The 51,691-nt window shown below is 34.3% G+C and overlaps 6 protein-coding genes, 1 non-coding gene and 1 pseudogene across 9 annotated transcripts in view; 4 read left to right on the top strand and 4 right to left on the bottom strand.

Annotated features, from left to right (window-relative positions):
• The first annotated feature begins 8,158 nt into the window (after nt 1–8,158).
• LOC125202680 (auxin response factor 18-like) lies at nt 8,159–11,252 on the top strand. 2 transcript variants are annotated; one of them, XM_048101130.2, is made up of 4 exons: nt 8,159–8,238; nt 9,103–10,205; nt 10,286–10,830; nt 10,926–11,252. In XM_048101130.2, the coding sequence occupies exons 2-4, from the start codon at nt 9,141–9,143 to the stop codon at nt 10,996–10,998; spliced, it is 1,683 nt and encodes a 560-aa protein (XP_047957087.1). In that variant the 5' UTR covers nt 8,159–8,238; nt 9,103–9,140; the 3' UTR covers nt 10,999–11,252. The 2 variants fall into 2 exon arrangements, with proteins under 2 accessions (XP_047957087.1, XP_047957086.1); XM_048101129.2 differs by lacking the exon at nt 8,159–8,238 and adding an exon at nt 8,245–8,585.
• A 1,359-nt stretch (nt 11,253–12,611) lies between these two features.
• On the bottom strand, nt 12,612–15,114 carry LOC125202122 (GCN5-related N-acetyltransferase 4, chloroplastic-like). Of its 2 annotated transcripts, none has more exons than XM_048100464.2 (3): nt 14,715–15,114; nt 13,702–14,020; nt 12,612–13,064 (listed from the first exon to the last, which is right to left on the bottom strand). In XM_048100464.2, exons 1-3 carry the CDS (start codon nt 14,863–14,865, stop codon nt 12,794–12,796), a joined length of 741 nt encoding a protein of 246 aa, XP_047956421.1. In that variant the 5' UTR covers nt 14,866–15,114; the 3' UTR covers nt 12,612–12,793. The 2 variants fall into 2 exon arrangements, with proteins under 2 accessions (XP_047956421.1, XP_047956420.1); XM_048100463.2 differs by having other exon boundaries at nt 13,627–14,020; nt 14,715–15,107.
• A 651-nt stretch (nt 15,115–15,765) lies between these two features.
• On the bottom strand, nt 15,766–21,761 carry LOC125201657 (Zn-dependent exopeptidases superfamily protein). Its single transcript, XM_048099862.2, has 14 exons — nt 21,638–21,761; nt 21,065–21,447; nt 20,484–20,722; nt 19,921–20,077; nt 19,575–19,652; nt 19,279–19,353; nt 19,069–19,188; nt 18,530–18,682; nt 17,910–18,435; nt 17,655–17,811; nt 17,394–17,503; nt 17,143–17,255; nt 16,447–16,804; nt 15,766–16,363 (listed from the first exon to the last, which is right to left on the bottom strand). Exons 2-14 carry the CDS (start codon nt 21,404–21,406, stop codon nt 16,056–16,058), a joined length of 2,736 nt encoding a protein of 911 aa, XP_047955819.1. The 5' UTR covers nt 21,407–21,447; nt 21,638–21,761; the 3' UTR covers nt 15,766–16,055.
• Nucleotides 21,762–23,124: 1,363 nt separating this feature from the next.
• On the bottom strand, nt 23,125–32,265 carry LOC125213156 (homeobox-leucine zipper protein HOX9-like). The gene is made up of 18 exons (XM_048113537.2): nt 30,645–32,265; nt 29,801–29,960; nt 29,262–29,350; nt 29,086–29,176; nt 28,908–29,006; nt 28,533–28,646; nt 28,354–28,437; nt 28,010–28,162; nt 27,840–27,914; nt 27,125–27,231; nt 26,439–26,601; nt 25,889–26,071; nt 25,661–25,741; nt 25,007–25,129; nt 24,418–24,725; nt 24,081–24,186; nt 23,702–23,851; nt 23,125–23,462 (listed from the first exon to the last, which is right to left on the bottom strand). Exons 1-18 carry the CDS (start codon nt 30,881–30,883, stop codon nt 23,307–23,309), a joined length of 2,481 nt encoding a protein of 826 aa, XP_047969494.1. The 5' UTR covers nt 30,884–32,265; the 3' UTR covers nt 23,125–23,306.
• Nucleotides 32,266–35,706: 3,441 nt separating this feature from the next.
• Nucleotides 35,707–35,807, top strand: LOC125202936 (U6 spliceosomal RNA). Its single transcript, XR_007173264.1, has one exon. It is a non-coding gene; the product is annotated as a U6 spliceosomal RNA (small nuclear RNA).
• Nucleotides 35,808–38,143: 2,336 nt separating this feature from the next.
• On the top strand, nt 38,144–41,986 carry LOC125202183 (cell division control protein 48 homolog C-like). Its single transcript, XM_048100544.2, has 10 exons — nt 38,144–39,008; nt 39,348–39,922; nt 40,070–40,222; nt 40,376–40,492; nt 40,566–40,670; nt 40,949–41,014; nt 41,084–41,148; nt 41,215–41,419; nt 41,528–41,662; nt 41,749–41,986. Exons 1-10 carry the CDS (start codon nt 38,171–38,173, stop codon nt 41,794–41,796), a joined length of 2,307 nt encoding a protein of 768 aa, XP_047956501.1. The 5' UTR covers nt 38,144–38,170; the 3' UTR covers nt 41,797–41,986.
• A 1,423-nt stretch (nt 41,987–43,409) lies between these two features.
• On the bottom strand, nt 43,410–47,750 carry LOC148931875 (receptor-like protein 42; annotated as a pseudogene).
• Nucleotides 47,751–51,479: 3,729 nt separating this feature from the next.
• The window catches only part of LOC148931874 (norbelladine synthase-like), a 714-nt gene continuing 502 nt past the window's right edge, over nt 51,480–51,691 (top strand). Inside the window, exon 1 of the mRNA XM_089064300.1 lies at nt 51,480–51,691. This exon is cut by the window's right edge and continues 22 nt beyond it. Coding sequence (XP_088920426.1) covers nt 51,530–51,691 — 162 coding nt within the window. The 5' untranslated portion in view covers nt 51,480–51,529.

Below are 51,691 nucleotides of genomic sequence, written 5' to 3'. Positions count from 1 at the left end.
TCTCCAGCAATGATTTCATTTGTTACGTTACGGACCAATTTTTCAAAAGTAAATGTTTTGGATCAAATTCGTATTTTGGTAATATGTTTAGGACCAATGACCTTTACTCTTTATTTTATACATTTATTTTAATTTTATTACTTTAGATTTAATTGTTGATGTCGTTAGTTTTATAAAATACTTAAAAATCAAAGATCTATTTATTTATTTTTTCTACAACTTCAAATAAATAAATAAAATAATAAATTGAGCTTTGATTACAATTTATACAAATAATAATGTCAATAACAACTTTTTCGGTATTAGAATTAAATGAATGATGTTTACTTGGGCTCTTAAGTAGTCAACTAGAAACTATTTAAATAGCATTCAAACCCTTATGGTAGAAAATTGAGTTTTCAAATATTGGGCTGAAGATTAATAAATGAGAATTTATTCAAGTTTGGCATGATAAACGTAACGCTCACTTAAAAGTAAATAAAGCCATTAATTTGCATGAAAATGGATAGTTAGGTAAAAAAATTGTACTCCTATTGACCTTTCCCACCCATTTCTATTTGCATATAGTTCACCTAAGCATATTTCAATACTACTACCATTTTACATGGTTCAATTTAGTTTTGTTTTGTTTTTATTATTGTCAGATCACACTGTCAGAGGTTGCATCGTTTTACATCTCGTCATTTTAAAATTGTTTGAAGATGAGAGGTCTCCCACAGGCATTTGATTGAACAACCGGTGCCCGAACCCACATACATATCGATCATAAAAAATCCTACCCGCAAGATTTAGTTATTTTGTTGCCCTAAAAGTAATTCTAATCAAATTTACTCCTTTAATGTTGTTGCATTTTGTCATGATTGAAAAAAAATAAGTTTTTGTGTTGATTGACTTAGAATAAATGAAAGGCCTACTTTCATTTGGACAAGTTGTTATATGGACCGATTTGAGCCCACTGGGTCATATGATAAAATTGAGTCATTCCTCTCTAACTCAAACCAAAAAAAAAGCTGACACTTAAGCTCATATTGGTTTTAACTTTTAAGAATATTACTCCCCCCGTCCTGCTTTAGCAGTCCCATTGACTTTTCTGTCATCTTTTTGTAAAAATGATAAAAAATAATTAAAGTCGAGAAATGGTAAAGTAAAAGAGACAATAATGTAGATAAGAGTCTTCACTATATATTATTGTCCCTCTTACTTTACAATTTCTCGACTTTAATTATTTTTTATCTACAAAAAGAGGGCAGAAAAGTCAATAGGACTGCTAAAGCGGGACGGAGGGAGTAATAAATACTACAAATGTAAAAGGTTAATGGTGATGAGTCGCACTTACATATTAATATTATAATTAAATATGAAATGAATGAGTTAATAAATATTAATTGGATAATATTATAATTAAATATTAACTGAATGAAATAATGGAATATTGATTGGATTGGATGGTATTGCTTGTGTGTGTATATTGTTGCAATTCTACATATAGGAAAATATCTTTTATTATTATTATTATTATTATTATTATTATTTTATTTTATTTTATTTTAATTCCTTTACTGATTTGTAAATATCTCAAAAGATGAGAAAACTGATCATTAATAATTTAAAGTAATTTCATACCCAAAGTCAATGGTCGAATCTATTGACTTTTGGTTAAGGATAAATAAGCCTCTTTGACTCAACCATATCCTTGGATTTTCATTATTAAATATTCTTTTTTACTTATAAATACATTAATGTATTACTGTGGTGGTATTAATTGTATTAAAGTGCATCTAAACAGTACTTTCTTTATTCGTGAATAAAAGACACATTTTGTCATTTTGGGATGTCCACAAATAAAAGAAACATTTACTTTAATTTTTCATTTTTTGTAAAAGTTGATACCACCTTCCATTAAATATTATACTCATATTCTACTACAATATTAATATATAAAATAAAACTTATATATCACTAACTTTTTCAACCCGTTTCCTTTTTAAGGTAAAATAATTTCTTAAAACTCATGTCGAGTCAAAACATATCTCTTATTCCTGCACGGGGGAGTATACTCCTATGAAATTTTGATTTCCTAACGCTATCAATTTATCTTAGTTAAAATAGATTAATAACTAATTATAATCACAGCCAACATTGTTCTTGCACTAAAAATCTTGTTTATAGTTTTAGCACATTAAACCAAAAAAATTACTCCAACATAATCATGTTCACAACGCAATTCACAGTGACCTTAAACCCAATCAGAAACTTGCTATATGAAATGGCAACATCCAATTGGCTAACTTAATTAATCATGTTGTTTTAATTAAGACAAAAATCAATAATTTAGTGGCTGCTACCTGAAATAGTAGCACTAATTTGATTTGTTTCCTCCCAACTTAAAGATAATCAACTGCCGGTTGCTTTTGTCTTATCTTGTACTCTATGCTAATGGCCTTTATAATAAGACAAAATAAATGTGTTGATGGAAAAAGGTGATAATCTTGATACTATTCATTTACTCTCCAATGGGGTAAAATGAAGTGACATTAATCGAGTTGTTAATAACCATATTGCTGGTTTTTATTGCTATGCCATCACTTTGAGTAGATCTCAAAAATCTTTGTTAGCCATAGTTATATTGGTCATAATTGTATTATGCAAATTATTACTCTGAATCGGCTTTCAAACATCCTCATTGGTCACATTTGCATTTTGTAGGCATTACTCCAAATAATTTCGATGGTCGTGAAAGCACTAATGTTACAGATCATATTATACATAAACTTATCCTAAAAGATTTGTAAAAATATATGTATGGTAAATATGTTAGCACAATACTATTACATGTGACAAGCTCAAGTGTATATAGCAGAAGCCATAATTTATATAATTAAAATTAGAATCAACTATCATCATAATATGGACGATATTATCCCTCCAAACATATATAGAGATCTAAGTAATTAACATGTTGCAAGGAACTATAGAGTAATTAGATTTATTTATAAGCCATGTTTGTAAATATTTTACTAATTTCCTATCCAATATCTCACTTAGCAGGGATGTCAATCGGGCTAACCCGTTTGGGTTCGGCCAATCCACTCGGGTTGTCGGGCTATTTGGGTCCGGGCTATTCGGGTTATGAAATTTTCGGGTCATTAATTTTCAACCCTAACCCTAACCCGGCGGGTTTCGGGCTAACCCATCGGACTATTCGGGCCTAAGAACTTTCAAAAATAATCTCTTATAATCAAATTTTCCTCAATAAAATAGTTTTAAATTTTAATTATTTTTTCTTCTTAGTGATAGAATCATATAAAAGCTTCAAAATTTTCATAGTTTTCCTCAATAGTTGGGAGACAAGTCTTTCATCTCAATCAACTATAATCTAAACAAAGATAAATTAATGTTAAATCGATTAATTTCAATTAAAGCTTGTGTTCGTGTCATTATTTTGACATTGGTCATAATTAATTTTATTTTAAAATTAAAAAACATATCTTACTTAAATAATTATTAAAATGATAAATATAATGAGATTTTGATGGGTTAATTCTTAATTTTGGCGTTGGTGGTAGTACAACAATAATGGCAGGTGATGGGATGATGTAATAAAGAGTTGAGGTTGAACTAGAAAGTTGATAGTGTGGGATTGAGTAGAAACGTGTAGAATGCAGATTGAAAAAGACTAATGATTGTATCACATGAAATTTAAAAATACAAAAAATCCCTAAAACTTAATATTTTTTAATTAAAAGTTGCAATCCGTCGGGCCAACCCGTTTAACCCGTCAACCCATTCGGGCCAACCCGTTTAGCCCGTTTTGTATTCGGGTTATAAAATTATAGCCCTAACCCACTCATTTTACCGGACTATTCGAGCCGACCCACGGGTTTCGGGTTGAATTGACATCTCTATCTCACTTTGAGATATAATATCAAATTATCACGGTAATTAAATTAGTTTAATCTCCCACATAATCACATCCATCATTGGTTTTAACACTACAAATCTTGTCAATGGGCTTAATTAATTAAGTAAAACAACAACAAGAAACAAACTAATTAACCATGTACAACGTAATTAACAACGAATTATAACTTATTCTCAATCCAAAAGCAAAAAATTATATGGAACCCTAACCTCCGACCGGCTAACCGCTTATTTAAATGGTTTAGGGAAATTGTTTAATTATTGATATATTAATTTACTTTAGGGTTATTGAAATTGTATTTTAGTTTTTTTTTAAGGAAATTATGGCCAATATTTGGGTATTTTCGATAGATAAATCGACCTAGTAGATAGTGGTTGATTTTTAAATTAATTAATTACAAGGTCACTTGCTATACCAAGTACCAACTATATAATTTCCTTTATGTTACTCGAATACCATACCAATTATATAATTTCTTGTATGTTCTCGAATATTAAACCAATTTAACCACTTAATGAAAATAAAAAGTTAAAATGAAAAGGAGAAAAAAACTAAATATTCTAAAATGATGGTTCTTTTGGCTTATCTTGTACCCCTATGCTAATGGCCCATTAACTTGTTCTTTATGAGTTGTTTGTTACTTACATATTCCAAAAAAAGTTATGTAATTTGGTAAAATTAAAATATAATATCTCTAACTTGTGGATGGTTTTAGAGATATGCAACTTGATTCAGATTGATTATCAGAGAGCATTATCTAGGAGCTAGATCATTTATTTTATTTATTCAATAATTGATTCTTATAATGATTACCTAAAAATAAAATTAATACTCCCTTCGTTCCAACTAAGTTGAGTCACTTCTTTTTTTACACTCATTTTGAAAAAGTCGTACTAATAAATAGTTAAACTGGATATATAGTGAAGAAAAGTGAAAATAATGTAGTTAACACTCTTATCTACATTATTTCTACTTTTACTTTACTATATATTTAGTTTAACTATTTATTAAGATTTTTTTCAAAATAAGTGAAGGAAAAAAGTGACTAAACTTAATTGGAACATAGGGAGGGCTGTATATTTTTATAGACCACTCATTGAATTTTCAAATAAAATTGGATCCGTGCACAATTTTTTTTTCATCCTACATACCCATTGTACTATTTAAATTAAGATAGGTGATTTGAATTTTTGACCTATAAATTGATAATGATTGAATCCGAAATATCTCTTTTTACATATAATTTTTTTATTACTTTGATGTCTACGAACCATTAGAATGACGTTTAAAAGTTAATTGGATCATTTTCAGGATTGAATGGAAAAATAAATTGATTTAACATAGGTGTATTGACTAATTACTTACAACAATTAGGTCAATCGTTCTAATAAATAATTGGTTATTCCATTAATTGCTATTAACTGTACAAATTTAATGATACAAACACGTGTCAATCATTGATTCACACATCAATGCTTAGAGACAACCATCGAAGTTGTTATTATTGTTATTTGAACTTTCGTAGTCATTAATTAATTTCACAGAAAAAAGTTCTTATTGAGATTAAAACATTATTGTACTAGAAGCCTAAGTTATTGAATTTTTCATTGAGTTGTCTTATCATCATGTTTAAAAGGCAGCAATATTTAATAAATTGTTATTACTTTTTTTTTGGAAATTAGGAAATATGCTTCACACATAATATATTAAAATATAGGCTAAAGTAAATTACTAATAAAAAGGGATATAACATTTAATTCGATTTGGTGTTTTAAATATAAATTCTATATGCACATCTCTCAAAATTGAGTTTTGTTTCGAGACCAATAATTATTTGTAATTGATAATCTAGTGGTGTTTCTCACCCATTTAAGTAATTGATAAGAAAATATTCGAAATACCTTCATTTTCCTTAAAAAAAAAAAAACTATAGTGGGGGTTCTATTAGCTATATTAATAAAGCAATACATTAAACATAGAAATATTATACACATGAAACATACGGGGAGTGATCAATTGCTAACTCATCATTTAATTGCTAACTACAACTAATATAAGGCCACGTGATTTTAAAAGACGTGTGGTTTACAATTTGCCACGTGTAATTTTCGTTTTTATTAATTAAATCGAAAAAGAATTAAAAAAACGCCAAATTAGGGTTTTGGATGAAAATGTCAATATAGTGTTTCAAAAATATCAACACAATGCTTTGAGAATGTCAACATAAATTTAGGATTGACATTGTATATGCTTTATATTGACATATTATCTTAGCTGTATTGACATTAGCCTGTGTACGAAAAATAAGAAAATTCTAGATTTTTTTTTTCAAATTTTGACGTCGGAACATATGCATGTAGTATATCGTTGGAATCCTTATAAAATTATCTTTAATTTGATATATGTTATATGAATTTAAAGTTTTGGGATTTCTTTTAAAAGTTAGTTATAACTAACTTGACATTAATACCCCTATTGATTTTTATTGGAATTAATCATATAGCCTTATTGACGTTTTTTGTTGATCGTATTGACATTTTGTGGTTAATGATCTAGGCCTTTAATTTAAATATCTAATGGCTATTATTGAGTTGTAGTTAGCAATTAAGCATTGAGTTAGCAATATAACACTCCCCTGAAACATACACCGTAAATTCAGTAATAAATTTACATTTCATTAAATAACACGCAAATAAAAATAATTGTACCTCGCTAACATAAAGAGCTATAAATACAGTACATATCCCGAATTCACAATATATAATTAACTTCTAAAATATTTATTTAAATACCTCTTACTAAAACTTTCACAAAAATCCTCACATTAGTTTGTAATTAACAAATTAATGACAATATTTTCAACAAAACATATCAAATCATTTGGAATGCGAGGGGAGCATTAGGATTTCAGAGCAAAATTTGCCAATTTTAACCTAATTAGAAATCTAAATTCAGATATTACAAATTCGACCTCACCTTGAAATAGTTACCGAAAACTAGAAGTTTGAAATTCCAAATGTTTTATAACTAAATGTGAGGAGAACCAAAATATAAAAAAATCGAAAAATATCAGAAAATTCTTTTAAATATATTAGAAATATTTTAAAATATTATTTGATTAAAATCTAATTTTAAAAAAATAATTTGTGTATATATAATAAAAAATATAGTACTTCCTTCGTCACAAGTTAATTGAGTTGTCTTTGATTTGAGCGGTCTTAAGTTAGTAAAGTCATTTATTTGAACACTAAAGAATGACACTTTTTTTTCTCTAATACTTATTCTTCGTGTTGAAAATACGCCCAAACTAAGATGTGACGGATGAAAATAATTTCTTTAATACTCTATTTTTTGCGTTGAAATTACGCCCCAAGTAAGATGCGATGGATGGAAATAATATCTCTAATACTTTATTCTACACGTCGAAAATACACCCAATCAAGATGCTGACGGATGGAAATGATTTCTCCAATACTTTATTCTTCGCATCGAAAATACGCCCCAATTAAGATGCTGACGGATGGTAATAATTTCTCGTAGTACTTTATTCTTTGCGTCGAAAATACGCCCCAATTAAGGTGCGACAAATGGAAATAATTTCTCAAATACTTTATTCTTCGCGTCGAAAATACGCCCCAATTAAGATGCCGACGGATGGAAATAATTTCTCATACTTTATTCTACGCGTAGAAAATACGCCCCAATTAAAATGCGACGAATGAAAATAAATTTCTCCAATACTTTATTCCCCGCGTCTAAAATACCCCCAACTAAGATGCGACATATAGAAATAATTTCTCCAATACTTTATTCCTTGCATCGAAAATATGTCCCAACTAAGATGCGACAGACATAAATAATTTCTCTAATACTTTATTCTTCGCGTCGAAATTACGCCCAATTAAGATGGTGATGAATGGAAATAATTTCTCGCAGTACTTTATTCTTCGCATCGAAAATACGCCCCAATTAAGATGCTGACGATGGAAATCATATCTCTAATAAATACGGAGTATGCTTGAATTAAGATGCGACGAGTTAAAACAATATCTCCAATACTTTATCTTTGCGAATATAAGCCCCAATTAAGATGCTGACGGATGAAAATCATATCTCTAATAAATACGGAGTACGCTCTAATTAAGATGCAACGAGTGAAGATAATATCTCTAATATTTTATCTTCGCATCGAAAATACGCCTCAATTAAGTCGGGATAAAATGAGTACATTATAAATAGGCTCTAATTCTTACCTCAATTTGTGAAAATCAATTCCCTCTGCCACCTCTGGTCGGCAAACGAAGCTTCAATCTCAGGTGTCTCTCTCTCCTCCACTCTGTACTCACTGTGTGTTGTGTGTGTCTTTGTCTCTTGTCTGTGTCTGTCCCCATCTCTCTTAAATCTTCTCCTCTCTCTCACTCAACACAAATTCAGTTTACAGTTTTATGCTGTGTAAAAGCGCTACACACCCAACCACCACTCATTCTTCACCTTTTGCTTTTCCTTCAAGTTTTAACTCCTCAATTCAATTCAATTCCCCCTTGATTTGACCTCCTTTTGCTTTTCCCCCAGACTAGATAAGGTGAAAGCAGAAAACACACTCACACACAAGTCAAGTTTCTCTCCAATTTCATTCAACAACACAAATCTTAAATCTTTGTGGGTAAGTTCACTTTCATTTTACTTTTTTTTTTCAATTTCAATTTCCTCTGTTTCTGTGATTGATTTTTGATCTGGGGTTTGATCCAATTGAAAAAAATGATTTCTTTTTTGAAATTTTGGCTAATTGTGCATTAATCTTTGCTGTATTATTGTTTATGAATTGATTGTGTTAGTGCCATTTCTTGGGTATCTGGATTAATTTTGCCTTTAATCTTTGCTTTATTATTGTTTATGCAAAAAAATTATGGAGGGTTTCTATTGATTGTGTTTGTATTGTCATTTTTTGGATTTTTTATTTTCCAGAAATAGGATTTTTGTTTGAATTATTGGCTGCTTATGTCTTTAATCTTTGCTGTATTATTGTTTATGCAGATATTTATGGAGGTTTTCTATTGATTGTGTTGAGTTTTATGTGTGGGATGTCATTTTTTGGGATTTTTTTTGCAGAAATAGTGTGTTTATTTGAAAATTATTGGCTAATCATGTCTTTAATCTTTGCTATATTATTGTTTGTGCAGAGATTTTGCTAGAATTTTTATGATTTTAGCTGAGAATTATGATTGATATTATGCATTCATTGGAGAAGCCCATGAATCAGTTGGAAAACAATTTGGATCCTCAATTATGGCATGCTTGTGCTGGTGGAATGGCTCAAATTCCACCATTGAATTCCAATGTGTATTACTTCCCTCAGGGCCATGTTGAGCATGCTGCTAAGAATGTCGATTTTCGTAGTTTTCCCCGGATTTCGTCCCTTGTGCCGTGTAGGGTAGCGTCGATTAGGTATCTGGCCGATGCGGGGACGGATGAGGTTTATGCGAAAATGGGGCTGGTCCCTTTGAGAGGAGGGGAATGTGAGGTTGATGACGGGGTCGGATTGCTGGGGTTTGATAGGAACGGGGAGGATAAGGAGAAGCCAAATTCGTTTGCTAAGACGTTGACGCAGTCAGATGCGAACAACGGTGGGGGGTTCTCTGTTCCGAGGTACTGCGCGGAGACTATATTTCCGAGGCTGGACTACACGGCTGAGCCGCCGGTGCAGACGATCTTGGCGAAGGATGTGCACGGTGCGGTGTGGAAGTTTAGGCATATCTATCGGGGGACGCCTAGGAGGCATTTGTTGACCACTGGTTGGAGTAATTTCGTGAACCAGAAGAAGCTTTTGGCGGGGGATTCGATTGTGTTTTTGAGGTCGGAGAATGGGGAGCTTTGTGTGGGTATACGTAGGGCCAAGGTGGGGATCGGGGGCGGGCCCGAGGTCTCATCTGGGTGGAACGTGGGGGCTGCCAGCGGCGGCAGGTCGGGTTTGTATGGTTTTTCGAGTGAGGCGAAGGAGAAATGTAACGTAAAGGCCGAATCTGTGATTGAAGCTGTGAGTCTCGCTGCCAGTGCCCGGCCATTCGAGGTCGCCTACTATCCGCGTGCAAGCACGCCGGAGTTTGTGGTCAAGGCGTCGGCAGTGAGGGCTGCGATGAGGGTGCAGTGGTGTCCCGGTATCAGATTCAAGATGGCGTTCGAAACGGAAGATTCATCTCGGATAAGCTGGTTCATGGGAACTATTTCGTCTGTGCAACTCGATGATCCGATCCACTGGCCTAATTCTCCTTGGCGAATCCTTCAGGTAGCTAATCTGCTCCGCCCTTTGTCACTTCGATTCGTATAAACTTTGAGTTGATTTTGATTTTGACTTTTTCTACTTAGGTGGCATGGGACGAGCCCGACTTGCTACAGAATGTTAAGCGCGTTAACCCTTGGTTGGTTGAGTTGGTATCGAGTATTCCGTCAATCCATCTCTCCCCGTTCTCGTTCTCGCCAACGAACAAGAGGCCTCGACAACATTCGGAATATCTATCGATGCTGCTCAACAATCCACTCAGTCCAAGCAGTCCCTTGTGTTGTTTACCCGACAACATCTCTACCGGCATACAGGGAGCCAGGCATGCTCAATTCGTGTTATCTTCGTCGGATCTCCACCTCAATAAGCTGCAATTGGGACTTCGTCCGTTCGACTTCAAGCCGCTCGATTATGGCAGCGAGCTTCCTAAGTTTGTCCCCTCCAACGCCTCGCCTCATCATCCAGAAACAGAGAGCTCTGTCCAACATCTAAAGAAACCTAACGAAGGAAAAAACGTGGCTAATACACCTACTTTCGTTCTATTCGGTCAGCCAATTTTGACGGAGCAACAAATCTCTCAGAGTTGCTCCGTGAATGCGATGCCTGAGGGAACCGCTTCTCCGGTGGAAAGGCAAGAACACGACACCTATTTTTCGTGCTTGCACGATTTATCATATTAATAACTCACCATTGCTCTCATTACTAACTTCTTTCAACTTCTTGCAGCGATTGCGCGACGAAAGCAAGGAGGCTTACGATTCTAACGGATGCGAGCAACGACAATGACGGTAACGAGTGAAGATATCGATCCGTTTTTAACGTTAGATCATAAAATTTGGTTAACTACAGTTGTAGCTTTACTTTCTATATGAACTATGAAAGCTTTGAAAATTTAGCATTTTTGGGAAGGGTTTATGTTATTTTTTCTATCTCGAACCCCTGAATTATTGATTGTAGAAGAAATGTCTTACTAATTCAGTTGTGTTTTATGGTGTTGTGAAGTGTTTATGATGCCATGATTTATGCAAGAATTATTTTTAGATGTTTGATGAATTTCAGAGAATTTGTGTGAAATGAGGGATTTATTTTGATGTCAATAATTAATTATGCTACCATAGTTCACCATTTTCGGTTAAATCTACCATCAAATAACTCTTGAAATGTTACCAATTTTTTTTATGAACATTTTTGCAATCTACCATTCTTTATAAACACTCTTGATTAGTTTAATGTTCTCCAATCCTACGTTACTTGAGTCGTATCAGAATGACCCACATAATTTGAGTCTTTATTATGACAAAAAATAAAATATTTTTTTATCCTTTTATTTTATTTTATTTTCTCTTCCACTTAGATTTCGTTTTCTCTTTTATATTTTATTTTTTAATTCTATTTTATAATAATTTAATCTATTACAACTTTTTAAAATCATATGTCTAAAAATAATTACTCAAGACAAATGAAGTATTTTTTAGTGAATATTCTTATTAATATACTATATGGGAAACATGATAATGAATATACTCATCAGAGTGTCAGATTGGTTTTAATCATAGCATTAACAGCTGTTTGTGCAATCAATGATTTGTTGGTACAACATAATAAGATATACTATAAAAAATTTACTTATACCATTTATAAATTGGTCCAGCCAAATAGGAACATGTGAATAATGAACAACGGTGCAAACTACTTAGAAAATTTCAACTAGTTGGTGCATGTGACTGTTGAAATTAAAAGGAAAAAATAAATAAGAATATATAGTGGTTGGGATTTGTTATGTTTTCTTCTAGCAACTCAGCTTGAATTTTTCCCAAGTTGACATACTAGAATTGGCCTATACATTCTTCAATTTCCACAAAATCATTTTTGGATTTGTTTTTTTTTTCTCTGCTAACTCAGCTCCTATTTTCCCCAAAGACTTGACCTATATGTTGTTCAATTTCCACCATCCAATCATTAATACATTTGTTTGATAGAATATTTTCGACGTAGAAAGTCTCCTCAAGTTGACATACTAGAATTGAAATATACTGTATATTCTTCAATTTCTACTATCCAAGCATGAATACATTCATTTAAGAGAATATTTTTTGTGAAGAAAGTCTCAAATCCCAATTTTCTGCATTAAAACTTTTGTTGCCGTTCTTAAATTTATAGGGAAATACAAAATTAGGGCCTAATTTGGTAGTAACATTTTTTTCCAAAAAATTGGTGGATTTTTTTTTTTTTTTTTTTTTTTAACAAAAAATTGGTATGTAGCTCAAAACCAAAAGGGCCCATCCCAACTATTTTAATAAAAAGTCCCAATAAATGAATTTTAATTTAATTGAAACTACTTTTAAAAAATTTAAAATATTTCTGTAAGGCCCAAGAGTTCGATTAAATCAAATTTTTTGATATTGGACTATGTTTGATTTAGTCGAATTTATATTTTAATCACTACATTCCACCACCAAAATTGTATACAATATATACATCTTATCCCCAGTCCATGTAATTCATTTTTTGGCAATTTTTTAACAATAAAAATCAAGTATATTTAAAAAAAAACCTTCTTACCTAAATATTACTCAGGAGAGTTTAGTTTGGAGTTAGAGGAGCTTCATCATGAAGTTGAACTTCACGTCGCCCGAAAGCCTCGGGTGGGGCCAGTTGGCCCCGTCCGGGATCTTTATGATCTTGAAGCCCTGGCTAGTGTAGAGCCTCGTGGCCTCCGGGTTGCTGAGATCACAATGCAAAGCAATGGCACGACATCCCCACGTCTTGGCCTTTGCCTCAGCTTTGGCTATTAGCCGCTTTGCAATCCCCTTTCTGCGAAACTTCTCCCTCACAGCAACGTTCGATATGTATGCAACTCCTCTCCTGTCCACAATAAGTTTTCTATCAATTTTCCACATTTTTTGGAGAAGAATTGCGAAAATTCATGAGATCGCTACAATGGAAAGTTGCGAGGATCGGACATATGGATAGTGTCGTGCAAAGGAATGTGTTGGGGCGACTTAAATGTTATTACACGAGGCGTGTAGATCAGTTTGAATGTAAGAGGAATACGAAATTAGGATCAACAAAAGTCACGAGATGGCCTATTCATACCCGTACAATGTACGCGTACTTAAAGATTTACGTCTCTAGTTTCTCAACGAAGTAGTTGACACTAATCGAGAACCACAATTCTTCGTGATATAGCAACATTTGTAACTTCTAATAGTGAATTCTTGCTTGTTCCGGTTTGTCTTCCTAGTTAAGTGAGTATCTTCTCGACAACGAGAACCATGAGCTAAACTGTTTCCAATAGTAAATTATGAATAGTTCAATGATCTCCAAACTTCTATAGACCCGAGCAGATAACCACTCAGTCGTAAGGCAAGAGAAATAAACCGAGCTATATGTTCAACGAAGATAGACAAGTATTGAAAACACTTACCTCCTCAGTCGAAGAGGTCCCTTTCTTGGTAAAAAATCGGCTACAGTATCTACAGTAAGTATACCAGCAACGTACCCTTTGTTCAGACTAATCTTCCCCTCAAGACCTCCGATTTTGAAATCATCGCTCCCTATATAGAACTCGTCCTCACCAGAACCAATCACGGCCACCAGGCAGGTTCTCTCGCAGCCCTTAGGCACCGAGAACCCAAACAGCATGCCAACGAGCCTGTCGAATCGCAGCACAAAGTCCAGAGGGAACGAGTACTCGGGAAAGAAGCAACTGCAGTGCGTCTCCGCCACTTCCCAACAGTCCTCTATCCTGGCCTCCCGGACAACAATCTCAGGAGACATTGTCGGGAACAACTCAGCCACTTGACTTGCCCTGCAAAGCCCTGCAAAGTGAATCTCCCCATAAACGAGCTTAGAGAGACGAGCATTTGAAATGGAGCAACGTTACATCTTAAAACGAACTCCTCAACCACACATCTCTTCTCTTGATTCTCTCCAATCATAGAATCTCCAAAACCACACATCACAAAGCATGTTTTGCTATGAAACTAATTCCGATACGTGAGGGCATAAACGAGCTCGTCTCCTCTATACAACGAACGGACATTTCCACCTTGTTTCCTAACAAACTCGATAAGCAGTACTATCAAAGAAACTCACTACTCTGTCTACTTTCAAGAGTTCTAAACCTTAGAAAAGCACGAAAATCGAATAAAGCCTTGAAATTATGCTGATTTTCGACATATTCACGATCTCTAACCAATGTGTAACAACCTTTTTTTTTTGCATTTCTAAGCTTTCTAAATTGAATTCAGTGGTAGTATAATTTTGCTCATATAGTCAGACAATATCAATCCACTAAATTAATAATCAAAACACTAAAAATCCCAAAATCTGTAACACAATATCAGCCAGGCATCAAATAGCCACACAATAAATGACAACATGCAATTTCATCATATGCAATCAAGAAAATATCAGTCAAAAACAACAAAACAGAAGGAATTTAATCAAAATTTTGTTGATAGATTTCTCCACTAAGAAGAGGGAGATAAAAAGATTGGATTTTGATCATACCCAACAAGTGTGGAGGTGAAGGAGAGTGGGGAATTTCACAATTCAAAATCTTGGAAGAAGTGGAAAAAGACTGAGGCTTGAAATTCTTGATTTTGAGACAGAGATTGGGACTGAAGCTGCTGCAATTCACCACTGTTGTTACTGTCTGCATTTCTCACCAATTCTTGCAATCTCTCTCTCTCTCTCTCTCAGGGAAACCCCACAACAAAAGCAATCTCTCCTAAATTATCTAAAAATCCCAGATTTTGGGATTCTTCTTCCTCTTCACTGCTTTTCTGAAATGGCTTCTTGATAAAGAATTCAAGAGATAGAGAGAGAGAGGGCTTAGCTGAAGCGGTTGGTTTTGGTAGATAACTGACAATTGTAAATTTGTAAATCTTACTGATATGTATTTTCTGTGCCTGTCCAATTTTACTGCTCTTTTAAAAATATCTGAACAGAGTACTACTATTCATAGATTTAAGAAGGATATCTTTTTGATTGAGAAAAAGACATTTCTTGATTAATCTAATATTGCTGTTTTGGCTCTACTCTGTGTTGATTGAAAATTTGGCTTGATATTTGATGTCTATTTAGATTTCTAATCATCACTAATTGATTCAAAATCTTGGTCCAACTTGAAGTTCTATTGCTCAAGAAATACTCCCTCCGTCCCCAAATAATATACACTTTACGGAATTGGTAAAGTAAAAGAGATGTAAAGATAAAAAGTAATTAAAGTATTATTAGTGGGGAATAAGTCCCCCTCCATTAGAAAGAAAAGTATTTTCAAAATTGGAATGTGCATATTCTTGTAAAACAGACTAAAAATGAAATAGTACATATTCTTGTGGGATGGAAGGAATATGTGAAATCCAAGAGTCCTATAGAAATCAGAGCAGGAGCGGTGGCAAGGACAAGGTTTGGAGATATAGAATTTATCGAAACAAGCTTTGAAATGTACCTACTCGTAATGTGTCGGAAATATAATAGACGATCACGACTTAATTGGTAAGAGACTTTCATTTCATCCAATAGATAGGTTAGGATTTTTGTTATCACAGCTTTGGAGTAAATAGAAATATATGAAAAACTATTATTGATCATTTGAAAAAATTATAAAAAACACACTTAAAAAACTAAAACTCATCTAAATAGTTTATTTTTCTTCTTTTTTTTCCCTTCACTATCTAATGTAAAAAACAAGTAAGAATCATCATTCCCAACCATTAGTGTCGACTCGATAACAATCTATCTGTGATTCACGCAGCATGACCATTCGTGTCGGCACAATAACGATCACGATCGATTCAAACGAGGTGCGTGTGAGGATTATAGCGGCTGCTGATTTCTCTCCGTTGCCTAAAACGACACCGGTAGACTGCTCAGGAACGCCAACGTGTGGGGAGACGTCGACTTCCCAAAGAGGGAGCACCACCGTGGGAGCTTCCGGAGAATGGTCTCCATTGGCGGTGTCAATCTGTCCACGTCCGTTCTGAGCCTCAGGAGCTGCTCGTCTCCGGCACTGGTCGTCCATGTGCTGTTCCCCGACCAGAACAACAAGAGGTGAAACTTGGTCGGCGCCTTCCTCCCGCCCGAGAACTGTATGGTGTGCCATCCATCCACACTGCTCTTCTCACCAAGCGGAATCAGCTCATCGGAGTCCGCATCTGTATACGAGACGAGACAATGTGTTAAAAACGGAATGAGTGGCGCGATGTGTCTGTTGAGTTGCAGATGAGAGAGCATATACCTTTCAGCTGGAAGTCCTCGATTTCTCCGGTGTTGATCGCCAGAGACCAGCGAGTAGAAATTGTGGTATCGATGACAACTTGAGTCTCTCGGTTCTCTCCTCTCGTATCCTTTGCAACATGAATCGACGGAATGTCGGATTTCAGCCAGCCGGTTCGGGCGCCTTTGTCCATCCAGCAACTGTAGTTGACGGAAAATGTAACGAAATCTGAATATCTATCCCTTCCACAAGCAAATCCTTCTCCGATATGATCGGCCTCCTTGATCAAATTTCCGGGAGTCGTCGAGAACATTGAAATGTACGAGACCGGTTCGAGATCTCCACCTTTTACTCGTGTTGCATCCACGACATGTACGACCTGGACACCATGAAAACGTTAGGATATTACGGTTACTTCTTTTTTTTGTCACTTTACCACGTGATCGGTCTGTCAAAACCCTGACCAAACAGATGGGTAGGATTTTTTGCAATTTCGACCGAATCTAAGGTTCGGTTTTGGGTCGATTCGGCCTAGGAATAACCAAATCTTTAAGTAGTCGCTTCAGTTTCGGCTGAATGGTTCAATCTTGGATCAATTCACCCGAAACCAAACTGACTACTTAAGATTCGGTTTTTCCAGTGTCGTCTCGGTTTTACTCTAGATGGACTCGTTATCAAAATAAATTAACATTCTTTGATGGTTACATAAACACTTACGTTGACACCTCTAGCTATATTATCCGTAAAAGGTGGGACGACGCCTCCCCACACGGCAACTAGAGATAGCACGAGCAGACTACTCGTAGCAACGACAAGCGGTACTTTTGCACCTAGAGAAGAAGCGCATAGGATCTTTAGTATAAACCTTTCAGAATTTCACCATCCTTGTTGTGATAGAAATATATATTTTTCGGATGGAAAACCGTTCACAAAAGTTGAGACGAGCGAAATAGCAGTGCATCGGGTACCTGATATGTGAATATACGACAGTAGATACACCAACGCCAAACACACTACTGCAGAAATGAATACAGCAAGAATGACATTTCCCAGCCAGTCGGGGCTAGCACCGGGATTCCTGCAACGATAAGGGTACGAATGGTCATTTTATCTTTTAACACTTGCAGGAACTCATTAATACGTGTCTCAATACATCTATACGATGAAGGAAACGAGACACAAGAAGAGAATAAAAAGAATGATAACGAGAGAGATCCCGGAGCTATTACCTTACAAAACGAATGGAGGTTCCCATTATAGTAGCTGACAACCTAATAACCATGCCGGAAGACAGTAGAAGGGGCACGGACAATCCGATTAAAATTGTCGCGGTTTTGAGCGGCTTTGGCAGCCTCGTTGGAGACAATGTTGCTTCGAGAAAACCATCTAGACATACCAGAAGAAGAAGATTGATTAGGAACGGTATAATCACAATTAGGATATAATTATTGCCGGGATGTGCCTCGGCTGTCAAGGAAACTTACAAGCAAATGCAGGTGACGCTAGCCAAGCAAGAGCTAGATAAGAAGAACCGATCTTGTAGTAATTTCCGAGCATCAAGAGCACGAACCATTGCACCAAACCAGATTTATAGATCCATCTCTCTGCATCTAACTTCGCCAAAGTGGTCCGCAAATTAGCAGGTAAATTTCTCCTTCTTTCGGAGAAAGTACGTGCCAAATAAGATTCGAGGATAATATAACCGGCGTGTTGACCGGTGAATGCTCCGAGGAGAGCAGGCGCGCCGAAGAGACAAAGTGCCAGCCATGGGTAGGAGACATACGGCACGGGTGAGGATGATATGATGGTGAGAACGAAGGCAACGGCTACGGAAAAACTAATGGAAAATATCCACATTAGCACGAGACTCAAACACCCTAGGGCCAACGATATGATAGCAGAAGAACCACCCATCAACAACGACGTAGTCCATAACAAAAGGGACTGCATGATTATCGAATTGTAAAGCATGCTGGCAAAGCGCTGGCGAAACGTGACCATGTATGTTCCCTATTAGGAATCACGAGTCAGACAATAATTTAGATTGGCGTATATATAAAAGTGTTAGTGAAGAAATATGTGTAACAAGAGGTGATAAAGATACCAGAATGTCAAAATATATTGCTTTCTCCTCGTTGGATTCCATGGCCTTGTTTTCTGGAAGGCTAGGGGAGGCGGCTGCACGAAGCAAGAATGCGAGCATATTTTCTCCAAGATGTTGAAGAGAACCAGGTTGCAATAGTTCTAACTTGTCGTTCTGCATTAGAAAGTGGCGTTACTCAAGCTCGCATTGTAATAAATAGAGGGGAAATTGCAAAATAAATCATGAACTTTATCTCGAGTTTTGCAATTTTGCAATTTTGCAATTTATAATATATGCAATTGGGGCTTTCCCTAATTTTTCTGGCCACGGGAAAGATGAAGTGAACGTCTACATGGACCAAAAAGATGACGTGGGGCACCGATATTGACTAAAATCCCATAGAGAAAGATTAAACATCATTGTTTAGTGTGCAACTAAGAATTATTTTGATAAGATTCGATTAATGTACATTTCAATTTTGCTCTCAATTGCACACTAAACGACATCCTTTAGTAGGAAGCCTAATTTAGTTGTAGTTGCAGCATAGTTTTGCATATTACCTTGGTATGGTATACAGCGGTATAATCTACGTATGCAAAGTCAAGACCTGAAAGCCCCGCGACCTCTTTGTAGACTTGAAAATCAGTCGCTGATTTAATAGCCCCCGAAGAAAAAATATCCTGCAGCATTCAGATATATGGTAAGGAGGGAGCACTAATTTTGGTTATGCAGACGAGATAATTCCAAATTATTTCAGTTTTCCAACAAACCTGAGCAACGATTTGAGCTGACGGGTACTTTGCTACGGCAGCGAAGTTTTCGATTGCCCAAGGATTAGGACCAGCCTGTTAAAAAAACAACCAACACATCAAAAAGGAATATGATCCACTAAGGAGCGAGTTTATGAAAGCAATATAGCTTATTTTTATCGACTGAAATGAGCAATGTTATAATTTACATAGATTACGAGTGAGTCTATAGGAATGTGTCGATAGATATATAGTTACAACGAGCCATTGGAAGAACAAAGATAAGAATAAGTGTTTTTCTCGAGTATAGATTATACCTGGAAAATACTAGATTTGCCGCCTATGCCCATTGCTTCCAAATCGATAGCTACTCTTATTGTATCACTCCAAGGATGCTGCATAAAATATACGCTTCGTTGATATAACTATTGCTCCAGAGAATTGAAACTTCAGGTTCCACAAAAAAATTTATACTACACCTCATCTACTTTTTACATAAGAAACTCGGAATTTTCATAAATTCTCATATTCCTTTATATCATTAAATTTCTTTGGAAAAATTTTGGCAAATGAAATTGGACTACCTCTATTTATTAAGGTAGTGGGTGAATTATCAATAAATTGTATTAGCTGAATGCGAATAAAGCTTGGTTGCTAACGAACCTGAGTGACAAAGCTGTGAGCGCCATTCAAACCTTCCTCTTCTCCGGTATTAAATAAAAATATAACAGAATTCTTGAATCCATGAGCCCACTGAGAAACTCCTCGAGCAAGCTCGAGCATAACAGCCACGCATGAACTGCAATCGCCAGCCCCTTCCCTGAAAATCAAATGGCAAAACAAGAAGTGAATATTTGAAATTCTGCTGCTATCTTTCTGACTCCGTCGTTAAAAAAAACGAATAATAATACTACATATTTGAATCAAATTTCTAAAAGTCGCCATTTAATACTAAAATCGTTCATGAAAGGCAAACCCCCAATCAACATTTAATCATAATTAGGATTCAATTAGGATGGATCGATGGGTGCAACGTCTATCCAGATAATATATCACAAATTCCCTCGAGCTATTTCCCGTTTTGAATAGACTTTTAGTGAGTTTTAGAAGAAGAGATGTTTATTAGGAGTATAAAAGAAGATAACATATACGAGAAACACTAGAAAACCAGATCTCGGGAGAAACTACAAGACATGATATAGACTGAAAGCATATTGCAAATGTACCCTGCAAAAACAGTGTCGATGTGGGAGGACACCAGAATTGCTCTTTCTTCTGCTTCAGATACATATTTTGGTGTGATTCTCAATACAACGTGATCCAAATCTGAATAAACAAGGCTTTTCCCTTTAAAAAGTCCACCAACCATAATGTTAGCACCAGATTTTACATGGAATCGATCAACCTCCACATTAACCTCCCAATGAGCCGTTTTCTTTATAATTTCTGCTGCTTCTGTCACATACTGCAGCAGAAAACGAGAAATTGAAGCTGTGCATCAAAATCTCAAATACAAAACAGGTTGAAGCAAGTTTTCTTGTATACATCACTGTTACGAAATTAGCACAACACAATCACTAAAGCAATAAAAACACACGGAAATAAGTAGTCCAATTAGCACAGCATGACTACAAACAAGAAACATGTAAGATCTCAAATCAAGTTCTAAACAAGTTGGATGATCACTACATTCGGGCTCCATAACTCAACAAATACGGCATATGCAATAACAAAAGTTCGAAACAACAAAATCTTAAAGTTCAAGCAGAGGTACTCAACAGACATGAATGAGATGCCAAGAAACTACCTTCACAGCACTCTCAAGAGCATCAGAACCAACGGGGTGCGGGCCCAACTGAGCCAGAGCTTCGACATGTTTCATGGCTTCATGCTCCGAGAACCCCCTCTTCCCGACATGCTCGAGCGCCAGGGGCGCAGGAAGGCTCTCAAACTGGTAGTGATACACACCCCAAGACCCATACATAACCAACACAAACAATGTAAACACTACATAACTTGACCTCTTAGCAATCAGAGCCACATTCTTATCCCTTGACGAACTTTCCCCTTCTCCGCCACTATTGTCTTGATTTGCGGCAGAACTAATTGAATTAGGCTTCAAAGAAGCACCTTTACCCCTCTGTCTCATCCCCCTCAACTCAGTTCACAGTCAATTCAGTTGAGATAATCCTGAAATCACGAATTGTGAATAAAGATTGCAGCTTTATATCAAAATCATGGAAAGAAGTATTGAAAATAGAAAACCCAGAGCTGAATTCTTGTGTTAACAAAATCATGGCAACATTGGCAAGAATTTAGAATTTTGAAACATGGGATTGTGCTTTGTATCGATCATTCAAACATGAGAAAACAGTAATACCTGAATTGGGATTGTGACAGTGGATTTTTTTTTGGTCGAAATCAAGAGAGATGGCGAGAGAGATAGAGAGCTCCGGTTAGTAGAGCTCGTTGTTGGCTCGGAGTTGTGGAATATAAGTTGCGAAGTCAAAACTCTCACTACGACGTCGTATGCTCTTCGAGTTCATCGTATAGTTCATAGAACTAATTTTAATTTATTTTTATCTACATTTATTTATTCCTCGAAATATCAACAAATAAATATAGGGAAGAGCTAAAAGCCTAATATCATTAATAATAATAATAATAATAATAATAATAATAATAATAATAATAAAAGATTATAGTTTTGGAAAGAATTTTAATAAATAATAATAGTAATAATAATATTATTTTTAAATATATAGTTACGGATAGATTTTTTACAATTTTTTATGGATTTTTACAAATTATGTACTATACTTGTTATATTTATAGTTTATGGATAGAATTTTTTACAAATTACAATAACCTAATAATAATAGTAATAATTGTCCAAAATAGAAAAGTCAAAAAAATCTAATGATAAGGGAGTGTTAAATTTTTGTACCGGTTATTTTGATGTGTTTATATCTCCTCTCAATTATTGATAATTAAATATGTATATCTCCTCTCAATTATTGATAATTAATGATTTATCTATACTAAAAGTTGGGATGCTACTTTTTAAGGTTATAAATATTATTTCGGCTAAAATAAATTAAGTAATCATATCTATTTGCGGCGCCGCAAAAGTTCCTTCAAATATTCAAGTTTATGCCATAATAACAAGTTAATTACACATGTTACATGTATAAAATCTTGGCTCAATTTTACATAAATTAAATTGACCAAAAAGGTATAAAAATTCAAGGAGTCATATATTTTTAAATAAATTTGTGAAAGGCTGTCTCTTAGAGTAAGGTGTGTATCAAGATCCGAATCTAAACACATTTTTGAATAGTATTTCTGATTTCATTGGTGTTTGAAATCACAAATAAGCTCAGTCAATATGAATTTTGATCCAAATTTTGATCCTCCTATAGTCTGTCTTACACGAAAATATTCTAACTCCCACTTCAAGAAACTCAATAACTAATAGATCACGACTTTGAATCTTATGAGTTACTTTCTCTAAGTTCCCACTTTAAAGAGAGTACAAAAACTAAATACAGTAAATTTTTGAAAAATTTGTGAGACCTCGTCTTTCAGTAAAATAAGTCAAGATTCGAATCCAATACATATTTGAAGGATATTTGTGGTTCCATTAGTATTTGCAATCACAAATAAGCTCATCCAAATCTTGACACTCCTCAAAATGAGATAGTTTGCACGAAAAGCTTCACACTCACATTTTAACAAAGAATAAAACATTCCAAAAAAAAAATCATCAAGAAAATAATGCGTCAAGAAACCCAATTACTAATAGGTCACGAGTTTGAATCCTACCGATAGGTCTAGATCCATCTCGCACTCCCACTTCAAGAAAGATTGAACAAAAACCAAAATCATATGGAAATCAAATTCAATAGTCATTGATGCATTCATGATTCATGCATGAAATGATTTATGATGTTTTAGGTTCAAATGTAGTTCAATTCAGAAAATAGAAATATAAGTCTCCACCAATTCCGATGGAAATTATTAGTAAAACTTCGGCAACAACACAGCCCTCAAGAGATATCAGGGAAGCACCAATCCATGAAAGCTAATGCGAGGCCACTAACCGAACCATCTGCAGCCAGCACTTGCCACGCCACAGCTTTCCCGTACAAAACGATCCGGTTCATCATCGACAGAGTGTTTCCAGGCGGGAGTATCACATAACCCTGAAATTCATCGAGTGTCACAAGTCAAAAACTATACATTTCAAACTCAAACTGTAAGAGCGATTTCTATGACCAAACTTGCCCAGAAATAACACAACATTTACTGCCCCGTTTTAAAATCATGTGAATAAATTAGGGTGAATGTTTGTCTTATTTCCGGTAATTAACCATTTTGTTTAATGAGCAAAGGTTTTGTAATCAAAACATAGGGTCGGTGGCAGTTTTTTTCTGGATTGTACCTGCTGTTGTATGGTTGGGAGGACGGAATACAGGAATAAATTGTTCGCGCTACCAAGAACTCTATCCAGTGAGAGCGCCTGCAGATTGTCCGGTGTGGTCTCTATCATGGTGAACCCAGCTGGATTGGCGTAGATGCAGACTGGGAGCGACTGCCAGAACAAAGGAGCAGTTTGTCAATGTATAGCAATATGAGATGCATATTGAACTTGCCAGTTCTCCAATTCGAAAAGTAAGAGAATTTGATAGGTGAGATCGTAAAAAATCATGATCGTATGAAGAACTATAATACAAACAATCTGAACTGAACTTCGAGATATACAAACTATGCCATCTCTGTACGATTCTTTCCATGGTAAAAAAATTCCAGTGTAAACGTACCCCCAGTGAGAAGCAGAGGATGGCATACGGGTGATTATGCATCTGTTCCAGCAGTGAATCAGTAGAATGGGGGTTGAGACCAAGAATATCCACACCTAAACTCAATCTGTTTGAAGCAAATAGGAAGCAAACCGTTATTCCAGCATATTATTAAATGCCGAAAACTATGAAAATGCAGCATAACCATGAGGGAGAGACAGAAAATCAATTTGTCTGCTGATGATTATGCCCAGGATATCAAATAGGTTATAATACTCCTTTAATTGTATAGAGTTGGGGTTGGGTTTTATAAATCACAATTTCGGATTTCTCCGACAGAAACATTTAAAAAACTTGCCTGTAACTTTGGAACATCAAGTTGGCGAGGTTGACAGTGAAATCCAGTTCTGGAGTGACATTGTACTCCATGGCCGGATTTGCTGCGATAGAGTTTGTTTCAGGAGCAGGAGTTGCTCCTAGCAGCATCGCTGCTTCCAGAGAGATTTCCTTCACAGAGGAGACTACATGTCGAAGATAGCCTCGCGCCATGGCCTCAACATCTCCCACAAGATGAGATTGAAATGGAAACTGGAAGGCTATGATGACCATTGTGAGCGGGTTGTTAATGCCCTCATTCGATGCCACATTGGAGTGTGAACTTGTGCCCTACAGAGGGGTCGTTAGGAAAATAGAATTATTAAATGTATAAATCACAGTAAAACCAATGTAATTGACACAATATAAGAGATCTAGAATTTTGAAATGCACCCATCTTTTGCATTCCTCTACCAAGAACGCAATAAACTTATAGACATTTAGAAAGATAGTAATATGTCTTGTACATGAACAAGACTGTACGAAGAAATTAAGCAAGATAGCAAACCAAAGAAATATGGAAAAGCAAGAAAAAGAGGGAACAGAAGTTTCAGAACTGTATTTGAGCCTACCATGGAGTATACTCGAAATCCAGAAGCTAATAGAACAGATTCATTAGGTATATTCCTGTCGATTGGGGCGAAAATCAATTCTGAGCAAGTCCCAAAACCATTATTTTCCATTCCGTTGCTAATCTGCACAAATACAAATAGCCAGAAAAAGTTATACTCACTTACCATTTACCATCTGCACAAATAGCTTGTATTTTACTAAGCTACAGATCAAATATGGATTTTAGAATTTGATCATAATTTTCTGATATAGATAATGGGCTACTACAGTCGTCACATATAATCTCTAGTTCGAGGTTGTGATTCACCTCCTGCCTTGAAGGGAAATCATTTTGTTTGATGACATCAAGCATGTCAGCCTAAATTCAGAACCTATATAAGTATGTTCACAACTTTTTCTCTGTACTTTAAAGAAAGAGGAATTGGAAAAAGAAAATGTCAAAAAAATTATCAGAACTCTCTGTGACAACTTGTGGAAATTATTTTCACATTTAACAGGACCTATAACTAATGATAATCCTAAAGTGATGCATATATGCACTTAAACATAGAATAGAAAAGACAAAATTCACCACCAATGAACAAAGAGATTTGGATTTGCTTTGGGGAACACAATGTTAAGAATTGTTAATAACAAGAAGATTATGAATTAACCTGTAAATGATACAAATCCCTTGAAGAAGTATTGTGCTGCTGACGATCCAAAATGTTATCAAATCGTACGATTTCCAGTACCTGGCATAGGAGTACAAGGAAAATAGACAGATTGAAACATTATAGACTACTCAGTAAATACCAGTATCATTCCGATCCACCATTTCCAAAAAATATCAGTTATTAGAATATACTAAGTAGTAAAAGCATCATAAAATTCAAGCAAACCTCATCCTCGTGGTTGGTCTGGCCAAGCAAAACTGTAGTTTCAGATAAACTATGAGTACCCAGTCCTGGAAGGGCAAAGCCAGCAGCTTTGGAAAATGCTACAGGGTGGCTAGTGAAGTTGAAATTCATCCAACTTGATCGGCGCTCTTTCAGAAGCCTCAGCATGCTTGCAGGCAAAACATTCTGAAACAATATATACTTATAGTTGTTCACACAAAATGATCGATAAAGATTCATGAATACGATTTTATCAGCTAGAATATCTCATACATCATATATAATTTTTTAAGTACAAAAGAATTATTCAACAACTATTTACATGTTTGTACATAATAATCTTGATTTTACCAGATTAAAATTTCATGTCATCATCATTAATCAAAAGAACAAAGTTTCACAGGAGACTTATCAAATAGTCATTAGAAACTAGCAAGTTAAAATGGTCAGATCATAACCCAAATGGGCTGTGTGTTCTAGTCATATATTCACAAAGGATATTAGTATGTAGAATGTTAAATTACACATTTATGGGAAAATTATTGTAACTCACCTGAAGTAGCAGAGACAATTTCACGCAAAGTATGCTATCAAAATTCCCAGAGTCTCCAAAAGTCTGCTTTCGCTTAATGGACAGAATGAGATCATCCGAGACATCAGGATTCATTATTGCCCACCCATCTTCGGAAAAGCAATTGACAGCCTCATTGAAACCCCTAAATAAAACAAGAACATATATTAAGCAATATCATACTCCACAAATTATGATATCCACCTCCTACACGCTTCTTCAAAAATATGAAAAAATTTCCCCAAGTACTGACATTCTAATAGAATACTCACTCTGTGATGAGAGGCTGTACCCGCCAAAAATAAAAAGATAAAAGTAGCTATGCTTACATCCTGTTTTTTATAACTTATGTTGTGTGTTAATCAGTAACTGCACGGCTATATGATATAGCAATATAGCATAACATTAGATGAGGGTTATGACATTAAATCTGCTTCAGGTGAAGAGTCTGAACCCAAAATGAGATTGATCAAATGACTTTATTTGTCAAAATATAATTACTTTGTGATACTGACTTAAATCTCTAGCATCTTTACAGAAGCTCCAAGCCTCATACATTATCCTTGTTTAACATAAAACACTGGATGGTACAGGATCCCTTTTCTTGTGTTGTGTGTAACATATAAATAAGAATAATAATTTAACATGCGTAGATTCAAGAGTCCTACCTACTAAGTCTGTGGCTAAAAGACCTCCGGAAAGTGGGCTCCTCATAGGGATCAAGTATCTGTGTGCCATTATTCTCATTGACCACATTTTGAATATGGGTGAGTACCTTCATGAGATAAGGAAGACAGGAATTAAACTCAAATAACTGGCAATTATTTTAGCAATGATGTTGACATACTAAATCTCAATTGCAACATAATAAAGAACTGCATGAACTTAAAACTTATAGGTTATGGGTAAAAACCCGCAAGTATTTCCATTAAATACACTTGTAAGAATACAATATATGGATGTGCTTTGAGTTTGTGCTAAGTAAGAATATATGGTACACAATTAGCCACAAGACATTTATATGTTTAGGCCTAACAGACTAAACTGTTCAAAATCTTTTGCAAATTCTGTATTTTAGCCAAGTTTCTAAAAATTGTTGTTCCAGTTATAACTTTCTAAACAAAGTAAAAACTGTGGCAATCTTTAAATTCATCAAGCAATCTCTCTTTTTTTGTTAGATGACTAATAAGAATATTTTATAAAATCTTTAAATCTAATACTAATAGCAAACTTTCTATTTTCTGAGCAAAAGGAGAAGATGAAATTAAATAATTGGCCACAATTTCACTTAAATCGTGGCTACATTGATTTTTCATTATTTTATATACAACAGTGATTCAATATAATATAACCGAACACTTTTGTATTAAACAATTAACTTACAGAAATAATCGTCTTCTTTGCCACAATTTCAGATGACTCATAAAGAGGTCGAACTACCTCTGGAACAGATGAAGCCTGCAAGGAATTTCTACCATCAATATATATCCTTCACCGAAGATAGTAACCAACGTGTAATTTCGCAGCAAGTTACATGAAGAAATGAATAATACCTCCAAATCCAAGTGCTCAACAAGATATATGGTTGATCCCCCTTCACTAGGGCGAATCATACAGCCACTAGCCAGCAACTTCCCTCTCACAAATTCTAGTGCAGCTGGTGAGCTTGGGGAAGCATCAGAAGTAGATACCGATTTCTCACATATCTTATAAGAAAATATAAGAAGAATTAAGAACATGACAAGAGAAAGTATATATCCAGCATGACAGAGACAGTTAATGTATCCATTACATGTGATATGCATATTTTGGTGTCAACTGTTGATATAAATGATAATTTGTGATTCACTTTGTTGATGCACACATAATACTATTGCTTACAAAGAATCAATCTTACCACAAAGCAGCCATCTTCCAACACAGAAGTGTATCTTATTGTCCAGAAGTCTCGAGCACAGGCCACCATAGTTGGAGCATAATACTAAACACAAAGGACAATGTTTTGGTAAAAATACTAGTTTAAGATAAGATTTTGCTATTTAATCCTCCAAGCTAGTGAATATCTACTTTGCTTACCTGTGTATGAATCAGTTCAATGGTTCCCCCATTGTTTACAGTACGCCGAGCAAAGACATTCATACTACGGCAATGTCGAGACCAGGAGGTCCGGTCTTTGTAGATTTCAATTATCTGCATATAGAGCAAATAAATCAAAGAAAATTACAAACTAAAATTGAAGTACTCTTAATGGGATCAATGTCGGGTCATGCCAATTTAGTAATATAGAAAAACATCTCTGGGTTTAAAAGCACAGCTTTTGAGCATCCCTCTTGTTCAGTTTCATGATGTCTTTTGCAGTAACTTAATTGAGAGGAAATAATGAGGAATAAATACAAAGAAGCTAATCTAAAATAAATCTACCAAGTGCTACTTGCTATAACAGGGCTTAACCTTGAAAGGCTCAAGTGGTACTGTAACATATGCACGTGCTGCCACTCCAATGCAAGAGGATGAGATGTAGACAATGCCGGCTGAAACAGGACCTTGTAGCTGAAACACAAACTTTAATGGATCAAAATCACATGGATATGATTTAAATATAACTCAATAAGAGACTGAGAGCCATTACCTTTTGCCATGGAACAGGGACCCAATTAATAGCAGTTCCAATAGCTTTAGAGAGGAACTCTGCCCTAGTTTCCTCAGCCAGTGAGACAAGGCTATAAGATCATAAAATTAAAAGTGCAATCAGTATTAAAATGATGACAATTTAGATCTAAAAATTCTAGTGGCGCTCGATAGTACCCTCTCTCATCAACAATGACAGGCACCTCCTGGGGATTACTAGCTTCAGGCCGAAGGCGCATATGGTAGGTGGCAACGATAGAAGTTAACTGCAAAGTTATTTTTAGATAAGCAGCTGATAGTTTTCCAAATACCTTACATACAAAATAAAATTCTCAAATCAAGTAAGACAATCACATATGCATCCTATTATGCTCACAAACTGGCTTCCACTTCATAGAACTGTATAATGCAAGATAGTAACAGGTAATACTTCATAGCTAACATGATTTAATTTGCAAGTCAAATGGAGATGTATCAGAATAGAATCATTAAGATCATTTCCTAATTTAGAAGGATTTGGTACTAATACTTTAATAAGTACCAGATCATGTATAAACTTTAAAGGACAACTTTCAATACAAAAACTGATTACATAAGTATATGCAGAATACTGTATCAGGAATATTACTAATTTGTTATGAGTGGTCATGTACTTAAATTTTGGGCCAACAAAAGCTGACTTTAAAGATGTTTTGAGTAGGTAAAAAATAACATACATTGAAGACTTGGTGCCGCAATTCCCCATTCTCACTTATTATTATGACCATCTTCTGATTCAAACCATCATTCTCTTCCTTTAACATCTTATTCGCTTCATGCAGCCGCCTGTTTTCTGCTGCAACATCACCGCTTTCTTTCTTCTGCTTTTCACGACATCTGAAAAGAGAAAACAAGAAAGAAGAGGTATTATAACCTGTGTCAAGTTTGTTCTCAACAGAAACTGGACAGAATAAATTTAGTCCTTTAAAAGAAACCAAATCAGAAACCAAATCAGAAAAACATTCTTGAACTTATTTCAAAATAAATTTCAACAATTGAACTAAAGATAAGTTTCGGATTTCGTAACATTGCTTTTCTAGAGTTGACGGTAAGTTATAAATGAAGGTGGCTATGTAACCTGTACTGGCCTTGCATCCTAGAAATGTTTATGGCTTCGGCAAGTTTGATGAAGTTATCTTTTACAGTCGAACTGGGAGGTTTTTTGGTTTAATAATATTTCGAGGTGATTTTCTTATATATACTCAGAATAATATACAAATGGCCAGATAGATTAAAATGAACCACTGAATATATTGATGACTAAAAAAGGTAGTCAGCAATGATATAAATGTATATTATAAAAAATTTAACGCGGATTGGCCAGCATTTAAGCATCTCATATGAATCAGCATAACCAACTGACTACTGCTCTAAAATCATCAAACGTATCAAAAGTATAGATGAATCACAACCACATAAGAATCATGAAGGAGATGGCTAAAGGGGGAAAATCAGTAATTTGTTTACCCAAGGAAAGATGAAAGATGAAAAATGAGACGGTAAAAGAAATAAAAAGTTCACCTGCGGTTTTGGAACCAGACTTTAAGTTGCTTGTGGTCTATGCTCCTCAGAGCAGGCTGGTCACGCATCATCTGTTGCCGCTGGAAATGTGTTGGATTTGAGCACACGGCATAAGCTTTCTCAAGAATTGCAATCTGATCTTCTGAGTATCGAGCATACTTTCCTCCCTCTTCATGCCTTTTCCTCACACCCTTGCCTTTTTGGATACTCTCATCAACTATCACTTCTGTTCTAGCCATTTTCGCTACCAAAACACTATAACTCTAAAACTAGAATGCAGCACATAAATATATCTCCGAAACCAGGATTTTGAATGAAAAACTATGATTTGTCAGATCCAGCTATAATCCTGTTAAAAGTACGTAACGACAAGTAATAAAAAGTATGACGCCCGGTTTCAAAAGATGCGATACACCGTTGTAGTAGTAGGTGCTTTATAGCCAAAAGGCCCAAATTCCGTGTTCACTAGTGAAATATTTGAACTCTTCCAAACAACCTATACTACTTTTAATAGTCACATTAAAAATGCATTGCATTATGAAAAAGGGTCCTTGAACCCCCTAATCTCCATAAGGCATCTGTAAGACTAATCACTGATTTTTTAGTCCGTAAAAAACTTATGTAAAACCATTAAATTTGCTGTGCTGCATGTGGAAATTTTCCCAATCTTCAACAATATTACAAAAATTCAAATTTGTTACAAATCTCTTTTCATATAGCACCCCTTACAAATAAAACTACATAAATATTCACCATTACCGTTTACATAATAAAATTTTATATATATTCACCATTCCCATTCACATTATTAGCATACTGAATTCTACATTGGCAATCAACAGATGAACCATTTCACATTGATTCCACCCTCAAACTAATTACTACAAGACGGTAGTTTACTATTCACAAACTTACATACATACACATTAAGCACGCATATAAGCACAATTAGCGTGAATTTGCAATTATTAGATACGGACATAGAAATTTCTCTAGCCACAATCCAAATTAGGAAGATAAATAAACACACGGAATATCCCTATCGAGAAGCTATAATTACACGGCATGATTTTCACGCATTTCCAGTGTGTGCATCGACATCCGCATAATGGAGGGTAATCCTGTACGAGCAACTCTAGCTAACCAACACAAGTAATAAATTTATAGAAATCACCATACTATAATAACAACATATGCTCATAATTCAACTCCTTCAGTCAAATAAATGCACAATCCCACATATTCTGCAATAATATACTTAAATGCATCAGTGATTTCTGAATTTGCATACACAAGGATATAATTCATTACAAACAGAAAACCATAAAGTAGTGAGCTCATAATGTATACACAAAATCATATATTTATCAAATTAAATAATGTACACTTATCTATACGAAAATACAGATACTTTGATTTACAGCTGCGGAGGACTATTCGATTCACCGCCATTAGAAAATCATGCTTCATATGAATTACTCTACAGATTAAAACGAAACAAAGCCCTAATTCAATTTTGAGCATCGTGAAATGAAATTTGGGCAGATTTTCAATTTGGCCCCTTTTTATTTGAGGGGTGTGGTGGGAAACTGGGAACGGGAAAATGAGGTTTTCTGAAATTTTCCGAATTATCTTCGTAATTCCAACAAATTTTGGGTAATATATGAATTCTATTATAATACTAGTATTTTATTAGTTAGTGAAAGACAAAATATTTGAAATAAATCAAAATAAAATTTATATACTCATGTAGTACTACAAAAAGTAAATAAAAAAAACATTTGCATTTTCATTATCAACTTAAGTTATCATTAATCTTCTCGATTTTAAATTAAAAGTTTTTGCATCTATTTCATAGTAGTGAGTATTTATACTACTTCCATATTTTAAAAATAGAAACTATTTCCATTTTGGATCGTCTCTTAAAAATATAAACTTTAGAATCTTTTTATTTTTGGACGCGGACCCCACAATTCACTAACACTACTTTCACTACTTTTTCTCTTCCCCTCTCTAGCTTTACTCCTTTTTTTTAATTCACTTTCTTATTTTACCAATTTTTCTCTTTTACTTTGCCAATTGTGTATTAAAACCCGTGTCGTTTCAAGTGTTTCTATTTTTCTAATACGGAAGTAGTAATTGTGAATTAATTTTTTTTGTTATAGTTTAGAATTTCAAATATTATTAGTTGCAAATTAATATTATTCACAATTAAATTTATTTAATTTGTGAAATGGTAGTTTTCTATTATTCACAAACCACCCAATAATTTTGATTTTGGGTGATTGAAAAATAGGTCTAGTTTGGAATGAAAGAGAATATTACATAGTGTCATTGGAGAATCATATACTATAAATAGATTTAAAATTAATTTCTTTCACGTTTTACAATGACGACAAACGATGACCAGTGGCAAATCTAGAACAGAAAGTTTGGATGAATAAACATTAATTGCAACATTCCAATACTATTTTTGAAAATAAAAGTGAAAATTAGTATGGCATATAGGAGGAGCGCATAGGATGCCTCTCGAAAATAAATAGCACTCTCTACGTTTGCGAATAGGAATCTCGGTTACTATAAATGTTATAGGACCCCACACTCCACCAACTTATTTCATTCGTATTTCATTTAAAACTATTATAAATATATAAAAAAAAAAAAACTAATCTATATAATGAATCCATATTCCATTAAGTTTTTTCCACACACTTCTTAAAACTCATACCAGAAAAAATGCAATTCCTAATGGCGAACAGATAGTCCCCGAGTAATTTATTAGCGCATAGGATACCTTTCTAAAATAAATAATACGGTAAATTACAATTTAAGTAATAATAGCGGATGTTAACATAGACAACTGTTTCCACGAGTATCTATATCTTTAAAACTTTATAACTTATTTCACAAAAATTAGTACTATAATATAAAACTTTTCATTTTATGATACCAAATTCAACCAATAATCTCACTTCCTATTTCACATATTAACCTTTACAATTTTTACTATAGAAAATATTTTTTCAAACAAATTTAGTTGCTACAAATTTAATCAAGCGATGAAGACCCAAGTAAGAGGAGGGAGGGGCTAAAGCCCTCATTCGTATTGTTATTTTATCATTTTCCAATTATTTTTTAAAAAAATTAATCAAGTTTAGCGTAAATTATAATGGAAAAGCCCTTACAAATTAAATAATTTAAATTATATAAAATTATATCTTAAAATAAAATTAAGAAATTTCAGCCCCTATCGTTAAAAATTTCTGTGTTCGTCACCTGATGAACTAAAGTTTATCTTTTGCCACGTGACTCTTTTCTAATACTAGCACTATAAGAATCGATTAAAAATTCACAAAACAAATATTTCCATGTACCTAATTAATCAGCACGCACATATATAACAAATTAACAACCATAAAATTGAGCCATGAATGAACTCAACGCAGAAATATGCCTAAAACTACATTCCATATCAATTATCATCATATATATAGAAGAGTTGATTACTAATAACCAAATTTATAGAGTAATCAATGCACATAGCAACATTTGACATGATGGGGGAAAGGAGGGAGGGGGCTCATTGGCTCAAGGTTTATGATCATTGAAAAATAAGTAAAATAATAAAAATATATGTGTATTAAAATACCTATGATTGATAAATATTTGCTATATGAGTACTATTTCTTTTTGCATAAACAATTTTTTCTTTCTTCTAACTAAAATTGATGCAATTTTTTTACATCTAATATAATGTAAATTGATTGATTGAGAAATTAAAATACATTCTATTTTGTTGCAAATTGATACATGGAAAATGAATATTTGTACCAAGGAATCCTAGACCAACGACTGTTCCCAAAAATCAACATAAGTCAATTTTAGCATGTTTTTGTCCTCATTTATGCACTGCTTGAAAAAGCTTCCCATGTGATCACTCATCCTAGAATTGTCTAGGCTAACGCTTAACCTTGAAATTTATTGTACAGTGGTAATCAACATACGAGAAGGGGTAATATTGTTATTTTATGTAATCGTGTCTCAACTATGCAGAATTTATATTGTCCTCGACGATGCATGATGGCGGCACCGCAACATGCCCATGAGGGACTATATATGAGGTGGGTTGCGGTCGGCCTGATCTAGCCGCACGACCAATTTAAGCCTTACCAACTAGGTAAATTCAGTTCTTGGATATAAATATCCTAATTAATTCCATGTAATAGGGATAAAATTTTTTGATATGGAAGTGTCCAATCTTAAAATTTTCTTTTTAAATATTAAGGATATATTTTCTTAATTTAGATTAATCGAAATCTTGTTCCTTGTTTAAAGGATTTGGATATATTTAATTCTATTTAGAAAATCAAATTAGATTTATATACAAATTTATTTCTATATAGAAAATGCCTAAAGATCTGAATAGTGTATATCCAAATTTATTTGGATTACCTAGGTTTAAGGAAATGATAAGACATGGTTTAAATATTAAAACTAGAGTTGTCAAGTGGGTTAGGCTGGTGAGGCCCACACGTATTAAGGCCTAGGCCGGCCCAGGCCTATGTCTGAGGCGGACTGGGCTGGGCTTTTATTAATGTTGCTAGGCCTAGCCCAACCTAGGCCCACTTGGCAAGTGGGTCGGGCCGAGTTGGACTAGGCTTTATTTACATTTTTTATTTATGTATTTTGAAAGAGATACTAAAAATATTTGATATCAACAAATAAAATATTTAACTTGTATTTATATCTCATTTACACTTAACTAATGTGTTTAAGTTCATTTATTAACTTTGTGTTAACATCGTTTTCATGTTTTTTATTCTATCTAAAACTAAGTGCGAACTAAAGGAATAATTGTTAGTAGATGATGACATATAAGTTGATGTTGTATATTTAAAACTAGAAGTATATAAACTAACTAACAAACTTAAAGAATTCAATAATTATTTATCAAATTTGAGGTTAAAAAATATAAGAAAAATTTTCTGATGTAGTCAAAATTGAATGTTGCATTCATGATTTGGTTGAGAATTTATGTAGATATTTGACTATTATTGTTTGAGTCCATTCGGAGACATCCAATAAATTGAAACGATATAGAGAAAATTAGCATGTCTCATGCACAAGATGACATGGATAAATATAGAAATATACTATTATTAGTGGTTAATTACCTAATTACATTTTAAATAACCTAATTATAAAAGGTGGGCCTCTGATGGGCTAGGCTTGGGCCGATCCTAGCCTGGGCCGGACTTCACATGGTCCTAGGTCTAGGTTTACAAAATGACCCAATTGGAGCCCATTTCAACCAATTAACCTAACTCAGGTCCGTTTCATTCTATAGATGGGCTGGCCCATACTGAGCCTAGCCCAGTTGACAACTAATTAAAAGTAATTGGTAGAAATAAATAAAAACGTCTCATGTTGATTCTAATTCTTAAAAAAAATATGTAAAACTTGTGTTTATCAATCGTGTATTTTTAGATCACAAGCTCTTTTGTAGTCGTAGAGGTCTCGATTGTCCTTCTAACTCACGACAATCATGACCTCTACACCACGTGGTATCATAGCCAGTGGCGGAGCCACGGTGGAGCCGGGGGGCCCTTGGACCCCCAGCCATTTGAATTGTTACTATAAATATGAATAATATCCGTAGCTAGCACAGTTGGCCTGGAAACAAGCCTCTCATTCACGAGATAACGAGATAATAAGTTCAAATCCTGCTGGTGTATCAGTTTTCCTAAAATCCTGCTGGAGTAGGTTTTTTCAGATTTTCTAATATTAGTAGATAATTATTAACTCTACAACTGTATAAATGTATAATACAATTAGTAAACCTGATTTTACGGTTATGTTTAGTTCATTTATAGCTTTATTTTTAAATTTCTTAAATTATTAATTTTGATTTATTTTTATCATATTCATTTAGAGTATTATTGATTTTCTCACATTACTATTTTTATTGATTTTCTCTCCAGTAACTTTGCATAAATGATTTAAATTTATATTCATAAAGAATGATATTTATGATTTAAGAATAAAAATAATTCTATAGACATGTAAATATATAATTATGTATAATATTAGTAAAATTACTATCAATACTATGCCCTAAAAATTTATTCATATTTTTCTAGCTTATGTTTGAGTTGTTTCCGAACAGTGAACACACTCAATATATTTCAATACTCTCTCCGTTCACCAAAAAAGTCTCATTTTGTTATTTAAAAATGTCCACAAGACATAGTTTCATTTATAAAAATGAAAAATTTTCATCTCATACTTTTCCCACATTTTTATACATTCTCTCTCTTACTTTATCACTTTCACATTAAAACTCGTGCCGTTTATAAATAAGACTATTTTTTTGAACGGACAGAGTAGTTGTTTGGGTCCCATCATTAAAAGTCTGGCTCCGCCACTGATCATAGCGATCTTTCTACACCAATATTGGAGCCCCAAAATCGCTACGACTCAGCAACCTTCACACGCTCCAACGATATACAAATATTTGAAGTATCGGGGGTAGAGAATTTGATAAACATTGTCTATGAACTAGCTATAGTAGTGACAATCAACAGTTCGTATTTCTTTCACGTATGTTGATGAAGGTCTTTGATGAGAAAAATGGAGGCAGTCTGTTTTAAAGAGAAGATAGCTCATAGCACTTTTATTTTAATATTTTCAAATCCAACAAAAATGTATTAGCAAACCTTAACCTTAACTTTCATTAATAGTTGCATTATCACACTTCAGACATACTCCAATTTATATACCAACATTCTTTTTTTTTTCTTTCACTAAAACTTAAATTCTATAAATATATTACTACCTCGGTCCCTGAAAATTTGTCCCATTTTTCCATTTCCGTTCGTCCTCCCATTTTTCCATTTCCGTTCGTCCCCCAAAATTTGTCTTATTTCACTTTTATCCTTTTTGGTAGTGGACCCCATATTCCACTAACTCATTTCTACTCACATTTTATTATAAAACTAATATATAAAAGTAAGATCCACAATCATTAATTTTTTCAACTCACTTTCTATTACATTTCTTAAAATCCGTGCCAGGTCAAAGTGGAGCAAATGGTGGACGGAGGAGGTAGTAATATTTTAAATGTTGAATATTCTTAAAACAAATATAAATACTTTAGTGTAAATGATCACAATAAAAACAAAATATGCACATAAATTTTTTTCCCCAAATTTATTAATTAATATATTTATGTACATATTTTTATTTCAAAAGTTATTTGATTATATTTTTATAACTAATTTTTATTATATCATTTGATAAAATTATTCCACAAACATAAAAGAGTGCAGAAAAATAAAATGAGCCTTGCATCGCACGTAATTCTGAAACCCTAATTCTAATTAATTTCTCAAAATGAGTCTTGCATCGCAAGGTTTTGCAACTAGTTTTCTATAAAATCTTGTTTTGCAACTAGTTTTCCATAAAATCTTAGAATCTCAAATCCTAATTCTAATTCATCAAACCTTTTTTCCTTCCGGCAATCACCGATGGGCAAGCGACGCGTCGGCGGTGGAAGCTCCGGAAAACTGCATTCGAACAACGACCGAATTCTCCGCCGGCACATCGAATCCGCCGGTAAAAGCTTCTCGACCGTCGACGAGCTGGTGGACCGCCTCCGCTCCTCCTACCCGCAATACTCCCGCCACAAGCTCCGGCCGTTCACGAAGCAGGTGGAAAGAATGATTGCGGTTCACGGAAGAAGGCACGACGACGACGATACTCCAATCGTGATCAAACGAAGGAAGATAGGCGATAAAGAGGAGACCGGCGACTCGTTCGACGGCTTCTCATCGTCCACGCTGGCGTCGTGTGACTCTTCCGGAGGCGGCGGTTCTTCTGATGAAGAGGCGTCGGCGTCGTCGGAGGATGCCGTGTGTAAGGAGGAGGTCGAGCCGGTGTTTGATTTGATGAAGTCGATGCTGAGGGAGGGTTTGCATCGGAAATCGGAGAAACTTGGGGTGTTGAAGGAGGTGAATTTGATGAATGAGGAATCTAAATTAGGTCATGATGTGAATGATAGGAAGGATGTGAATGAAAATGCGAGCAATCATAGTGGTGGTGGAAAGGATGAGAATGTGGTTATTGAGCCAATGTTTAAGGATATAGGTGGGATTAGTGAAGTGGTTGAGGAATTGAACATGGATGTCATCTTCTCGATGTGTCAGCCGCAGATAGATCGCCACCTCGGGGTGAAGCCCGTGAGGGGTATTTTATTGCACGGGCCACCGGGGTGTGGGAAGACGATGTTGGCTCAAGCCATTGCCAATGAGGCGGGAGTGCCATTGTACAATATTGGTGCCGCTGAATTGGTGTCTGGAGTTACTGGTATGAAATCAAGTTTACATATGTTAAACTTTCGATTTTGTTTGTCATTGTTGCAATGTTATATTTAGGTTATTGTATTTGTATGGATTTTTGCACATTTTAGTCCCTCATCGGTTATAGAATTCCATGGACTAATTCACTTACAGCTTCATTATGATTGTGAGGATTCATAGCCTCGTGTCAAACTTCTTTATAGTCTAGAATTCGATGGATGTATGTGCTATGTTGAAATTTACTGCTCCACTGTGAGAATTGATATCATCGTTTCTTACAATGATAGAATTTCAATGCAAATTTGTTCACTTTTCTTAAGTTTCTGTTTAATGTGAATCTTTGTAGGTGAATCGGAAGGGAACATAAGAGAGTTGTTCCGAAAAGCATACAGGACAGCACCATCTATAGTCTTCATTGATGAATTTGATGCAATTGCTTCAAAAAGGGATGACTCGCAGAGGGAAATGGAGAAACGCATTGTGGCACAGTTGTTGACAAGCATGGATGAGTCACACGCGCCCGTACCTGCGAGTTCTGCAAGCTCTGATAGCAGACCAGGCTATGTACTTGTGATTGGAGCAACGAATAGACCAGACGCTGTGGATCCTGCATTGAGGAGGCCGGGGCGATTTGATTGGGAAATTGAGTTAGGTTTTCCTGATGAAGCTGCCCGGATTGAAATACTCTCCACACTAACAAGGACTCGTAGAGTTGAAAGTGCTATAGATATTCAGAAAATAGCTAGATTGGTTCCAGGTTTTTCTGGAGCAGATTTGACAGCGCTAGCTGACAAGGCTGGTAGACTTGCAAAGAAGAGAATCGTACACGAGAGAAGGGAGGAGCATAGCAAAGATTGGATGAAGCGGCCGTGCTCAGCCGAAGAAATGGAGAATATCTATATAACCATGCCTGATTTTGAGGTAACTTGTTCTCATTTAAATCACACACTGATGAAATAACAAATGCTTTGAAGAGTTGGTTTTGCATAATCATTTTCCATGTGTAAATCTTGATTTTGCATAATCATTTTCCACTTATCATTTCTTCTAAGTTCTCATTGATGGTAGGAAGGGGCTAAAATGGTCCAACCTTCTTCGAGAAGACAAGGATTTTCTGCCATACCCCATGTGAAATGGGATGACGTTGGCGGCCTGCATTTGCTCAGAAAAGAGTTTGAACGGCATATAGTTAGACCTATAAAGTTTCCTGAAGTTTATGCGGTAAATTTGTTTTATTTCATAGTCCTACTTTATTCAGCTGTGTAACTTGAGTTACGCGAGTGAAATCTGATTACTTTGTTTCCTAATTGTCTTTCAAAATAGTAAATCATACAGTACCAGATTGTTGTGTTGTAAAACTTTTCCTACTTGTAGGATTATGGGGTGAACTTAGCAACTGGCTTTTTGCTTTACGGCCCTCCTGGCTGTGGAAAGACCTTGATCGCCAAGGCTGTGGCTCATGAGGCGGGAGCCAATTTTATACACATCAAGGTTTTAGTATGTTCATAAATATAAATGGGAGAAAAATACTGTTTTACTAAAATAAAATTTTGCTTCTATCAAGGGTCCTGAAATCTTGAGTAAATATGTGGGTGAAACCGAATCGGAAGTCCGCTCAATATTCCGTCGAGCAAGGACATGCTCTCCGTGCATAATTTTCTTCGATGAGGTACTCCCATTCTCTTTATTTTAGTTTTTACTATTAGATGTATTATTAGTCCCAACACATTTAACATAATGTTTCAACTACATCATACTATATTGTACTACAATTTTCTATTCCAATTTTTGTCTCTAATGAAAAACATAATGTTAGCAAAGTTACTAAATTTTGAATCTGAAACATGGTGTAATTTACTATAAAAGTTCCTTGGTATTGCATAAGTCAGAATGACCTCTCTTGTATATGAAGCCTTTTTTTCATTGTTTCCTCTCTACTTCCATCAGGTGGATGCACTGACAACAAAGCGTGGTCGGGAAGGGGGACATGTCGTTGAGCAAGCCCTGACCCAGGTTAGTAGTGCTTGCAAATTTTGTTCATTCCAAATATTCATCTGAAACAGATAACGTCCTCTGTTGCAGCTGCTGGCAGAACTCGATGGCTCAGACCCGAGAAGCGGTGTTTACCTAATTGGTGCTACAAATAGGTACTATATGGATTATCAAATTTATGCCCTTATTTGACAATTCTAATATTGCTGAGTTATTGGCAGGCCCGAAGCGATTGATGCTGCAATGCTTCGACCAGGAAGGTTCACAAAGCTTATGTATGTTCCCCTCCCTAGTCCAGACGAACGAGGAATGATCTTAAAATCCCTTGCTCGTCGGAATAAGCAAATTGATCCCAATTTGGACCTCATGGCTCTAGCCAAGGACAGTAGATGTGACAACTTTAGTGGCGCTGATCTCTTCAATCTGGTTAGCCCCTTTTTCCTTTTCTTCTGTCCCACAAAATTAATATTTGTAATGTAATAGTATGATAGAGAACATTTTGACTGAGTGTTTTTCGCTTTAACGCAACATTAGATGAACGAAGCTGCTGTGATCGCGGTAGAAGATGAACTATCATCAACGGATACAAGTAATAGCATGCAACGGCTGATCAAAGACGCGGATTGCATGAGCGTGTTGGAGAATATCTCGCCGTCTGTGTCGAACAAGGTGCTTCTCATTAACTACATTTCTCCCAAATTCTCACTTGTGATGTTTAACTTGCCTCATGGTCGCGTATTTGTTTTTGGGTGCAGGAAATACGAAAATACAAGAAGTTTTCGAAAGAATTCAAAGCTCGATGAGAGTACAGATTTGGTCCTTCAATCCTTCCTCTGAAGGAGAGACTCTGGAAGTTTTTAGGGAATAATTTTTGCATATATATTTATAGTAAGGTTAAGTTGATGGCAGCACATTTAGAATTAAGACTATTTTGGTTTCCTAGTTTTGTCAAGAAAAGAAAAAGATCCTCACAAGCTCTAAGGCCATGTTTGGTTGACGGGAAAGTAAAGTAAGCAAGGAAAATGATTCCGGGGAAAATGAATCCCGGGAATATGATTCCCAGTAACTTTACTTTCCTGTGTTTGGAAAATATCAGGATTTTAAATTTATATTTAATTTAAACACCAAACTAAAAATATACTTATTATTTTTTTACTTATAAAAAAAAATAATATTATAAATTTTTTAATGAATTATTAATTAAAAATAATAATTATTATATTATTATATTTATTATTACGATTGATAGTTTAAATATGGATTATCCATCATAATATATAATAATATAATTATAATTATAGTTACATGGAGTATTATAGTACAATACTCATTTATTATAATAATAAATATAATAATTATTATATAATAATTATAATATTAATGGATATTATAATTGAATAAATTTTAAAAATTAAAATTGCATTACAACTCTATTGATTAATTGTTAATTTGTAAAATAAAATAGTTATTATTTATTATAAGATTTATATTATATAATTATATTTTAATTATTTAATAAATTATTACTATTATGAATTATTATAAAATATAGTTATAATTATGATAATTTTAATGATAGTTATTTATTATAGTGAAATTAAGTATGACTTATAATTTTAAATTATTTTAAAAACATTGTAATTATTATTATTATTATTATTATTATTATTATTATTATTACTATTACTATTATTATTATTATTATTATTATTAGTAAAACTATACTATATTGCTTAAATATGTAAGAATCCTAAAACTGGGAAAAAGAATACCTAAGAAAAGTTAGGATTCAGAATCCTGGAAAGTTGTACTAACTTTCCTTGTTCTCGGATTCTGATTACTTTCCTAGTTTGATTAAAAACCGAAACAAACACAAGAATTTAAAATTTAAGGAATCAGATTACTTTCTCAGACAGAATCCTGACAACCAAACATGGCCTAAGTGTATTTATAAAATTTTTACTCCCTCCGTTACCCAAAAATAGTCTTCTTTTGTTATCTAAGTCAATTTCACAAAATATTCTATGCTTGATTTCTGGAAATCTCTACATTAGATGTTATACTATAAGTGTAATGTTACCTTTAAATTTATACTTATTTTTTAATCAAAAAAGGAGTAGTCTTTAAATTTATAATTAGTTATTTATAACAATGAAGAAGGTGGTCTTTTTATCTATTAACATTACTTCAATAATTTTTCTCTTTTTTCTCACTCATTTATTAATTTTGTATTAAAATTTTTATTGTATCCAAAGTCATATTTTTATTGACCCGAATTCCTCCATTTGACCCATGAACCCGACCCTACCCGTCCTAACTTGATAAATTATGTTGTGATCTAATGGGCTGGGTATGCCCTATTTTGGATTGACATCAAAAAAAGGAATATGAATCACTTAGTAAGATATAGAGGAAGTACTACAAATTGATATATTGATAAAATCAGAACTTTTAGTCCCAATGGAAGAGACCATAACTGGATGAAGTTTTGCAAAATACAAACATGCACACAATTTAACATAAATAATCAGTACATTCCAAAATTCATTACATTGTACAACCAGCAAACTTTAAGATATAGGCATGCACAAAATCAAACACATAGGGAACACAAGCTAAGCTAAACCCCTATTTATTTCACTATCTTACATAAAACACAGATAACATTTCCAACGCTAATGCCTCCTGACACGATTCCTTGCTGCTGCTCTTCTTGCACGCCTTCTTCACATATCTCTGGCAATGAACATGTCTTCAACAACCTCTTCTATTTTGCCAAAGTATTTCTCTCTGAAGCTTCTGCAAAATAGAAGTAGCCATACAATGCTTCCTACTCCCACAACGTATCCAACTGCAGCACACACATATTCCCACTCTATCTCCTTCTTCTCTTCCCCCGTTTCATCATATCCTGGTGGTATTACTGCAGTTTATGTCTAGAGGGAAACCGCATAGCCCCAAATTTCCTTCAAATGAATCAGCTGAGAATGTTTGAATTTGCCGCCCTTTTGGGATCGCTCCAACAAACTTATTGTAGGAGAGATTCAATTTCGAAAGGAATGTGAGCCCTCCAAGCTCCTCCGGGATCCGGCCTGTAAGTTGGTTCACAGAGAGGTCGAGTGATTCGAGATTCTTCAGTTGACCAACTGATTTTGGGATGCTTCCGTTGAGGGCATTGTGGGAGAAGTTAATTTGATGAAGTGAGATACGATCACCAATTGCATTTGGAATCTCTCCGTAGAAACTATTGGAAGACAAATCAATGGTACTAAAGTCTAACAGAATGGCGTGAAACTCCAACATTTTCCCTTTAATGATTAGTGCCGTCCAATTTCCATCAATGGAAGACAAATGTTAGGTAAAAGACGACTCCCAAATTTCCATCACTCGGTAGCATCATAGCCGTCCAACTATAGAAGTTGACTGATTCCAAACTTCCACTGAAATGTTTGGAAGATATATCAAGAATTTTGGAGAAATGGACAAGTGGTGTGACATCTTAAATCCCCATGAAATCTATTGGAGTGCAAAACAAGAACACGCAAGGTTGATGATAGCATGCATGGGAAAGTGTCGTTCATCATGTTGTTGCCAACATTCATGTACTCCAACCCCTTGCAATGTTCAATGGACTTTGGGATTTTCCCTTCTAAAGCATTATTGCTAACATCCAAAATCCAAATAATATAGCCTAGAATACCTAGGAAAAATATCTGGAATGCTACCGTTGATTTTGTTACGACTCAGATCAATCTCCCTATTGTTTATAAGTAGGCAAGCGGGTATGCTGCCACTTAATTTATTTTCAAACAAGTGAAGATATTTCCAGATAAGTCAAGATCAATGAGTTGTGTGGCATTACAGATGGAGGTTGGAATTGATCCACTTAAACTGTTATTACCAAGAGACAAGGACCATAGCTCTGATTTAAGTGGAATGGGCAGATGCAACTCGCCCCTAAGCTGGTTAGACTGCAAGTGTAGGGTGACGAGAGAAGAAGGGATATAATAAGGCTTTTGCAGATTTGTTAGAAGATTAAAGGAGAGGTCCAAATACTCAAGTTGTGTTCCCCAAATCCAATTAGGTATTTCCCCCTCAATACTATTCTCTTAGAGATCCAAATCTTCTAGATCCAAATGTTTGATGAAATCAGGAAAACTGAACAGGTTACATGAATTTAGGTACAACCCTTTTAATTGGAGACCTCCATATTCACTTTTAATCATGAAAACTGACAAGCTATTGCTGGATAGATCAAGCGATGTGAGATTGAGAAGGCTTTGAAAGTTGTCGAGTTGAAAAGTGCCATTAAATTGGTTGTTCCTAAGATCAAGTTCCAACAAAGATGGGAGAGCAAAAAGAGAGCGGGGAATGTTACTAGAGAATGAATTGAACCCCAAATATAGATGAACAAGATTGGAAAGACCTTCAAATATAGTAGGAGGAAGTGAGCCTGTCAATGAGTTATCAGACAAATCGACATGAATCAGCTCTGTTAGATTAGCAAATAATGTAGAACGAAGTGAGCCAATCAATGAGTTTTGTGACAAATCGACATGACTCTTTTGTTAGGTTAGCAAACAACATAGAAGGAAGTGAGCCAGTCAATGAGTTATCAGACAAATCGACATGAATCAGCCCTGTTAGATTATCAAATAATGTAGAAGGAAGTGAGCCTGTCAAGGAGTTAATTGATAAATCAACATGAATCAGCTTTGATAGGTTAGGAAAGCTTGATGAAATAGAACCCTTCAAACTGCAGCCACTAAGAGTCAAGGTGGTCAGACTTGGAAGATTGGTGAACAAGTCATGAAGTGCTACTGCTGAAAGATTGTTTCGATCCAGCCGAAGAATAGAAAGGGAATGAAGTTGCCAAAAGGATTTAGACAAAGGGCCATATAGATTACAATGGCGCAAGCTCAAAGCCGTGAGGTTGGGTAAATAAGATGAAACAATGTGGCTCCATTTATTCCTTTCATCAAATTAGGTAATATTGACACAATCAAGATAGAGCTCTCTAAGCTTTGTTAGATTTTGGACAAGCATCTCCAAATTTGGGTGCTCAAGGCTAATCTCTACAAAGTAGTTGGAGATGTCGAGACTAGCCAATCTCGTCAAGGATGAAATTTCAAAAGGAACCTGCCCAACAAAACCAGCAAATAACAAATTCAGGTGTGTCAAATAGGTCAAATTGCCGATACCTTTTGGAATGGCCTGACCAGCAGTGGCGGACACAGTAAGAAGCCACAAGGGGCTTAAGCCCCTGCCAAAAGATATTTTTAATCATTTTTTCCACTTCTATAATTTTCGAATTGTTTGAAATTCTTGTTCAGCCCTTCCCAATATATGTCCTCAAAGATTAAATTATTGAAATTTAATTGGGTGGAAGGGGCTGAAATTTGAAATTAGAGAAGAAGAAAGTACCAACAATGGCGGAAGAAGGCTGACGAAGTTTGATGAAGAAGAAGAAAGTGATAAATAATACTCCCTCCGTCCCAAGGTATTAGACCAACTTTCCTTTTTGGAATGTCCCAACATATTAGACTCATTTCCTTTTTTTTTAGCAAAAAACATCTATCTTATTTTATTCTCCACCTACTTTTTTTTCTCTTCTCTCTCCTACTTTTTCCCCCTCTCATACTTTACTCTCTCCACTTTAACTATTTAAATATCAATTCCTTAAATCATGTGCCCAAAAGAAGTGAGTCTAATATTCCGGGATCGAGGGAGTACTAATAACGCTATTTAATGTGAAGTCTTCAGTTTTTCTCACGCAACACACATTGCATCTGTAATTCTAAATTCTATAGATTTATCATTTATTAATTTAACGTTAAGAAATATACTATTTATTAAAGGAGTAAAATTTATTTCCTTATAGGGGAGTTCATTTAGCTTTTCTCTATTATATTAAATGGGGTATTAAATGTTTTATTATAACCTATCTCTTTCTTGTAAATTGGTAATTTTGTTGTTAATAATAACATGGATATCAAAAGTAAACCACATTTTATTGCATTTTAGATAGCACGAAAACATATTAAAAATTACCTCCATTTTATCTAAAATTATACTCATTTTGTTCTATCGAAGATGACCCACTTTATTTTTTAACTTGTCCCACCGGAGATGACCTTTTACTAAATATAAAAATTTATTTATCTTCTACTTTATCCCCTCTCTTATACTTTATTTTATCCATCTAACATACAAAATAAAAATAAAACTGCATAAAATCATATACCGTCCAAAGAAAGGTTCATTTTTCTTAGAACGAGGAGTATACAGTACAACCCCTGCCAATAATTTTTTCTGCGTCCGCCATTGCTGACCAGTGTAGTGGAAGTGATTGTGGGCAAGGTTAAGCTTCTGCAGATATTTAAATATGAAGAGACTCGACGAATCCCCAATTTCACCATAAATACGCTCATCAACGAGCTGCAAACTGACGACATAGCCAGAAGCATCACATTCCACACCGGGCCACTTGCAGCACACATCACTTTCATTCCATCGCACCAGTTTTATTGAAAGAGAAGAATTGAAGATCAACTCATGCTTGAGTTGAAGCGGCAAGGTTTCCTGATGGCAAATACATTTGTTATTATAAGACTGGGTAGTGAAAATGGAGGACGAAACTAGTATAGAAATGAACAACAACATCAAGTTTTTTCGTGTACAAATGAAGATTAGGTGCATGTGGCTTTAAATAGACAATCGCAGTATACTTGGATGTCTTTTTCAGACCACCACTTGAAAGACTAACTTATGCTTGGACGGATTTTGCCATCTTAATACTTCCTCAGTCCCGCCATATTTGATGCGCTTAAGAATGTAATGTTTAGTGAGTTAAGTAGGGAATCAGTAAAATGGATAAGTAAAGAGATCATGTGTAAGAAAATGGATAATTGAATAGAGTAAGAGTAATGATAGAGCCAAAAAATATTTAATTTATTATGTATAGCATAAAAGGATATGATATAACACAAGAAACAAATTTTTTTTAGGGACACAAAATTTGAGATGCAATTACTTTCGTTGAAATTAAAAAAAAAAACAATTTATTATGCAAAAGAAAGCGTCTAAAATTTAATGATAAATTAACTTAATCTTTTTCCTTTAAGGACGCTTCCATTTGCGTCCTCTAATTTTAGTTGAGACATTAACAATAAGGACACTTTTTTGAAGTATTGGTGCTGTATTTAGAAATATAAATTAGCATCTTTAAATGCATTAACAAATATCCTAAGTTCTTTTTGTTAATGAAGACACTCCATATTTTCTAAATTCCACAGGTAGGCCTAAATGATATAGATTTGAAAAAAATGATAGAAGTGTATGTGGCTTTAATATCAAAGCTACACGTAGTAACTAACTTTGAACATAAAAATAATTACTAATTATATAAAAAAACACTTACAATCTCAGCCAAGCAATCTTACGTCTTGAATATGGCATTAGAACTTTGAATTGGTCATGATAGATTAGTTGTTAATGAGACAAAAAGGATCTCTTTCAATATTGTAATTTCCACAAATACGGTCAGATAAATGAAAGCAAAATTTTATGTTATTACCAATATATATTGTTACCCTAAAAGTTTATAGAAAATTATATTATTATAAGAATATGACGTGATTGAAATGAAAACCTCTTATTGTGGGAACAGTAAAATTTCTTGAACTGAACTTATATATAAAGTTACTTAGCAATCATCATTACTTGTTAAGTCAGTACAACTACTTTGTAGAGTTGGAAAGATCTTTGATAAATTGATGGATTAATAGTGATAAATAAACATAATTATTATTTTAGATATTTTATTAAAATAGGTTCATACATATTAAATAATTTGAAATTAATCTATATATTGCTCATTTGATATATTTTGGAAAATTGATTGGAATATTGAAGTGAAAGATCTTTTTTTGAGTAAGGAATTGAATATGGTAGTGACTAATAACTAAATGTGATTATGTGAGTGGATGAACCATAGAAATGAGACTAGAATTGATGATTGAAGCATATTCTGACGACCGCAAATAATTGAGATTAATGAAATTTAGTTGAAAAGGTTAATGAGTTTTATTTATAAGATTTGGTAAAAGAAATATGATTTAGAATGAATATGGATGTTAAACTAAATTTGAGGACTTAAGTAAGATTAGTAATTACAATGTAAAGTAACTAGTGGAAATAGTAACTTAGAATTTGATTAAGGGAATAAAAGACATGAAATAACACATGGAATGGATAGATAAATGAGTAGGATATGGAATGCATTTAATTAATCTTGAAATTTATCTGTGATTATTAATATTTCAAAATTAGTATTAAGTTGAAGAAAATAATACTATGAATAGTAGTAGAATATTTGGTGATTTTTTTTATTGGAGGATTTAATGAGTAATTACTCTAGTAAATATATATAAAACCCACTGTTAATACAAAAATACAGAGCCAAGCATACATAGGTAATTTTTAGGTCATCGTAAGCTTATTTTTATGCCATTATAATAAAGATGACATAAAAGGATCTTAACATGACTTCAAACCCAAATTTTATTGTATGACCTAAAACTGCTTTATAATAACCCACTGTGTTTTTCTTTAATTATTGACCATTAGATTGAAAAATCTCATGGTCAGAATTTGGTTAGGATTTTGTATTGAGATGCATTTTTGTATTGATCATTTTCCTATGGTTGTGATCAATGTCGAACCCTTCTTAAAGACCGAACTACAGACCAAATTTGGGCCACTCATTTTTCTTTATCTTATGGTTATGATTAATTTAGAATTAATTTAATATTTTATTATATAAAAACTTTTTTAATTAATTTTTTTTAAAAAAAATTTAATTTAAATTTTTTTATTTTTTTTTAGAATTTTTTTTTTATAATTTTTTTTATTCTATAAAAACTTGCTGGAGTGAATAATGAACTATATTTACTACATAATGAACTAAATGAATGTATGTTATGAAGTAATTTTTCGCATTCATTATATACTGAATTTACTTCAACTGAAAGATAATTATATCATAACACATTATGAAGTAATAAACTAACAAAATGAAGTAATAACATGACTGAATGAAGTGATAAACTAACGGAATGAAGTACTAAACTAATAGAATGAAGTAATAACATGACTGAATAAAGTGATAAACTAACGGAATGAAGGAGCTGCGAGTCGCAGAGGGTTTTGGACAGGTGAAAAGTGAAAAATAACTTATATACCTAACTTCATTTTTCATGTCCTTTAAATGATCAGAAACACTAAATTCAATTTAATTACTGCCTATATTTGTGTAGGATTATATGAATTATACTACTAATTGATTTACATTATTTTACTCTAAATTCAGTGTTAGGAAAATTAGTTAGGTAGGTGGAGGAATGTGAAGTTAGGTCGGATTAATTTTTCATTTCTCCTTATTGATGTATTGCATATACAACTAATCGATTTGAATCCTTATTACGGTATCATTTGCATCTAATTCTTTGTAAATTTTGATATATAATATAACTAAATGCACGGTCCTAGAGAGAGATATTGCACCGAATTTTCAACAAATTCAACATTTATTTATTGAACTATAGAATAGATTACTTATTTTGGCAGTTATATTATAGTCAAAATTGACAAAGTATTAGATGCAAGTGGTACCATGGTAAAGATTCGAATCGATTAGATATATATGCATCACATCAATAAGAAGTAATGAAAAATTAATTCGACCTAACTTCACATTCATCCACCCACCCAACTAATTTTCCTAAAACTGAATTTAGAGTAAAATAAAGTAAATTAATTAGAAGTATAATTCTTCTAATCTCTACACAAATTTAGGGAGTAATTAAATTTAATTTAGTGTTTCTGTTATTAAATGATCATTTGAAGGACATGAAAAATGAAGTTAGGTATATCAGTTATTTTTCACTTTTCACCTGTCCATAAAAACCGCCTGCGACACGCGGCTGAGCAGAGCCGGTTCCTGCTCCTTCCGCAGCGGCGGCGCCCCTGGCATAACCATCCTAATCGAGCTCAGGTCGAAGTCCAGCGGAATTATTAGTGACACAGATGTTTCTTATTTTTATTAGTGTGATGGTTGAATTTGTGGCAGAATTATTTCACCTACTGACATAGATCAATTATGTCGTGAACTAGTCTTTTTCAAGTGATGTTTCAAAGCCAATAAAGATGATTTTTATATTTCTACGGTCGAGGGCTATATTAGTAAATTCTATGTAATCTAAGATTGAAATAGTGTTGCACATATTATTATCACTGAATTTTTCATGATAATACAACAGTCAATTTCAACCTTAATTCAATGGGCCCTTTCCCATTAAACGAGTCACACAAATTTTATTACCAACAAATCAAACACTCATTGGGGCATTAAATGCACTATGAATGCCCCTATCTACCAATTCAACCACACGCTTATTTTATAAATAATAACCCTCTCAATCTCAACTCCTCTCTGTAGTGCATAGACATCTCATCCGCCACAACCACAAATCGAAGATGTACGGAACAATGTCTGCTGAGATGACGGTTAACGTACCGGCAACCGAAGCGTGGAAGCTTTATAGCACTCTCCAGCTCCCCAAAGTGGCGAAGGAAGCCAACTCCGACCTCATCAGCCGGATCGACGTCGTCCAAGGGGACGGCGGCGCCGGAACCATT

The sequence above is a fragment of the Salvia hispanica genome, chromosome 2, assembly GCF_029641045.1.
Source record: "Salvia hispanica isolate PSC_SH4W2 chromosome 2, Shi_PSC_v1, whole genome shotgun sequence".
Taxonomy (NCBI): domain Eukaryota; kingdom Viridiplantae; phylum Streptophyta; class Magnoliopsida; order Lamiales; family Lamiaceae; genus Salvia; species Salvia hispanica.
This window is presented reverse-complemented; position numbering and strand designations above follow the sequence as displayed.

Bases quoted from the DNA above. Each gene is read 5' to 3' on its own strand.
- LOC125202680 (XM_048101130.2), top strand. From the start codon at position 9,141: ATGATTGATATTATGCATTCATTGGAGAAGCCCATGAATCAGTTGGAA. The intron at 10,206-10,285 runs GTAGCTAATCTG...TTTTCTACTTAG, and splicing joins CTCCTTGGCGAATCCTTCAG to GTGGCATGGGACGAGCCCGA. The intron at 10,831-10,925 runs GCAAGAACACGA...AACTTCTTGCAG, and splicing joins ACCGCTTCTCCGGTGGAAAG to CGATTGCGCGACGAAAGCAA.
- LOC125202183 (XM_048100544.2), top strand. From the start codon at position 38,171: ATGGGCAAGCGACGCGTCGGCGGTGGAAGCTCCGGAAAACTGCATTCG. The intron at 40,493-40,565 runs GTTTTAGTATGT...GCTTCTATCAAG, and splicing joins CCAATTTTATACACATCAAG to GGTCCTGAAATCTTGAGTAA. The intron at 41,149-41,214 runs GTACTATATGGA...AGTTATTGGCAG, and splicing joins CTAATTGGTGCTACAAATAG to GCCCGAAGCGATTGATGCTG.
- LOC125202122 (XM_048100463.2), bottom strand. From the start codon at position 14,865: ATGCAGACAGTAACAACAGTGGTGAATTGCAGCAGCTTCAGTCCCAAT. The intron at 14,021-14,714 runs GTATGATCAAAA...TTCACTTTGCAG, and splicing joins TTCACCTCCACACTTGTTGG to GGCTTTGCAGGGCAAGTCAA. The intron at 13,065-13,626 runs GTAAGTGTTTTC...TATTGTGGACAG, and splicing joins GGACCTCTTCGACTGAGGAG to GAGAGGAGTTGCATACATAT.
- LOC125213156 (XM_048113537.2), bottom strand. From the start codon at position 30,883: ATGGCTAGAACAGAAGTGATAGTTGATGAGAGTATCCAAAAAGGCAAG. The intron at 28,438-28,532 runs GTAAGCAAAGTA...CTTTGTGTTTAG, and splicing joins TTGAACTGATTCATACACAG to TATTATGCTCCAACTATGGT. The intron at 25,130-25,660 runs GTTAATTCATAA...GTATTTGTGCAG, and splicing joins GGGATTTGTATCATTTACAG to ATTAGCAACGGAATGGAAAA.
- LOC125201657 (XM_048099862.2), bottom strand. From the start codon at position 21,406: ATGAGACAGAGGGGTAAAGGTGCTTCTTTGAAGCCTAATTCAATTAGT. The intron at 19,354-19,574 runs GTATAATCTATA...TTTTTTTAACAG, and splicing joins GCAAATCTAGTATTTTCCAG to GCTGGTCCTAATCCTTGGGC. The intron at 16,805-17,142 runs GTAAGTGTTTAT...CATGGTGTCCAG, and splicing joins ATATAGCTAGAGGTGTCAAC to GTCGTACATGTCGTGGATGC.